The 60,978-nt window shown below is 34.4% G+C and overlaps 1 protein-coding gene and 2 non-coding genes across 5 annotated transcripts; 1 reads left to right on the top strand and 2 right to left on the bottom strand.

The window, feature by feature from the left end:
• Nucleotides 1-1,724: 1,724 nt before the first annotated feature.
• On the bottom strand, nt 1,725-23,833 carry LOC149425247 (uncharacterized). 3 transcript variants are annotated; one of them, XM_089651035.1, is made up of 13 exons: nt 23,676-23,833; nt 13,732-13,986; nt 13,128-13,293; nt 12,078-12,232; nt 10,856-11,163; nt 9,996-10,252; nt 9,309-9,510; nt 8,434-8,709; nt 7,712-7,912; nt 7,125-7,271; nt 6,332-6,551; nt 3,262-3,440; nt 1,725-2,275 (listed from the first exon to the last, which is right to left on the bottom strand). In XM_089651035.1, exons 2-13 carry the CDS (start codon nt 13,980-13,982, stop codon nt 2,130-2,132), a joined length of 2,508 nt encoding a protein of 835 aa, XP_089507161.1. In that variant the 5' UTR covers nt 13,983-13,986; nt 23,676-23,833; the 3' UTR covers nt 1,725-2,129. The 3 variants fall into 3 exon arrangements, with proteins under 3 accessions (XP_089507161.1, XP_089507162.1, XP_089507163.1); XM_089651036.1 differs by having other exon boundaries at nt 23,681-23,833; XM_089651037.1 differs by lacking the exon at nt 23,676-23,833 and adding an exon at nt 14,084-14,129.
• Nucleotides 23,834-23,963: 130 nt separating this feature from the next.
• On the bottom strand, nt 23,964-24,045 carry TRNAS-GCU (transfer RNA serine (anticodon GCU)). Its single transcript has one exon. It is a non-coding gene; the product is annotated as a tRNA-Ser (tRNA).
• Nucleotides 24,046-45,054: 21,009 nt separating this feature from the next.
• On the top strand, nt 45,055-45,136 carry TRNAS-GCU (transfer RNA serine (anticodon GCU)). Its single transcript has one exon. It is a non-coding gene; the product is annotated as a tRNA-Ser (tRNA).
• Nucleotides 45,137-60,978: the final 15,842 nt, after the last annotated feature.

The following is a 60,978-nucleotide window of genomic DNA, read 5'->3' as shown; positions in this document are numbered from 1 at the left end:
CTCTCTTTTAAATATTTTCCCACTTTACTGGTCTTTCCCGTCTAACGATATTGTAATTCCTAATTATTATAAACCCAGCCTACTCTTACCCCTCCCTCCTCCTTCCACTTCTTCTTTCCCAATTGCAATGTTTATTTAATTTTTGACTTCGGTGTATACACAATAAAATGTAAACATTATATTTATTTATTTATTGGACAATTTGTATAGCGCCGCTTTTGTGAGATATCACCTCAGGGGCGCTATATTGTAATAATCTACCTTTATATATAGATTTTTACTCTCCTGATGAAGGTGTATATATAATCTAACTTTAAACTTTATTAGATATAGTAACAGTTGTAGGTAAAGAATTAACACCAGTTGAAGTAAAATTTACACCTTTTAATTAAACCGACTGCTAATCTCATCGCCCAATTACCCTCATTTTATTCATAAACACGGGTACAATTAATCAATATGTAATAATCTATTATTTAAGTCAACTTTGTTATAACTATCTTTAATTGTGACAAACTAAACGATATTGATTCAACTTATAGACATTGACGGTTGTAACACATATTTAAGCACTGCAAGTCTCCTATGAGCTAATTATATTAGGTACGATAAGACATGTAGTCAATTATAGTGTTTCATTTGAAATAATCCATCACAAATAAGTAAAATTTCATTTATTCAAACAACTGTCATTCTTATTATGCGTAAATTTAGCATGTTATTATTAATTAACTCCTTCCTGTTTCGTGTTTTAACAATATATTTATATACTCACCCTCTCTCTGTGAATGTCCTAATATCTATCTATTAAATGTAACTGTTGTTAATATCACTTAAAATGAGCAACAATCAAGAGCCGCCCGCAGGGCCTAGCAGTTAAAAACCCGCAGAGCGGGTTTTTAACTGCTAGTTCTTTTATAATCCCGTTGTTAAATTGACATGCTGTTAAGGTTGTTGATGATTTGTCAGTGCTAGTTCTTACAGGGACTTTCAGAATAATTTTAAAGTTGGCTTTTTATAACAATGCATAAGTACTATCAAAATAAAGAAAATTATATTATGTACTTCCTTACCACTCTCTAGTCTTTTCAAAACGGCCACCTTAGCTTTCCTCTCCAACCTCAGAATGTCGAGTTGAATTTCATATAGGGCTGCCTTTGTGGCCCTCTCCTCATTAAGGATTTCCAGTTGGAGTTTAGTTAGGCTCAGTTGGAGTTCAGATTGGGCCGCCTGTGTAACCTTTATCTCTTTCTCCGCACTAAGGATGTTGCATTGCATAATGGCTTGGATATTTTGGTATTCAAGAATTTCCATCTGCAATGCTTGCCTCTGCTCTCGCATCTCTTCTCTCCTAGTCCCTTCCGTTCCAATTTTGGCCGCTGCGAATTTTTGCTGGTGGCTATTGAGACAAGGGAATGCATGCCTGGGTATTGAAGATGGGTCTCTCGACACACTTGGTATTGGCATCATCCAATTCCGGGAGATGGGTAAAGATAGTCGTGCATCCTGAAAGAACATAATTACCATTGTTCCAAATATTTCGCTAGCCGAGGCGTTTCTGTTAAGATGAGTAAAAATGAAAAATTATGTCTTTTTCCTGCTCCCAACGTTTTTTATTCTAGGTCATCCTTGTCGTCGCACGGCACACATATCGGCGCACACTGAGCTAATAAACGGTTTTGGGGGTAAAAAATAAAAACATTTTTTTGTATAGTTTTATAGTGATAATTTTTTTGTTTAAAAATAAAAATACATACATTTTTTAACAATGCATAGTAAAAAAATCCTTTTTTAAAATTATAAAGAATTAACCAACTACTTTTAAATTATTATAAAAAACTTTTTTTTAAAAAGAGGTAGTATTTAATTAAAACTTATGCTTTTTCTTACTAAATTTGCAGACCTAGCTGCTTGGCAAAAATAATATATCCATCTGACTATACTACAGATGATATTGAATTATCTGTGAAGACGATAGCATAGCTATCGAAGATATTGTAAAAAAAGTTTTTTAGTTCCTAGTTTTGTAAATCTGTACCTACCTATATCAATACTATGATAAAGAATTTTTTTCTAGTGAAATTATGAACACATGAATATTGTAATTTTGTAGAATATATTTCTATTAATTAAAAGAACAGTGATTTGAACATGATGGAAACGGATACTAGTAAGAGAGACAAACTGACAACAATTGAATTTGCACCACTGAAGCAGCCCAGCTCCTGGAGGTTTACATTAAACTTCACACTGTCCGGATATCTGCAGTCACGTTCTGAAAAAAAAAAAATTTTAAAGCAATAGCAACTCATGAAATGAAAAAAAATTAATATTCATGTTCATCCAGATTCTGGCCTTTGGACTAATGCAAACTGATTTTTTTTTTTCATAAAAGTGGACATTTTTTCATTTCTTTTAATATAAAACTTGAGATTAGGAACTATTGTATTACAATCTCCTCTGATGAAGACAATCTTCCCAATAAGTCTTACCATCCACAACATTAAGTACCAGCTATGGCCAGCGTACACAACTGCTAGCTGTAACCTTAACCGTTGCCATTATCAAAAATCATTTTAAGTACATAGCTCGCGGCGAGCTAAAGGCTGACAGTTGTTACCTCAAATCAAACATCGGCTCTATGCCGATTCGCCGTTACGGTTACAGTGGTATGGACATTGCATACTTACTATGGTTACTGTGTCTGTAATGATTACAAGCTAAATAAACATGCTCTATACCGACTCGCCGTTACGGTTACAGTGGTATAGACATTGCATACTTACTATGGTTACTGTGTCTGTAATGATTACAAGAGAAGAAGGGTACGCGGCTGAAGACTTTCGAAAGCTGGACATACTTTATAGAGCTAACAGATACTATAATAGTGCAAATTTGCTGACCCTATACAAATAGCAAGTGCACCCTAATGTTGTGTTTGGCAGCCACCTCTGGTCTGGACTTTACAAATAAACAAAAAAAACTATGTGCTAAAATGAGTTGATATTTTCCTCTATTCTTTGCAAGATTGCATTCTTTAGAAATGGATGTCAGTTAAGAATGGGATGTTTATTCTATCAGTATTTCAAAGAAAGGTTCTCCAAAGAACTGGCATCATTGATCCTTTTGGTATCGATACACAGCTGGACACACATCAAGTACCTGATTAACATTTGTAGATGTTTGATTCTTGCCACAACGATTTACTGGCATTTGTATTTTTTTCGAAAAAAATGGTGTTAAACATTATTCGATTCTTACCTGTGCATTTTGCGTTTTGCGATGAATCTGCTGCTATCACAGCTTCAACGGAGATGTAAAGAGGTGCACACTTGTGAATGTAATTAATATCTGAGCAGGCGTTTGCTAGAGGAATCTCCAACGTGTTGCTTGAAACGGACTCACAAGTTATTCCCTCGTTTCCGGTTGTTGTGTTAGCTCTGAAATGATAAATTAAAAATATGATATTAAGAATGTATTACCATTCCCATGCCGCTGTCAAGCTTTCTATTCATGACTTCATCTTTATTAAAATTTCTAAGGTCATTAAATTTTTAAATCTTTACCCTTTGTCACCAATATTCCCTTTGTTCTCAAGACTTAAATTCCTTTGCCTTAAAAAGACTTTCCACACACTATTGACGAACATAACCTACGAAGTTCTTCAATATACTTCGGTGTTTATGAGTTATTTGAAAAAAGTCAGACACAATTCACCTTCTAAGAATAATTATTTATACTTCAGGAAACGAATAATCCGATTTAGAGTTGAGAATAATTGGACGTACTTTTGCAAACTGGATCCAACCCACACAAGCATAGTTTTGAAATAGTTCAGTTGAAAAAGTCCGATTTAAAAATCATGTGTAATTATTTAATTGTCCTTATTTCTGTTACTCAGTAGAGAATTATGTGTTATTTCGAAATGTAATATGTAGGATTTACTAAGATGAAGGAATAACGAGATAATCGTTAAAATTGGCGTGGATCTTTTTAACAAAATGCCATTTTGTGGGTTGGATCCTTTTAACAAATAGATACAGATATACTTGATAAAAGATACATGACTGAAAGCAATTAAATTTTATGCCTTTTTATTTAGAAATATCAGAAAGGAAGATTTAAATGTTATAAAAAACAACAAAAGTTGCCAAATAAGTACAAGTTCACATCTTCATCCATCAACATTACTCTTCACCCTCGATATCAAAATCTGAACGGCTTGAAAATCCATATGCATCATCTTCAATAGAGTTTTTTTTAAATTAAGTTTGTATGTAGATCTTGGCGTCTTTTGGAATGAGAGGTAGTAAAGGTTTCAAGTCTTTTAACTTTGGCTCCGGTATTTCTTTGCCATTCGGTCATAGACGTATTAGCATTTCCAATGTTAGCACGGCATGACGGCGACCCCTTTTTTTTTAAATTCAACTTCAACAGGGGCTTCCTCGAACGGAAATCTCATCAAAATGGAGAAAGGTTTATCTTTCTGCAAGATAATTTCTTTAGTTTTCAACCATGTATCTTTTTTCACACATTGTTATTTTTCCATTCACAATATTCTTTCACAAAGCGACAAAGCATTTGAAAAAATGCGAACGGTTCATTTTATTGACCGCTAAGGGATTTTTGCATTTGCATGTCTGCTGGAGTGTATATTCTAGAATGCATCCTCAGTGCCGTGTTGACTCAGAGATGTGCTTTATTTCAAATAAATCCATTTCAAATGGAAATGCAAAATGAAAAATGGGTATTTTCCATTTTGCATTTTAAATGCTTTTCTAAAAACCTTTTTGCATTTTGCATTTCAAATGCTTTTCTCAATGCATTTTCCATTTTAAATGCTTTTTTGCAACATTCTTCCTACTATCTCCACTCATCTTTTTTTCAAAAGCCCCAAATATCAGTCGGTCCTCAACCTTGCTAGATAATTTACATTTTTCAAGTTGCTCCCTGGTAGGATCCCTGGCAATTGAGTGATTGGCAACATTAGTTCCGCGCAAATTTTTTGTGGTTTCATAATCTGAAGTCGTGGTGTTTTTGGATTTACCATCATGTAATATGTTTGTTCTACATTGATGTCCATTATTAAATGACAAAATTGTTTAAAAATTCTATAATTATTTTAATTGTTTGACCTGAGAAACCATTTTGCATTTTCAATGCACTTTGAAAATAGGTATTTTGCATTTTGCGTTTGAAATGCTTTTCTAAAAACCATTTTGCATTTTGCATTTTCAAATGGAAAAGTTTTGACTCATTTCCATTTTGCATTTCAAATGGTTTTGGGTACCCATTTTGCACATCTCTGCGTGTTGTATAAGAAATAAGTTTCACAGCACTTATTTTTTGTTCATGTATCTTGATCGGGATATTTTTTTAAATGCGGTCTTATATACCTCCACTTCATATTAGTCATTTTTTTGATTTTCATCTCAGTATTTTTGGAATTAGTATATTGCATATTTTTGTATGTTTCGTTCTTTTCTGGTAAACTCAAATTTCCTATTTCTGCCTTTTGACGGCCTACCCTAAATAATTGCCATTGACAAATATGAAGATCCATTTCATAAAAACATCACAAAAACACCTCCAGCTGCTCATTTTATTTGTTATATAAAGCTTTAAAAGATCCGTTGCATTTTACCGTGGAAACATGGATTTTTTATGTTAAAATAAGTAGAAAAAAATAAGAATAAGCAAACAAAAGATAATTAAAGAAAAATAAGAATATAATCTACTTTAACTAACATTGTGCGTAAATTATGACCTCAACAGTTCAAGAACAAGCTCTTTCTTAGAAACTGCAGGTTTTCTCATCAAATTAATAATATAATTTAAGATTTGCAATTAAGTTCCATGCTGATTGGAATTCGATGGAAAAATTAATAAAATAAAAATCACTCGATACATCCCAGTGGTAAATGGATCCAGTGAACTGGATCTATATTGTAAAATCAAATAAGTTAATTATTTCTACCTTTTAAATAACGCAACAGGAATCCTTGTGCTTTGGACCCCACTTTAATTTTAAAATTATTCTTGCAAACTAAATTCATACTTCTTGAATCTTTTTTGTAAATTATAAAAACCCGCCAACAGACCTTGGTAATATTTTACACAAGCATAAATTTGTACTGAGATACAATATAGCCTGGATCTAATTTGTAGAACATGGAGAAAAAAAATCTCTTCACAGTGGTATAGTTAACTCATTTTCAGACTGTTTGTGAGTTGGATCTAGTTTGCAGAACTACATCCAATTATGAAAGGATTTAAAACATTGTATTTCACATACTAATTTTGCTAATAATTAAGAGCTTGAAAATCGAACCTCGGGTTTTCAACTGTTCTGGAATAGCAGACCGTAAGGGTTCCATAACCCAAGCCCTGCAGTTTAAGTGCAGCTGCTCCATCCAGCCTGTAGAAGTAGTTGGGCAGGAGACGGTAGAAGTTGATGGAACCGGGAGTTACATAACCGACGTGAACGTTGTTTCCAGTAGATGTTGGCTTCCATGCCGAGCCGCATCGGGGGTTGATCAAGCGGCGAGCACCTGTTCAGTAAAATTGATTAAATACTATCTTTCTAAATATTATTTGCAATATTCAAGATAGCAATATTAACTGACATCCATAGATAGATCTGGATTGTTGGACAATAATTTAACGGTATTTTGTTGTAAAAGTATTTTGTTACTATTGTAACCAATCTTAGGATTTTGCTTTCATCATCAGATTTATATCAATAATATGTTTATCAGAGACGCTATCTAGGTTGTAAACAAATTATTTAGAATCATTCAAAAATATGGGAAAGATTAGTTACAAAATAATATTGTTGATTCTGAATTTGAAATATGATATCGACTAATATGACTATATGACCATAATTAGGTCCCAATGGTCGAGTGGATAAAGACGTTGACCCGGTAAGACAGAGATCCTGGGTTCGATTCCCACTTGAGACCGTTAACGTTTTTTTCTGTGTCTAGTTCTATTTCATGTTTTATTTAGATTTGTTAGTATTATCTTCTTCTTCAAAGATTTAAATCTAGTTCATTTTAATAACGCATATCATGCTTAATTTTAGGCATCCATTAATAAATTAGGTATAACATTTAAATTACCATTTTTCATTCGACTGAGAACATCGTTGATTTGCGATGCCGTATTTTCAATTCCTGTTGACAGGGCGAAAATATCTTTTGCTGGGTCCCTGACCAAAAGGTTGAACCTCTCCTTGCTTCCGGATACAAGATACAGGAATCTTAAATCTGTGAAAACAAGTAGTCATACAAAAACTGCTAATATAATAGTACATAATGAGAAAAGCATCTAATATCCAATGTTATGTAATTAAGGTCAAAATTGTGTTGCCGATTCAATTCATCGTCAGGATTATAAACCTTGAAGGGGCCTGGCTGTCTCTAAGAAACCCCTCCACTATTGCCGGTGTCGTGCCGTCTCCAGTTCTTCAATTCCTTAAACCTAAAGATTCAATGTTTGCCTCCACCATTCAGACCTATGTTTAGTCCCAATACTACTTCCTTCAGCAGGCTTATGATAGAGAATCTTTTTTTGCGGTCATCTTGTTACTCCCCTTCTAGTTACATGTCCTGCGCAAGAGAGCCACCCCAGTTTAAGAAATATCGATTGATGGCTCTAACTCTTCGATTCAGTGAATAATAAAAATTAAATTAGTTGAATAGTTCACCTGGTATTTCGTCTTGGATGACTCGAAGTTGTTCAATAGAGAAGTTGATGTCAGCATCGCTAACTATTGCCGGTCCGGCAATAAAAAGTACGATGGAAGATTTTCCTCCTGCCGTTGAGGTGACTGTTTCGTTGTCAAGGTTTTCCCTCTGTAGATCCTTGACGGTCATTAGAACCTTTGGAATGTCCAAACCCATTGGAACTGAAAAAAATAAATGTATTTATATATTATAAAAAAAATATATGCAAAGTAATGGAACATTAATACAATTTTTTTACAAGTCTTATGTGAATTTAACCTTGATTACTGCCTTTGTGATTGACTATAAAGGTGATAGCATTCTTTGGCATTTCTTTATGGTGTGATTCAGGCTATGATTTACACATGTTAGCAAAAATCATGAAATATTCAATTTCCACGCCCATATACATATAATTGCACCATGACAAACATAATGGTTATGAAAAAAATTAGGAAAAGACAGGCTCACTAACTGCTTGAACCATATGAATTCTGAGTATCTCAGCTTGCACAATTGCGAAGATGATGAATTTTGAAGAGTACTTATATAGTCGGTATTCATAGGTTTCCAAATACTGAGCCGATGCATTCGAAAATGGATCTAGAGAAGATCTTAGATATTCATACCTTTTTATTTATAACAGTATAATTTTAAGTGCTGAGAATATTTTCTTATCACATTTCCAAATTTTCATACGTACTTGACAGGTGAACGGATTCATTGTAAAGTTGCTGGAACGTGGCAGGGGAGTTGGTAGCATTCACAATAAGCTTCCCTTCCTTCCCTGAGATCAATGTGACGTTGGAGCCAACCGGGCTCACGTTGAGGCCTTCGAGTAAGTAGGTCAGAGAGGGATAGATGTTGATGTATTGCCAGGTCGTGTCCAACACAATATACACGTCAGTTGCAATATCTATTTTATTATTTTTCTCTAGAGTAGCCGATGCAGAGCAACTTAGGTCATTCAGATTGGATGCTGAAAGAAGAAAAAACAATTCAGATATATACAAACAAATTTTTGATAATCACCTTTACAATCACCTGTCACTACCTAACCACTAAGTCACTACGGTTAGAAGGTTTCCCCAGGAAGCTTACAGTTTTTTGTGTTGTCATAAGATCCCGTCTAGCTTTAGAACATTTTACAGGACAAAAAATAATAATATTAGATAATTAGGTAATATACATATATTGATGATTAGGTGTGTTTAGGGATCCAGGGTCCAGTCCTACAAATAATAACATTCATACATAAATGGTTACTAATATGTTTATATATGTTACTATTAGATTGCTCTAAAATATTGACACACGACAATTCCAATACTTTTATATACCTATACATATTATATAGATGTCACCTGTGACAGGTAAAAATATATATTTTTTTAAAAACAGCGCCATATGTTGGACGTAAAAGCAAAACGCGCTCTTGTTTCTTTATCTGCACAGACGGACTGAGCCACAGTAACTCATGGCGGTATACAGCTAGTATTGTAATAATATATATGTATACGAAAGGTGGCTCTATTTTAAACGAAGTTACTTTACTTAACAACTGAGGTTATTACTTACGAATGTAACTATTGAGGCTTGAAACGGCTCTGGTGGAGAAATCCCTGAAGCTCTCAGATTTCAGCGTAACCTGCAGAGGCATGGCCTTGTCCAGGACGTAGGAGAAACCGAGAACCTGGTTCAGGAGCGTCTCTGTGGGGGCCACATCTGTTATGAGGGACTTCCTATTGCATGCACGGATATTCTCGGTGAACACTCCCCTCTGCAAAAATTATTTTATTAATTTTCACATAAAATACAACTATACTGTATTGATTATACTGTCGTCAAAGGCAGCTATTGGATAAAAATTAGACATTGAACTAAATAATCCGAGAAAATGTTTACAATTTAATAGAGACCATTTAACTCATTTTGTTATGCGTGATTTTCATGAAAAACTGCAGAGAAATATGGAGACAGTATTTTAGATGTACGAAGTTGGTTATGTAGAATAAAACAGAGTTAAGCTGTCAATAGGCGAATTGGACAAGAGTAGAAAGTTTAGTGACATTATTATCAAATCAAATGTTTTTATTTACCTACAAAATAATGCCGAAAGAATCGAAGATGATTGTTGGAGACTACTGAGCATGGTTGATGAATACCTGCTTCTGCATTCCTCGGCAGAAGAGATGAGGTCAACGGAGAGACGCCCGAGGCTCTACATTGGCTCAGAGATCTGACGATACAAGAATCAATGATTACCTGAGAATAGTACATCTCCAGAAGCTGTGACAGCTTCATGGATGCAGCCTTGCTGACGAAGGTCTGTATGTTAGTGGCCAGGATGAGTCCATCCAGTCCTCCTCTGATCTCAGCATCCGTCATCTCATGGTCAGAAGCCTGGTTGAGGAAGTACCATTTGGGGGCCTGGGTGCTGTTCCATCCTCCGGCAGATCCAACGTTGAAAGCTCCCGATACTACCACAGGTCCCTGTCTCAGCGCAAGTTCCGCCAAATCACCTGTTCAAAAGCATTTTCGATTTCAGAATTTATAATATAAACTCTTTTGATTTTTGAAACAACATCTGAGTTCAAAAACTGTTCCTTGCAATAAATTATATATTTTCTCTTTGGGTGTTTCTAATACCTACGCTAACTGACAAAAAATATTGCTCCAAAACTATTAATTAATTTAAATAATATAAGACATTATGATAGTGCCGCTGAGAGCTGCTTTGTCATCACTCTTTTTGCTACATGCATTATTATTTACATGAAGGAAAAAGAAATTTAAAAGGACCAATCAGCTGTATTTATTTCAATCATAAAATTTCTTGTGTTAACTGATGAAATATATGTAATAAAAATATAAATTTATAATCTAATCAGGAATGCCTGGATATAAATACAAAAATTAAACATCAATAATTGATCTACGATTATTGGTGAATACTGAATAGCATCATATTGCATCATCAGAAATAGACAAAGGTCTGTTGAACATTCCGTTAGATTTTTCCCTGACGTAACATTCCCAAAACAATAGGGCATGTAAAAAACTACTGGGTTTAAAAAATAACAGTACGTAGGTGTCTTAAAATAATTAATGTAATATGTACACACCTGCAAGTGTTGCGGCGAACTTATTATCAACAGTAATAGTAGAGATGTCGCTCATATCACCGCTCTTTGTATCTACCAGTTCCCTGATGGTCACCTTCTGGGGGTTCAGTCCAGCAGCTATCCCGGCAAGCAGGGGCCCCACCGACACGGCCCCCCATTGGGTCTGCACCACTCCATCTTCCACCGGACATTGACTCTTTGGCGTGTCCATTCCTTTGGCATACACTCCGATGGGCACATCCGAACTGACGTCATCATCTGGGTTATCCGCTGCCATTCTCAGTTGACCCTTCGTGTTCATTTTATCCCTGAAATTTCTTGCTAAAATGATTGATTTTTCTTCTAATCATTAATGATTGTAATACATTTCAGGAAGCAATTTAAAATTGATTTCAGATTTCTCGAATATTTTTTTATTGTAACTAATCATGGTTTGCTATTTCTAGTCTCTATAGTAAGATCCTGCAAAAGTAGCCATGCAGATTTCAATATTGATCGGTTGTAACATAAGTGGGCAAATTTCCTATATACATATTACATATTTTATAGTTGGGTAGTAGGTTTTCAATGGATATAGGTGCATACATAGATATCTGATATGTAATATTAATTAAACATTCCCGGGTTACGAATAACCTGACAATATTTGAAAATCTTCTACTACCATCATGGTAAGCTGAAAATGTTGCTTGTGTTGTGATGGAGGACATAGCCAGCCGAGGAATTGAACACACTACGCCTGGGTGGGACCCAAGCGCGATGTCAACTTGGCCACCGACCGGTTTGTGTTAAGTTTACAAAAATAATATTTACTCTTCTCCTTAACCCTTCAAAGAAACCTAGGGGTGGTTTTTAAGCACTAAAAACTATACTAACTAGTTATAGGTATGATTCTTGCGACAATGCATGCCTGTATGTATCTGTCAAGCAGAAAAATATTTTTGCTGACCAATTTTTTTAAATTGAATTTCGTAACCACCTCTTTACTGCTCTGTAGTATCCCTATGTCATCCCCGAGGCCACCGTCACCCCCTATGGATCTCTCCAGCGTGCCCAGGAGGCCATAATACTGGGTACATACTTTAATTTTAAACAAATATTTTAGCTGTAAAAACCTATTTTGACACGGTTGATCAACAAATGAAAAGAGCTTATCTTTTAGGTGCTTTTTAACTGTAGAATTTGCAGATTTATACCTAATAAGTTGTTACTATCTACTTACAGAAGAAGAGGATCCATTACTTCCACATCGGAAGTTAGCCGTACTGCTCGTGGAAGCCTTTGTGTTCTGTATTGAGACAGTTTGTTGCACACGGACCCTTCATCGCCACGAACCTGCTTTGCAATGGAGCTGGACATCATGTGGTGGAGACTGCACTGTTAAATGTAAATGCATTTGTGACATAGGGATATTTAACATTGTCAAGTTATTGGAAGATCGAATTAAGAGAATTTTATACCCTCCACACAGCATGTGCGATGTTAACGTAAAATTAAAAATAAATGCTAGAACAAGTGAAAAAAAGTTGGGTGAATTACTTATTGAAATCCAGGTATGTATTATTGTGATTAAATGTATAAATAAAATAATGAAATAGAATTTTTTTAAATCCTTTATAAAATTAAATATTGAATTCATACCATACCACGGGTATTCATAAATATATCTACAATGAAAGTAGGTGTTTCTCCGGCAGTTTTTTGTAACTCTCGGTGTTGACTTTTTATTAGTGATAGATTATAATGAAACTTGGACAGCCATTCAGGCAGTGTCCTAACAGGCGGTAATAAAAATTCTCTACCCTGACCTTGGAAGCAATAGTATTTATCTATCCCTAAATATTTGTATTATCGACAACTCTACCTTACTGCTATAACAATGCTGAATAACACCTCATACTAATATATGGGATGCTACAGCTATGGGGTTTGGAAATAACCATCTTTTTAACTGTTAAAAAATAAGACAAGACTCTCTATGTTTCAATAAATTTTTCAATTATAAACAAAAGGTGTATTGAAACGCAGGATGGTAAAACTAGTAAGTATATTTTTGTAGATGAAGTAGGACGAAGAGAACAGCTGTTCTGGTTGAAGTTTGGGAATGTAATGAGGTTTCGGTTCAGAGCCTGGTCCATATTATGTAGAAAGTTGTAGATGTCACCCTCATGGGCTTATATTATATATATAATACATATATACATAATGTGTCTGTTTAATTTGAAAATATTTGTAATATAATATTATGGGTTTGAAATATTTTTTTCCTTACTCTTTCAACAGCAGTCAAAGACGAATTAGGGAATTGGGTAGCCGAACCAGGAATCAGGTTTGTCAACAGAATCTTGTGTTTATGGAACTGGAAACCTCGAGGGCTAAAAGGCACCACATTAGCTGAGGCAGCAATATTAGCTTTGCCAATGCCATCCAACCGAAATCTGAAATTCACAAACACATGCATTCAAAAACCAATTATTGAAATTATCGAAAAATAGTCTTAACTGCCTGCCAGACTTTTCATAGTACTCAGATCTGGCCAGTAAACATGGTTAGTACCATTTTAAGCAACATTTCAATTTTGAATGTTGGTCTTTCACCAGGGCGATGTCAAGAGTGTGTAGAGCTAGCACTCCACACAGAGGTCGCTGTTCTGGGAAATTTGTTTTGATCTAAGATAGAAATGATGATTTACCAGGAAACAAAATGTGATCAATTTACTTTTCTTAGATATCAACAGATTGTGAAATCTTTGTTTATCAGCAAAATTATATTGTTTATCGTTAAATCAGTGTCACGGATTGTTTGATTTCCACTCTCGGCTTATAAAGTAAAATATAAAATGACAAACAAATTAAAAAAAAACTTAAATAGCATACCTGTGTATGAGACTGATAACTAGGTTCCTCATGTCCATGTTTCTCCCATCGTTATTGTTTTCCGCTTTCCTCACTAAGTCAATCAGCATGTCCATTGACATGGGGAGTTCGTAGTCCTTCTGAATCAGGATGGAATCCTGATAACACTCCATCAAGGATTCTGGAATTCTCGTCTGGGCATTTTCCTGTGCTTTTCCCAACGCGATCACTGACAGCAAGAAAACTAGCCTAAGCCCACTGTAGATACCCATGTTTCTGAAATAATGTAAAAATTACTCTATGTATAAATCATTAAACTATCAATTATTATTATTGTATCATATATAAATTATCATACTATCAACTATTATACCATATTATTGTAACAGATGTATCTTCCCAAATAAAGAATCGATTGTGATACTTGAAGTGAGTATCTCAGATGAACTCAAGTATTAGGCCTCCAATAAAGAATTTGTAAACGTGACTTTCAAAAATCTGGGCGATCTGTAGGTCGGAACAAGTAGATTTGTTAACAGATCAATCGCCATCTCTAAAGCACAGACAATGCGTAAGTACCTATACTGTGTCAGATGACTTGGTATATATCAGTCTGCTCAGAGGAACTAGTAACATTAGGGATGATCTAAGATTGATCCCCTGTCTTTAGTGTGATATTTGGAGTTTGTGGGACAAGAGTGGAACATCCATTCATGGGTAGTTAATAACACTTAATAGTTCAGTGAAGTTATCAGGGACATAAAGCTTAATAAGTTCTGGAACATCAGGATTGGTCTTTCTTCCCCAGTTTAATTCCTTCCCCAACCTTTCTCATCAATATCGCTAAGTATTTTAATATATTTAGTAGTTGATACATTTGATGGAAAAAAATCGTTTAGCATGCAAAGAAATTTTCTAATATATTTTTCGATTGTGGCACCTTGGAATTGCGTTAGTTTCATTGAATCATATTAGGGATTAACATGTTTTATTGGCGTAATATGACTAACAATCTTTTTAACGTGCTGTAGTTGATGTTACAAAGAATAATTTGTTTTGGATTCTCAGTAAATCATAAAGCTCTTGATTTTAAAAGAGATTAGGTAGGAAGAGACTGTAGATAGTAAGTTTATAAAGTTTTACAGCATAAAAAGATTCTTACCTGATACTTTTTATTAAAAGAGTATTTACTATGGAATGACAAATTCAATTACAATATTAATTCTTTGCAAATCAATATGAGCAACCATCAGATGGATATTATCTGTAAATAACAGAGATAACAGTACCTACCTAAGTGATAACGCTCCCTGTGCATGAATCACCAGGAATTTGACGAGGGAGTGGTAACTATATTTAAGTACTTGTTGCTCAATGCTTTATATTTTTTATGATAAAAATTTGTATATTATTTGAACTACACTTATAATGTTATTATATTAGTTACGAGGAATTATGGTGAGGTTACATAAATATAAGCATGTTTATGGGGAAGAAAAGTATCATAAAGTAAATGTGTGTATTACAAACTGAAATAAACCTTCATAATATCACTTCTTGAAGGTGGTGGTAAATACTGGAGATTGAACTTGTTATTTGGGTTGGTCGAATATTTTTTTTCTTATGAGCTCACTTAATAAATAATCTTATTTTTAAATGTATTCTATTTAAAAAAATATATATGTACCTAAAACCTGAGGTAAATACTGACCCTTTCAATAAGCATAACTTGTGTTGAAAAGTAAGTCGATTACATACTGTAAAGGCTAAATTACACCTGCCGAGTGCTGGCCGAGTCAATCGTTTTGCTACTCGACCGACAAGAAGAGACAGTGGACGAGTCAGTTCATTGAGATTAATTTAAAATGCTGTTAACATGGTTTCACGATGGTAGGTAAAAGAGAAAAATTAAGAGAGCTTTACAACAACAAACGTAACACACTCCAAAAAATTATAAAATTAGACTTTTCTTTTGACCGTGTGACTCGGTCGATCGCACTGATTGAGTGGAGAGCGGGTGAAGCGCCGAGTTGAATATGCAGGTGGAGGGGGTACTTACTCGACCGAGTCATTGGGTCTTGCTTCTATCCACTGTCTCGACTGAATCGCTAGCCCGCTAGTATCCTGAGTACTGACCGTACTGATAACATCAGGCGAGCACTAGACCAAATGCACTGTCTCGGCCGAGCACACGGCAGGTGTAATTCAGGCATAAGTATTAAACCACCGCCATCTTCTATTAATACAGGACGTGTTGCAGAAAATGAACTTAAGAGACTTTTGCATTCTGTTATTATACATATACATAGTAGTATATTTAGTATAGGTTAGTATCAGCGATTAGTGCCAAAGGCCGCTAAACCCAGTGCAAAAGTCTGAAAACAGGTCTCTTTAACTATCAGTTCATTTTTTACAGCACTGTCTGTAGCGGTGATTGAACTCAATCTGACTGATTGCTAGCCGAGCATCCCACCCACCAGGCTATCGAACACCTCTGAATATATTATTTGTACATATTTATACATAAATTGGTAACACAAATTAAATATTTGAATATGATTTTAATCCTTTGACTTCTGAATATGCAAAGTTCAAGTATATTTCCTGTGGAGTTTTTTTCTGAATTAGCGTATCAAGTAAAATCTAATTTTTAAAAATCTTTCTAATCATGAACACGTCAAGTGTCGAAGGTTTACTACTAACAATTAAAATCTGGACACATGCACTGAATTTTTCTTTTTACCTTTGACTGCAAGTATATATATTCTGTATACAGAGTGAAAGGGACTGCCTACTATCATTGGGCACAGTGGAGTCCCTAACATTACCCATTTTAATATTTTCTCCTGAACTATTTAGTTGATATGTTTTTTAGTAAGAAATAAGTCTTATTTGCAATTATGACAATATCTTGTAACTAATTCAACCACAGATAAGTAATTTAAATTCATTAAATTCTAGAAAACGTATTACAAAAATAGATAGTGACGTATACATAGTGAAGTGGGTATATACAGGGTGTCCGGAAACTCTTAGTACAAGCGGGAAACTGGTGAATCTACATCATATTTGGAGTCGATTTTGTAGTATATTTTTTTTTATTTGAGCTTTCGTTATCGAGTAAATCGAGTTCGAAGTTGATTTTTTTTTTTTTTTTTTTAATCAAATTCTTATAAATTATTACTGAAGATCAAAGTACCCAACTAATTAAAACTATTTGAAAGTAAAACAAATGATGAAACTCGGATTTGAAGCATTATTTTGAAATCACCCTTCATTTAACCCGGTGTAATCATAAAATATTTCTGCTCTGCAGGGTCAAAACATCTGTTATTCAACCCTAAACACCAGAAAAAACTTTAACCCTAAAATAGCCGAAAAATATATTTTTTTGGTTTTTTTTTTTTTTGAAAATGCTCAAATCAAAAAACTTTATGTTTTTTTGGGTTCCCCATGTGGTGTAGATTCTCCAGTTTCCCGCTTGTACTACGAGTTTCCGGACACCGTGTATACTTTGGATGGGGAGACTTTGGTGTGTTTCACAAAGGAAATAATGATTGATTGAAAGATAACAGCTAATCAATGTTTACTTCAAGGAAAGATAATAATTTATTGCATTACATACTAAGAATTTATTCTACGCATCTTTACTTGAAATCAGAAGGCATGCTTTTGACTTCTCTGTAAATCAGGAATGAGCAAACTTTTTACTTATGATTTGTTAGTTTCAACTACCGAGCGCAAGGATTTTAAATGTGTAGTGGTTAGTTATTAGTTATATCAAAATACAAAAACACAAACTGTCAGATTTATTTCAATATATATTTTTTTTTAATTAATCAACATATTCACACATATATTGTCATTATTACTTATAAAAATTTGTAAAATTTTTTTTTTGTCTTAAATATGTACACAACTAAATAAATCACAATTAGTGTTTGCATTCATAAAACCAAATGATTTTAACTTTAATTGATTTTTTCTGGGTACTTACCCAGAGAAATGTTTGGAAAAAAATTTAATATTTATAAGTTTATTTTTAAAATGCGGGCGTGCAATGATTTCCTATGACCCTCCTGTTGGCCACTACTGATGTAAATAGTATTAGGTTGGTTGATATGAATTGTAGAATGTGGACCATGGGTTAGTTGCACAATGTGAGATAAGACATGGCCCAAATGTTTTCTAAGCAGGAAAACCATAAAGATATTTATCATAGCATAAGCACACCTTTTAAATTTTATCATCAAGCTAGGTTTTGAATATCTGTGAGCAGTAAAATTTTAGGCCTCAACCTTGGAATTTGTAAGGGATCCATTTCATGGGGATACCACTGTAACATAACCAGAAGACACCAAACTAAATGAATAGCATTCTATGGAGGGTTCCTCACCTTGTGTTGCCATAATTTGGTGGCTGACATCAGCATGTTAACCAGTAAAATGTACAGCTCTGTATGGGGGCTCACTCACTCGGACACCGTGGAAGCCCAACTGGTTGTGCCACCGGAGAAATAGAGCTTTAATAGTTTGGCACTAACAAGGAGTAGCTAAACCTATACAAAATGTCAGCCAAAATGTCAAAATGGAGACAGTAAGTAACTACCAACTACTCTTGTCAACGTATAATGTCAAACCTTGCAGATGGTAAGTAACCGCAAACTACGCTTGTCAAAGCACAATGGCATTTCAATTAATTTTAGCACTAATTTCTGTTTCTGATTTCATCACGAGGGTAATCTAGGTGGCTGGAGTATAACCTCTTCCAATAAAAGGGGCTCAGGGTCATATTTCGTCAATGGGCTCAGGAGTTATTGTCGATTTTTCATGTGTACCAAATATATTAATGTGTGGGTAATTTCATAATTATATTTTCTAACAGGTATATTTCTTTGTGTATATTTTAATAATAATATAATAAATGTTTTATTTTCAAAAATATAAAAACTTCAAATTTTTATTTTATACTTTCATTTTCACTTCCTTCAATTAAAATTCATTTCGATGTTTCACATCTGCCAGGCGTCCCGTGACGGCTATTTTTTTATAAATCTGATGATTGACAAACATTTAAAGATGTAGTATCTCCCTCCAATTCTGTTTTCAAGATTTAATTATGATAATGATTAGTATTGTGCAATATGGCGACAAAAAAGCATAGTTCGAGCAAATTTATTTAGTTTAGAGTGGAGTAATCTTTGATTTTAAAATCTTTGAGGCCAAATCTTTGATTTCTTCTTTTATAAATATGTGGATATAAATGTTGAATGTAAATGTAATTTGATTTGGCACAAGAAAAACACTGGGAAAAGTTGAAGATGGCCTTCAATAAAGACTTAATTGGTCGAAGGAATGGGCAGTTGGGACCGTTGTAAGCAAACTAATTTCGTTCTTTAGATGCTCAATGGTGACCAGTGACCATTCTTTAATTAACACCGTCTCTGTTTGGTATGGCTAATGTTGCAGTAAATTAAATTTAGTACACATTTGGGACATCAAGCAACTTTGTACTTTGTGACACACTATGATAAATATTTCCTCATTTCTATAAAGTGGAGTAGAGTACTTCAGATTAGTTACCTTGCAATGATTTTCATAGATAAATGTAGGAATGCAATTCTCGGTACCAAACGTGTGCAACGCCCAAATTAATCCTGACCTATTCACTACTCCACAAAATCATATTGACTGAAACAAAACACAGTCGGCGGTCAACCGGAGACTTATTATGCAATTATTTCTCATCAAGAGCTTTGGAGAAGATTTACCTCACAGACCAATTGAAGAAAGGATTATACAAATCGATACATATTGGCAATGTAAAATAATCATTTTCCTTTTTTTCTTTTTATATGAAACCACAAAAGTCCCAACTGCTCCCAACCATTTGGAGCCAGTGAGACAATGTCATCCCCAATTTGATGTATTGTGAGGCTGAAGGTCTATGGAGAGGTTAATGGATAGGCACATAAGGAACGGGGCACTGAGAGAAAAACCCCTCCACGAGTTGCAATTTGCCTATGAACCAGGTAAGTCGGTCGACGAGGCACTGCGTAGGTTGGTGTACAAACTAGAGCAGGCACAGGCACATGACTAAGGAACTGGCAGTAGGACTCTTCCTGGATATAGAGGGAGCATTCAACTACACCACTGTTAAATCCATCAATGAAGCGGAAGACTGAAATGGACTCGACAAAACCACCAGAAGGTGGCTGAAGAACATGCTATCAAGCCGGATACTTACAGTGACAAGGGGTGAGGTGAACATCAGAGTATTGGTGACACGAGGGTAGCCACAGGGAGGGGTGTTATCACCCTTGCTGTGGAGCCTAGTCGTGGAAAACCTCATCTTAAAGCTCAACAACAGGGACCTATATACACAAGGGTATGCGGATGACATCACAACCATAATAAGGTGTTGGCAATAGTAGAAGAACTACAGAGACTTACTAACTAAGGAGAACAACACTGAAAACAGTGATGGCCACACTCAACCACATACAAGGACTTGCATGCAGAGGAATCACAAGAGTCATGCGAACCACTCCAATACTAGCAATGGGAGTGCTGATGAATCTACCCTCATTAAATTTAGAAATAGAGGGGGCGGCGATGGCGGCACCTTACGAGCGGGAGCACACAGAGAGCGGTCAGAGTTCTGCGTTCTAGTGACCGTTGACCGCTCAAGAGTTCCAAAGCACACAAGCGGTGTTAAAATTCTCGCATTCTAGTTTCGTTTGGGTCTTTGCATATGCAACATGTCACTAGAAAGTTCATCATCCGATGAAGAATTATTGCTCTTGTGGAGCTTAGCAGCTTCTAAAAAGAAAAGGAAGTATTGGATGCACCCGATCAACATAACGCGAGAAGAACAAGGCGAATTTTCTAGTATTTTTCAGGATTTACTTAAAGATGAACAACGATTCTATTTATTTTCGAATGTCGATTAATAGTTTTAATGAATTGTATAACATCATTCAACCCGATATCGAAAAACAAAATACTGACTGGAGGAACTGTTTTTCATCAAAAGAAAGGCTGGCTGTATTTTTAAGGTATGTATTTATTTATTAAGGATAAGAAAAGACATTAGAATATTTAGAAAGAATAACAAAATATACGAATAAATAATTTACATCACTTAAATCGTATAATAAACTCCTTTCCCTAACCAATTCAATTAACTTTTCCGTGTTTGTAACCTCAGACATCGCGGCGTTTTGGCGTTCTCTGCCTCGGCGGGAAAAGAACTCTAGAACGCGACGTTCCGTTTTGAACGCCGCGGTCTGACTGCCCGCTGTGTGCGTTGTTGTTATAGTATCAGTACATTCTAATGAACGCCGAACGCGGAACTCAGAACTCGGAACTCCTGACCGCTCTCTGTGTGCTCCCGCTCTACAGGTTACAATGATCAATTGAGAGGTGAGTTGCCCAAAAACAGTCACACGAAGATCGGACGAATACTTAGGGCAATTAGTCCAACAGCTGGAATGAGGCAGGATAGCAAACAAGCTGAATACTTCTTCAGACAGCAGTTTTGAGTAACATACCCAACGAGGGAGAAACAGGACACGGTTCCAGGCCCAACCCACAAACAAATTAATCTGGTTTACAGAGGGTTCCAAGAGGGAATTAAGTAAACCTCTAGGATCACATTGCACTGTATTTCATGCTGAGATGGAGGCCATCTTAGCCCGTGCACAGGAGAACACGTGTATCGGGTACAGGAATAAGAACATAGGCATATGCTCTGATAGAGAAGCAACCGATGCGACTCCAGACTGGTGATGAAATGCATCTACCTTCTATAAAATAACCCTGATCTCGGTAACAGGACAAAGGAATTGAGGGCAATGAGCGGGCTGATGGACTAAAAAGGAAAAGGGCAAAAGCACTACCTGCAGGATCCAATCCGGCCGTAGGAGTAGGCACTGGGAGGAATGGGAAAGGGCATCCGGAATGAGGCAATCCAAATTACAGTGGAACCTCTCATAACACGTTTAATTCGTTCCAGACTTGTTATGTGAAACACTCGTTAAGCGACACAATTCTTGCCATACAAATAATATAAAATGCATCAATGGTTCCATGCCAAAAAGTAATCTTTTTTTTATGTTTATTCAAATTAAATTGCATACTTATAAATTGTTAAGGAGCGTAACAACCCGGAATGCAATTTCGATATGCCAAAAACAATAAAAAAAAATCGATATAACTAGTTTATTATTTATGAATTTGTGACAATTTTCATTCTTTTTTACTAGAAACCTGTCTAGCGAAATTTGTTTTTGTCGATGCTTCAAAATTTGGTGAAAATGTAACACAGCATTATCATTTAATAAATGTGTAGAACGCACCTCCTTATTGGGGTGGTGCTTTTCAATGTACAATGCAACAGTTTCCCATGCTTTCAGTATTTCTCTTATTGCGCCAGAATCATCCACTAACAAACTCTCCTCCATAACTTCTTGCAGGGAAACACAATGCAACTCCATAAGCTCTTCAGTGGTGAGCTCTCGACTGTGCTCTTCCACAAGCTCATCAATATCATTGTTATCCACCTCCAGTCCCATGGTATTGGCCAAAGACACAATCTCGTTGACTGTCTCCTTTCAAACCCCTCAAAATCACAAAGCTTTTGACTAAAGCTTCCACCAAGCAAAAGTGAAGATGCTCTCGGTAACACCCTCCTTCGCCTTTTCAATCATCTTGAGGTAAGTAACAATGTGAAAGTGATTTTTCCAAAACTCTCTGAAAGTTGGACTTGTCCTTTCAGCCACCTCAAAACAACGCTCGGAGAGTGTTTTAGTGGAGAGTTTCTTAAAGTTAGAAATAACCTGCTGGTCCATAGGCTGGGGTAGTGGATCATAGGATCTATTTTCTTAATTTTATCCTTGTTCTTGAGGATAGTCCAATTCTTTGATGTAGACCAATTGAATGTGCTTGCTAGATCAGCCACACTCATACCTTCTTCACGCTTTTCAAAAATTTAAGGTTTTATTTCTACAGTTAATTTTATTCTCTTATGGCTGTCTTCTTTTGGTCTTTTCTTCAGGGACATTTTTGTAAGGGTTATTAAGCTTTGCACAAAAAAAATTACAAATAATGTCTGGACACAAGTTTGGAAAAATGTGTAATCATGTGCTAGCAGAACGAGTGCTAACCAAAGACTGATCCACTGGCGCAGAAGTCCCGGCTCACAAGTAAGTGACGTGAAGATGGGACTGCCCTTTTTGTGTCACTCGTTATAAAAAAAAGGGAGCATTTTTTTCGTCATCTTTGCTCGTTTTGCGAATTACTCGTTATAGGAAGTGCTCATTGTGAGAGATTCCACTGTACTCATAAAGGGACCAGACCCAAGGCGAACCAGACAACTACTCAATATGGATAGAAACTCACTGAGGGAACTGATAGGACTACTAACGAGACACTGCCATGTCAGGAGACACATGCAGTTGTTGGGCGTGGAAAACACCAACAGATACAGAAAATGTGAAGAGGATGAAGATACTCCAATTCTCCTTTGGTGCCAATGTCCCGCCCTGTTGGGAACATGGCTCAGATACCTGGGAAGACACATTGTAGAACCAGAAGACATAGCCACATATCCATTGACAACCCTGGTGAACTTTATAAAAGGGACCAGCTTACTGTTAAAGGAATGAGGTTAAATGGGAGATAGCACAATAAGCCTATTGCCTAAGTGCTCACAATAAAAAAAGAGGCTGAGGGTAGAGAGGAGGGAAAGGAGATGTGGAAGAGGGAGGTGAATGAGTAAATTTTGAAAAAGGCAAATATAGAATAAAATTAACTTGTGAACGCCTGTTAATAAGGAAAACTAAAGTAAGAATTAAATAATTCTATATAATTGTTTCTTCGGATCCACCCATTTTACCAAACACTTGAAAATGACTGCCATATTGGGAGATAGGTTTTATAAAATATTATTAATAGTTTACATACCTTACAAATATTATAAAATCTTCCACTAGGTCGAAGAACTGCAATGTTTAATGCACTTTAGCATCACTTTAACAAAAACTCTAATGGCGTAACTTAAACCTCGTAATACTGAACTTACAGTCAGAAATAATTATTATGAGCAATACCTTAGCACCTTTTGCAACACAAAAGATAAGATAAAAAGATATGATAAGAATAATTAGTTTCATAGGTGTAAAAAAGATAATAGCATATGCTGTTTACCATGATAAAAAAAAGATAAGATATAGACTCAGCTTCAAAAATAGTCGACGAGGATGGGATTCGAACCCACGCGTGCAGAGCACATTGGATTAGCAGTCCAACGCCTTAACCACTCGGCCACCTCGTCATACCGCCGATGCGCCAATATATTGTATTAAGAACTAAAATAATGTGATATGCCCAAATTACTGCCATCTGTACAATTGTTTCCACAACGATCTAAAATTTGGAAGATTAATACTCAGATAGGCCACAGATGTCAGTGATTGTACGATTAGAGTATTGTACGAACTGATTACACTAAAAAACTTTAGCAAATTCTGTAAAATTGGTTTAAATATTGTTTTTTAGATTAGTATTTGAGTACACTAACTTCCTGTTAAAAGTCGAGACATGTGATTGTATAATAACGCCGCGAAAGTCCAATCAAGCAGTCCTCATTGTAGCGGTCTGTGAATAGTATTTTTATTTCCTTTTTCAGCTCCAGACTAAAGAATAGTTTTTAGATGCAACTCAGCAAGGATTTTCGCTTTGTTTGGATTTACCAGACATGGGCTGAACTGGGAAACGGTACTCACTTCTCATTTCAGTGTCCGATTCTACATTATGTCGTAATAAGCGAAGATTTTTTTTGTTTGTTTACTTGATAATCTTTGCGAAGATCTAATTGAATATTAATAACAATAATATTCAATTAGGAATATCGTCATTAATTATTATTTTTATTATGATGTAGTTTCGTGTCATTCACCTTAAAATCCCTTGGAGCGTATTCTTTTTACGCCACTGACTTCGCAATAATTAGGCTGAATTGATTAGGTTAGGTTAGGTTCTTCTCATTTCTGAATTTTTGAATTGATTAGGGGCTATTCTCTATTATAATTATATATTATAACTTTATGTTATTCTCTATTATAATAGAGAATAACACAAAAATGCCTTGTGACCGTGTTTCGTGATTTAAATATTTGTCTAATCGAGGATTTGAATTTTCCAATGCTAAACTATGTTTAGGAAATTCAAATGGGATGAAGATCTACGATGTCAAGCGAGTGTAAGCGAGTCTTAGCGCTGGGCTATTGGGCTAAATGGAATATTTGTTTGCATTCAAATTATTGGTAAGGAAGGCACTTCTAGTTTTCTTCTTTATTCTAAGATTGTGAATGAACGATGTATGAATGCGAATGAAACAAGAAATGTGTGCAAAGACTGAGTTGTTAGGCGGTCCATCCTTTGCCTACACGAAGAAAACTAACTGATATAAAATATCGCAAATTTATTAAGAATCACTTCAAATTATTCGTTATCCCGTTAAAAATGGAATTGTAGGCCTTTAACGAATGAATTGATAGGTTTCCTAGTATAATTTCAGTAAAACACGAACGTGTTTTCGCTGTGTCGGAACACGTGTCCATAAAATTTCTAATATTTACGCATTTCGTCATTGTATATTATCAGGATAAATGCAGGTGCGATATATTAGGAATGTACTAAAAGCTTAATAGGATATAACCGGATTTTAATAAATCAGCAATACTCATTTTTTTCCGTGTACCCCTTCGGGAAACGCCGTGATGTTTAGTTAATTAGTTAGAACGTAGTAAGAAGAAACGTATCAAAGGTGAATAGGTAGGAACATACAGGAATATATAGGAACTAGCAGAAAAAACACTCCGTGCGTTTTTTGCTGCTAGGCCCTGCGGGCGGTACCTACTTAGTTGGGCTTCGCCCAGTTTAAGTGATACTAACAACAGTTAACCTATAATAACCCAACCTAACCTAGCCTAACTTATCATTTTATTATACACACAAGAACATGTACAATTTATTATAAATATAAGTACATGTCAGATTAGAGATTTGTTGGCTAATTTTACAATCAACGAAGCGTTTCTAGCTTCTGATTGTGTTTCATGTTTTTATTGGTCTGTCAAAATGGTGCGAAATTATTATTTACGTAAATAATATTTTGTGTTAAAAAAAAACGTTATTTATTTAAATAAGTGTAGCAAGTTTTTAAAAATATTTTTGTATGTAAAGAAAATCCCAACTTAACCTTTCATAATACATCCTAACTTAACCCAACCACACCTATCCTAACCTAACCTAACCTATCCTAATCTAACCTATAATAACCCAACCTAACCTATAATAACCTAACCCAACCTAACCTAACCTAACCTTTAATAACCCAACCTTACCTAACCTATCCTAACCTAACCCATAATAACCCAACCTAACCTATCATAACCCAAACTAACCTATAATAACCCAACCTAACCTAACTTAACCTTTCCTAATATAACCTATAATAACCCAACCAAACCTAACCTAACCTATCCAAACCCAACCTAACCTATAATATCCCAACCTAAACTAACCTATCCTAACCTAACCTATCCTAACCTAACCTACCATAACCTAACCTATCCTAACCTAACATATAATAACCCACCCTAAACTAACCTAAAATAAACGCTTTATTTAGTTAGCGTTTGGTAGTTAGAATAGATGAAATTGTAAGTATTTGTTATGAATTATTTCAAATGAAATTATTCGCTATTATGCCGCCAGAGGTGCGCTCTGTCGGCCAATGGGGAAACTATTCCTGCGGCCGGTAAAGCAGGGATTGACTTTTTTCCCATGCGGAATTTACCCGCAACACACTATTTGAATTCGACCAATCAGAGGGCCTAAACCGTCCAGACGATGGCATAATAATACTATCAGAATAATTGTAATGAGGTCAGTGCATAAAGCCTGGCTAATCCCGGTAGACGAATTATTGTTTAAATTGAAATGCACAACGAATTAATTTTTATTGTTAAACAAAAAAACCTAAAAACAACCTTTAAAAATTTCGAATTTAAAGCTTCAGGTTGCCCAACTTTACAAATTAATGTTTGCAAAATATTTATTTTTATCAATCATTATTGACGGACTTTCCACTGTGTATTTACGCATAGTATCTATTCATATCTTCTTAGAGTTTTTGGGTGAATCTGAGGGTCTTCGGTGGTTTTGTAATGTGGTCCTAAATTGTTGTTTATTTGCAGCAAACAAGAATGAAAAGAAACAGTCCTGCAACCTTTTGTTGAAAGATATGGGTACCTAGTTTGGATGAAACTTGAAAATGTGCATTATACAATATTGTAAATTGTTATATTATTGCAATTGCAGTGCATAATATGTTCAACACTCAATTGCCAATAATTATGTGACCTATATCGAAAATTTTATTTCAAATGATATAATATATAATTTAGATCCAAATTAAAAACTCACTTTTTCAGTCACTCATTTCCATAAATCCGTCATTCTATCCAAATATTGCATTTTTTCCTTTTGTTATACCGTAATTGATGATTCACACATACATTCTCTAGCGATTGCGTTCAATGTATTTGTACTTATGATAAAAACGTCAAAATGCTATTGACTTGCCTACCAATGGACAATGGACAATATCAACGGGAACATAACACGTCAATCGGTTTAATTGTTGGCAGATGAATCATTTAAATGCGTTAAAGATCGACGATTAATTTCATTCATTCATATATTCACATATATTTCGAGCTAATAATAAAAACTAATTTAAAAAACACCCTAATAGAACTTCCTTCTTCTTCTAGCGCTTGTAAAATTAGATTGTGAATGTTAATTTTAATTATAAGTTTCTACATATTTAAATATATATTTTAATAAGATAGTAGTTATAGGCCTTAGTCGTAAGTCTTTAGATATAAGTTTCAGACGTAAGTCAGTAGTTCTAGTATCAACTATTTAAGAAATATAATTGTACAGCACCCTTGAGGTGATTTCTCACGAAAACGGCGCTATATAAATTAGCAAAATATTATCATTATTATTATTATTAACCTCAAGCCCTCTGAACCAATGGGGGCCTGGCGCCAGTAATTTTTTTGCCCCCGTTTTTTTTCGTGTATATTTAGGTTATACATGTGAATTAATTTTGCATTTAAGATATTGAGTATAAAATAAACTAGTTAAGTTCCATTTACAATTTTTTTATGGTTACATGTTGGGAAGAAAGTAGATATTAAAAGTTATAAGCGAAAAAAAAATATGGAAAGGATAGAGGATAGATAAAAAAGAATTGTTTTTGTTTAAGTACATTGTAAGGTTAATTTGATTTAAGAAAAATTAAGGGTCAAATTGCCACCTGTAAAAACCAGTATACGCCTAGGTAGTAGGTAGGCGATCACTGTAATCAATAATAATAGAAAAATAATATCAAGGGCGATGTGTTAGGTGCTGTTAGGTGTTAGGTATTATCAGCGCCTTGGTAATTCGGCGCCCGGAGCGGACTGTTCCAATTGCGCCCGCATAGGGGCGGCCCTAATTAGCCTCGAAGAAGTCGTGTTGCATCCGAAACGCGTTGGCTTTTACCAAAATGTAATATGATAGTCAAAATAATATCGGGGATAAATGTTTCTCATCTGGTAAATTTTATGTCACCTATGTTATAAATAACATCTTCAACCTATATGTGTCACCTATGTTATAAATAACATCTTCAACCTATATGTGTCACCTATGTTATAAATAACATCTTCAACCTATATGTGTCACCTATGTTATAAATAACATCTTCAACCTATATATGTCACCTATGTTTTAAATAACATCGTCAACCTCTATTTATATATCACCTATGTTATAAATAACATCGTCAACATTCGTATTATGTCACCTATGCTTTAAATAACATCGTCAAACTATATTTATATATCACCTATGTTATAAATTACATCGTCAACCTATATATGTCACCTATATTTTAAATAACAATCGTCAACCTATATAGGTACGTATACCAATGTATGACATGTAGTATTATATCTAATATATATATTTATTTAAATCTATTGTCAAGTGATGAACGATAGAAAATATCATAAAACATACTAATTTTAGTCGTGGGTCTGTCTGCGATTCTGGTGACTCTGGTTTAATGAACTCGGATTTGTTTTGAATTTAAATGTCATTTCAAAAATGGAACTGATTGTGTCAAGAATTCGGACAAGTGATAAAGTACCTACCTACTTACCTATAACTTAATGTTAACAGAAAATTATTCAAATTCGGACTATCCACAGATTTTTCACAGGTTTTTCAAATAAAACACGTGAAACGAAACATGCGAAACCGGCCACGAAAGCTGAAAATTGGACAGAATTTTGGAAGCGATAATTATTAGATAATGAAGAGCCTTTGGAAGAGGCAAAGATTTGAATCTAATTTCGACCTGTGGCCATACCTCGATAGCGTGATAATTCACAATAGCGATAATATTTGTTTTATAACAAAGAAGTCTGGTACAAGATACACATGTCATTATGAAAAAAAAAAGATTATGTCATGTTTTTCAAACACCTGTGCAAATAACTTCGTGTAGTCTGGTAGATAATAAATTATCGATTTGAAATTAATCCGTGAGACAAGTTTAGTATGGTCCATTCTTCGGTATTTCCATTTCAAACCTAAACCTTTCATCTCCATCGGTGGCTTCCGGTCCCATGGCACAAGAGACCGGAAATGAATAGTGTGCATCGTATAATAATATCTGTATTATTGTAGACAAACTGAGATCTTATACCTATGTGTAATAGCTAATATGGAAATGTTGGTACAGGGATGACAAATTCGTTAGCTAAAAGGTACGAACTTAGGAACGCCTGGCGTCAAGTTATATAGGAATTATTATTATATTTTGTTCCAACTGCTCCCCATTAAACGGAGCCAGTGGACCATCGAATCCCTACGTGGGGTATGTTGTGAGACTGAAGGCAGTGGGGAAGGGAACGAGATAGGGAGGAGTAAGGTAGGGAAGCACTTGTCTATTCCGATCTTGTCACCAAATGTTTGCCTATAAGCCAGTTAATGCAACTTTCACCACGGCGATGCTGAGTATATTCCACTCTGAGAGCGAAATAAAATTTGATTCCATAGCAACGGAGTTTTGAACGAACGCTTTGTGGTTTTATATATATATATATTTTTAAACATCACGATGTACAAACCACAATAAATGATTCATATAATAATAAAATGAAGGCTATTATTGCTCCACCCTTTTGTGATATTGCCGTATTACCCCTAGAATTGGTGAAAATCCGTATTAAAAGTTTCCAATATAATCTGCGTAGGTAGTTCTATATTTATAAGTAACAAAAAAACTCTAACTGTATTTTTTTACTTCACACAAAACTCTTCAAATCAAATTAAGATATATGGATCTTATTATTGAGATAATACATTATCATATTTCTCCATTTTCCCTGTGATACACACTCATACCTCACCTTTATTAGTATTCATCAAATGTCCTCTGAGGCACTTCTTAATTAAGGTGACCTTTTTTGATCTTCGGAATTATAAGTTCATAACCCTTTTGGGCAGGAAATCAAGAGGCTCTTTCGTGCGGGCGTATTCTTACGAGGTGATAATTACCCCTGGTTAATTGGGCCCCGTCTGGCAGATAATGAAAGGGGTGCTACCTGCAACCTGCGAGAGCGTTGGCTGAAGGGTGTTGGCTAAGGGTTGACTGCATAAGACACCACTTGTGAATAACAATACATCATTTCACGAGAGTTACAACTTGTTGTGATAGTGTTAGGGAATGGTGTCATGGGTAGTAGACCTTCAAATAGTTACCTAGAATTTCTTAATTTAAAAATAGAAATATCTGTTTGTATTACATGAGATGTAAAAACACGTATATATCTACTTAAATCTGTATTTTGATGTAGGTACATTTGATTTGCCATAATTATATTGATAAAATAAATGATTCCTTACGCGAAAAGATATGACCGAAAAAGAACATTAGAACCCCTTTTTAAGCTGAAGTTTAGTGGTAAATCACTATTTTGATTAATCTTTATAACGAATTGGTGTATATTATGAATACCAAAAAAATGCTTTAGATAAATTGAAGGTTTTTCTATCGTTTCGCTTGAGTAGAATATAAATAAAATAAATAAATTATTCAAAAAAAATTATAAATGTATACTACTAAAAAAAATTTTTTTCTACAGAAATTTATGAACGCGTAAAGGAAACAACTAAAAAAAATTACTGTATCATAGCTAAGATTATATGTGACAGTTTCACTTGATTCACTTTTTTGCTTTCTTATAAAATTATTTACAAAATAAATAAAAACCAGTTTTGTGCTTCAAATCGAACGTTTCTAGACTTCGTTTGTCAAGCGATTTTAATGCCTATTACCTACAATATAAGGTATACAAAGAATATACCTACACTTATTTGGCTTGTAGCTTCCTCTTAAAGGGATTTAATTACTAAACGATATCCAATACTGAAAAATTATCCAATATTATCATAGACATATTTATTTTACTGCAGTTTCTAGATTTTTCGTATTTTTCTAACCACATAATATGAGGTGTCAAATTAATTAATTTAATAAATAACTTATTTTGTTATTCCAATAAATTATTTCATTGTAATATTAATCATCAAAGAATATATTATTATTAACGAATATCAATGAAACATGAAACATTAAATTGAAAAAAAGGTAACGGTTGCAACAGGGAATCGAACAAAGATCCTCGGTCTTTTAATAGCTCAATATTGGTAGTGTTGTCCCCGCAAGACAGGGGATATAGGTTCAATTCCGAGTAGCGAAAATTACATTTCTATTTATTTTCTATGTCTTTTGTGTGTTTCGTGTTTCATTATGATTTGCGATATAATAATATTATCTTCAATGAATTAATAAATAATTATTGTCATTTCACTGTTTCGCAGTACCCGCCGAATTGGCTGCGAGTGCAAGTTTTTGTGAAGCTGCTTCTTATATTTATTTTCTATTTCGTTTTTATATTTTGCCAAAATGGCTTTATTCGATAAATGGTAAATAACGCATATACGGTAAAAGTTTCCTTCTGCGGGGGAAAGTTTCGATTATTTATGGCAAAGCTTGCGGAAGGCTATTATATTGTATCTTCTTGGCCATTTCCCATAAAAAATTATGACTTATTCCAGGAAAAGACTTCGCAGAAAATAAAGAAAGGATTTTAAAACATCTAAGGGTAAAATCTTGAGTAATATTACCAAGCGATATAGAAATAATGGCACATTATGTTTAAAAAAGCTATTTACTGCTACAATACTAAAGCGATAACAAAGTGAACCCAAAATCATAAAGTTATTATTACAAATACAAAAAATAAATTGTTAAAATCTTATATCCTTTCTATTAGAAACTAGTTATTGCAATCTCTTTATAAATATGAAATGAGGCAATTTGAAATATTTCCCTTATATGTATACTGATAATCCATCAAGCTGGCACTATTTAGGAAATTGAAAAAAGTTTGTCAAGCTTATATAAATATATAAATCAACTAGAAAATATTATCATCATACTTTACTCTCGACAGAAGTGAAAAAAAACGAACCCAAATATTATCCTCATTATTTGACGGAACCTGGAACTGGCCACGGAACAGGAATACCATTTTACATTATTTTATTAATATTGGACGGAACCTGGCCACTGGCCACGGAGCGAGAAATACCATTTTACATTATTTTATTAATATTTGACGGAACCTGGCCACTGGCCATGGAGCGGAAATACCATTTTACATTATTTTATTAATATTTGACGGAACCTGGCCACTGGCCATGGAGCGGAAATACCATTTTACATTATTTTATTAATATTTGTTGGAACCTGGCCACTGGCCACGGAGCGAGAAATACCATTTTACATTATTTTATTAATATTTGTTGGAACCTGGCCACTGGCCACGGAGCGAGAAATACCATTTTACATTATTTTATTAATATTTGACGGAACCTGGCCACTGGCCATGGAGCGGAAATACCATTTTAAATTATTTTATTAATGTTTGTTGGAACCTGGCCACTGGCCACGGAGCGAGAAATACCATTTTACATTATTTTATTAATATTTGTTGGAACCTGGCCACTGGCCACGGAGCGAGAAATACCATTTTACATTATTTTATTAATATTTGTTGGAACCTGGCCACTGGCCACGGAGCGAGAAATACCATTTTACGTTATTTTATTAATATTTGTTGGAACCTGGCCACTGGCCACGGAGCGAGAAATACCATTTTACATTATTTTATTAATATTTGTTGGAACCTGGCCACTGGCCACGGAGCGAGAAATACCATTTTACATTATTTTATTAATATTTGACGGAACCTGGCCATTGGCCACGGAGCGGAAATACCATTTTACATTATTTTATTAATGTTTGATGGATCCTGGCCACCGGCCACGGAGCGGGAATACCATTTTACGTGAAAAATATTACGTGAATAATATTTCTGAAAGAGTTTGGCCAAGAGCTTAGAAGTTTCGAATAGCAACACACACCGAAACACTCCTTTCCAGTCAATTTATCGAAAGCTCTCGCCGCGCGAAACGAGGAAACAGCGGGTGCATATTTATCAAACTTGTTCCATGGATATATTCAAAATAAACTTTAATTTTTCTCTCTACGTTTGTGTTTTTTAAATGTAAGGGCAATCACCGATACTTTACAAGTATTCCACCTATATTCAAATGTGCAATGAGTACTAGGTGACAGCTGCTTCAAACTTTTTACAATACATATATATATTTTAAAAATTTAATGACATTACGGTGGCATTATTTAGGAATTTAAAAAATCACTTCTTTAAAAACTGGACTAAATACGCCTGTCCAAAACCGAATAGTGATATTTATAAAAATAGCTGAATTATTGAATTTACAAGAAGTAATCAAATATATAGGAAGAAAACAAGCAACAAGAACATAGAGGGAATAAGAAAATTTAACAATGTTATTGTCTGTTCTTGTTTTTATTATGTGATATGTTGTCATAATGTGACATCTTCAATTACCACCGGAAGAAGCTACGTAAAATAAATGTTTTTCTTAGATTTTGTTTTTCATGAACGGTTTTGTTTTTATTTTACATTATTTTCTTATAAATTTAATTATTTTTGTTTTTTGTATGTTGACTTATAAAAGTTAAAGTCACAAGAAGGAAATCCATAAATGTTTATTTTGGCTATATAAGTATACTTACAAGTACGAATTGAAAAAAAAAAATTTCAAATAAAAAAGATATTAATGCTCTTCTTTAGGAGGCAACCGGCTTGTAGATCTAATTTTCCTTCAGCAAAACATAGATTCTCCAAGCAGTTACTCTACAAGACAACAATACGCATATAAGTCTCGCTTCTCGCTTGTGTAACCGCTTCGTAAAAGTCTACGTCTCATAAGGCTACGGAATCATTCGAGTCTTCTACGCGCTACGGTTTCTTACATTCGTGTACAAGAACAAAGTAATATCACAAGAAATGAGGAATAAGCGTGTTCGAATAAGGCCATTTTGTTTTGATACAAGTGAATTTCCTCAGATACAGATTACATCTAACAAACAAAATAAGATTAACTGCAGGAATTATGTTAGAAAATAATCCCATTGAAAAAGTTACCCCGATTTTTATATATTTTTTTAACAAATTTTTACTAATAATAGTAGAAAGTAGGGCCTTTTTAAAGCGTTTGTTTCTTTTTAAAATGATTTACTTTGTGATGAAAGATTTATATTAAAAACCAATAACCTTGTGTACCTACATCCTATATCGCTTTCTCATGTTTTTTTTTAAATTTGATAAAAACATGAATAAGTGTAAAAAAATGTACATACGAACAACGTTATGGGATTTCAAGAAAGTTTGATTATATTTTATATAAAAACTTGTAAACTATTTATTTAGCTGTGGATTTAAAGTTCATTCTGAAGTTAAAACTATATAACTACCTAGATCGTATGTAGGTAGATGTGGGTGTATGAAAAATAGGACGTAGATAGATTTAGGTGTATACAGGGTGTATCGGCACGTACCCGACAAACTTTAACCAGCTATTCCTTAGCACATTTGGAGTAAAAAATGTTATGGGGACTTTGCTGTCCGGTAACATTTTAACGTTTTTTTTTAATAAAAAATTTACTATTCATATTTTCACCACATGTCACCAATGTTTTATCCTTTGTCAAAGTTTGAAAACCCGTCTGGCAATATTTTGTTCGAGTTTCGTTGAATAATGTACGTACGTACCTACGTTGGCGCGCTTTTACAATCACAACGAAATGGCACGGCACCATTCGTCGTACGTACCTACGTTGGCGCGCTTTTACAATCACAACGAAATGGCACGGCACCATTCGTCTCATTTTTAACTATTATTATTTAGTGTATACGAAAGAGCGAGGACACTTTTTGACACACTTGCTAATAACAGCTGTTGAACAAGAGAAACCATGCAAATGACAGTGACGGAGTGTGGATTTTTCATTTATTTTTTGTTATTAATGGAAAAAAATGTTACCGGACAGCAAAGCGCCCATAGAATTTTTTACTCCAAATGTGCTGAGGAATAGCTGGTTAAAGTTTGTCGGGTACTTGCCGATACACCCTGTATAACTACCAGTACTTGAGTAGATGTAGGTGTATATAACTTCCTATGCATGTTGCTATTTTTGCAAAGTAATTTTTATTTAAGTATTTTGAATTATCAACATTCTCTAATATAGGCCATTACAGGGTTTTTGAGTGACTTAAGCGATGTATCTTTATTGTAGTTAAAATATAGTTGTGAAGAATTTGGTGTTTTTATAATGCGTGAAAGTAGAAATTTGTGATGTGGATTTTTTGTTGTTGTTTATTGTCATTGTGTTTAATTCGTAAAACTAATTTAATTATTCAAGTTTTGCAATTTCCCGAATCTTTTTATTGTAAAAAGACCGATTATTATTTATTTTTTATGCTCCTTTTTAGAAAAGTAGGCACATAATATCAGCCTTTACGGACTGCACGCCATTGATAATCAGTAAAGTGTTTGTGTTTATAAACATCAAAAATATTTATTGTATTATTCATCGTTTTATTAATAAATTATTTAATTATTTTTTTCTAATATTCATTTATGTAAGTATCTTTATTTTCTTCTGTGTTTGATTAATACTTTCCAGACGTTTATCGGGTTTATCTATCGATATCTTGTTATTAACATAATAATATCGATTTGTGAAAATTGTCTAAAAGATTCTGGAGATTTCTGAAAATATCTCATTTTGTTGCTTATCAGTGGTATACACAGTGTACTTTATATATATTAGAGATTACATGATACGTGGTGATTATGGCTTACGCCCGGTTTAACTATACCGACGAGCCGTGGTTAAATTTCATTCAATTCACTTTCCGACCTTACGCGCTGCGTAATATTTACACCTACACCGCGTTTGGGGGTATATACCCTGCGAACGAGCCTTGTATTCGCAGGAAGCAATTCGCAGAATCATTTTGATATGATATATTGATTGCCCCGGATGCTGCGTAGATTTCTTACTACGACGCACGTTACGCTACGATGTTGCGTAGACACCGTATTCTACATGCGATGTCACCTGGAATTAAATATTATTATTCGTATTGAGGTTGTTTATGTTTTGAAAAAAATATTATACTTCCAGGTACTTCCCCTCCTTCCTCTTCCCCATTTCCTCCCGCTCCGTACTACTCTCAGCCTCACAACATACCCCAATTGGGGATGCCATAATCTCACTGGCCCCAGACGGTTGGGAGCAGTTGTTGACTCTTGTGTGATATTCACATAAAAAAGAGGCAACTTTGACATTTTTTTATGAGCTAAAGATAATAATTATAAAAAGTAATCTTGCTCAACCTCCTATGCAAATAAAATTAAATGAATAATTATTAAAAAATAAACATCACATCGAAATATTTTATTTGTATACTACGCTTTTAAATGATTTTCATTAACTCACAAATAATTTCCAAAGTTACCTCTATAATCATGAAAATGTAATTATTGAATGTATTTGCCATACCCTTTATATAAAAAATAATATATTCAGTTTGGTTGTGTAATTTGACCTCGATTGTGAAATTAAGTTTTGTAAGGAAAAAACATTAAATCAGAAAATATGTCTTCTGAAACTGTAATAATAATAATAATGTTACCTCACCGCTCGGCACCTCTGAAATTATTTGAAATTGTTAGGGAACACTGATGAAGGCTGAGCTGTGATACTTTCGAAAGAACATTGTTTTAGTCAAATCCCAGAACCTACTCACACATGGGTGAGTAGGTACGGGGATTTGACTGACCTAGCTCACGCTTCTGTTTATTGGAAAATCTACTGTGATTTAAGCCAATTGACAGCCGCTCTGCACTCTACAGTCGACACATCCGCCAGAAGTGAATCTGACAGCATGTGCAATGCGCAGCGACTGCAGTCTATGAGATTATTAGTCGAAATCCTTTTATCTACTCCACTTCCAGTCCTCCGGCCACCGGAAGAGGAATGAGTGGACATATCCGAAAGGTCAGATCTAATCAGGGTAATCCGTTTGACCGGTTGATTTAATACCTAGACCTGTGTTCATTCAACGGCGGCTGTCACTGTAAATCAGAGAGATTAACATTTAATATAAACAATGTTTCCAAATTCAGTGTGCTTTCGTAGCCATGATTACTGTACAGTCGCAACCAATCAAAAATATTCAATATTAATAAATATCTTGTACCTAAATTTATCAAACATTTGTTTGATTGTGCAGAATAATGAGATGTGTTTTTAATTCTCTTCATAAACGAAAAGGGGTATCTGGGGCATGCCCATATCATATAGTTCATTAACCACCGAGCATCCAACATCTTTGGCCAATTATGCCAAGTTCGTAAAAACGTCTTGAGCGATCACTTCATAATATGCCACATTTATGGAACCTAAAAATATGGGATGTATCAGCGAAATTTAGGTGGATTCATTGGCTTTTAACTGCAGTAAGCAGTTCATATGTTTCCATATGAATATACGTGATGTATTTTCACTGTCATGATAAAATATAGGTACAAAACCTAACTACATAGCCAATACAATATAACATCCAAATATGGTATGATTTGAGAAATTCTGAAATTGGAAGTCGAAGGTTAGATAGAACACAATTTTCACATCTGTTTACAAAACGCGATCTCTGGGTTCAGAGAAGATATTACCTCAGTACCAAGGAACTCAACAAACCACAAGCATATATATATTGATGAAATACGAAATGCAATTTTTGAAGACTTTGCAACACGAGAGCTGTAGTAAACCGTCTTCAAATCCTCTTCTGAGAATGAAATCTGTGATGTAGTGACAGCCAATCCTAGCCCAGACACTCTCTTCAATATATCACACACCCCTTCCCACAATCGTTTCTATTTTACAGAGGTTCTCAAACTTTTACATTTAGAAAGTGTAATGAGAAAACAGACTTTGGTAACACAATAAGTAAGTAATATTCGCCGAAAAGAAACGTAATAACCGTAAAAACACTGATTGTATAATAAACCTAAGAAGTTAAACATAACTAAGGAATTATGTTTATAATACTTGTATTCTGCAGTGGTGGGGAGCAGCAGTGACTTAATTGTAAAATCTCCTTGTACCCAAGAGTTTAAAAATCTTGATAAACTTCGTGATGACACATCGCAACTACTTAATACTAAAATAACAACTTTACTAACCATAAAAAAGGTTAACAATAGAAATTAGTTCAATATAAATTTGGAAGGAAACCAATGTCATCACTGCCTTTTGATTTTGACTATATTTTGGTTCTAGCTCATTCAGCTAGAGCTCTGTCTCTTTTACACTTGCCAGACGTCTCCATCCAATTTGAATTTCATAATGATGTTGGGACACATTTCTGCATATGACATTTAATCAAAGATTGGTTTATATAAGAAAGAATAACACAAGAAGTACCCTGTGGGCGTGTTTCGTGATCCAAATTTTAGCCGAATTTAGGTTCATATTTCCATAGAAAAATGTGTTTCACCATGATTACGAAATTCAAATGGGATGGTGATATACAAATTTAGGCAAGTGTAAGAGAGACACACCGCGTGCTAAATGGTCTAGAGCCAAAAGGCATATTTTTTTTCATTAAAATTTATATGGAAGGCACTTCTAGTTTTCTTCTTAATTCTATGGACTGGTTAGAATTTTGGATCACGAAACACGCCCAAAGGTAATTTCTTGTATTATTCCTTATTCTCACTCAGTTGGTGATATGTCGACTTTTATTGTCGAAACCCGGTAGGTAGGTACCCTATGTTTGACATCCATTGGATTAGATTTTCTAGCAAACTAACATCACTAGCCACTCACCACCTCCGTACGTGCAGGGCCTTTTGCCTCATCTCAACCGGTGCAAAATAAACCATAACAATGAAAAGTCGGCTTTCATCAATCTCCCGTCATGGGAGATAAATATTTACGCCGGATATCCTGTTGCAGATATATAGGGGTGGGGGAGTCTCGTCTGCAGGCCGACTATGAAATAATTCAGTAAACCACCGAAACGAAAAATCCAGTATTTGTGCGTGGATCCGATTTCACTTCTATATTTCAACTTTGACCTTTTTACGTTGAGTTTTAAATTGACAGATCATCTGAGAATGCGCTGCTTTTATGACTTTATTAAATATCAAGTATTTCTTTCAATTCAGAGAAGAATTTAATATAAAATTTACAAAGAGAAGCTTTATATTAGTTGTTTGATTTCTCCATGAAAAAACACACTGGAGAAACATGAAAACGAGATGATGATGATGTAAATGCACATGGCCAATATTTGCTTGTTTTTTATTAATTTTTATATTCATCGAATAAAATAAAAAAATATTGTTTTCAACATTTGCTTACTGCAACTGCAATAGTATCCACAAAAAAAATTATGTGCATTGATTTGTTGTTTTAGGTATATGTGTAAACGTTTTTTTTGGTTTTTATTTGTCGTGAACACAATACTTGGAGAATCTATATTTATAATACGTTTGATGAAAACATAAAACAGAAATTCCCGCCTTTCGTAACTGGTCCAATCAACGAGAATCCAGTAAATGACACATCCGTACCCATAGTACACCATGCTTCTCCCAAACCCATGTGAGTTGATTGGTGTAAACTGAAACTGTTACAGGTAGCTACATAAAAAGTAGGTATACTACTGAAATACCTGCCAACCTGTACATAGCAAAGTTAAAATACCTACCCATGGTAATATCTAAACAGATATATCCCCTTCAGTAAAACAGAAATTAGGGGCGGTTTTCACCTCAGAAAGACAGATGGGGCTGCGCCTCTAATTTATTGCGTGAGATATATTTCATTCAAATATCTCGTACACTTCGGTTACCGGTTCACAGGAACCGCTAACTTGCTTACCAAATTCGTTGTTCTAGGGTTGGAATTGGGAGGGGGAGGTGGAAAAAGAAATTGTTTAAATTTCGTTAAATTTGTGGATTTTATACCACATGTACCCAAACTTGCCTTTCAATTTGGGAGGCGGGTTTGGATACCGCGGCCCCAGAACTATTTATCTACGTTTGGAACTACGTTTGCCCCAGAACTATAATACATATTTTAATCATTTTATTAGCGCCTTTTTCGTGAAAGTTCACCAAAGTTTATTTACACAAATGCACTGCTAACTATTGTAAACCTGCAAGTATTAATACAAGTAGAAGTATTCGTAGAAACGTAAGCGAAGTGAAATTAGTAATGTCAGTTAAAACAGAGGTATCGAAAATAAAGAATGCGAAGATACAGTGCAATAAGGTGTTCAGTGAGGTCTTAAAGTTCGAAGCAGGTGAATGAGTTTGTATACTGTACGAAGAATTTGTTTCCAAGAGATGAAAAGGCTGTTAAGGATGTCGAATTCAATTAATGCAGCGCTGAATGCAGCACTGAATCATAAGAATTTGTCAAAGAGCGATGCTCTTAGTCCACAAGACAAACCATGATGTAGGTATGGTAGTGATGCATGCAATTGGCAATGGTAGTACGAAAGTAGATTATGCAATGAGATTGAGATCCCTGAGGCAGTATAGTAAAACAACATTGTGGAAAGAACTCACGCGTATTTAAGAATCTGAAAAGGACGGTTTAGTATAACAACCCTTGAAGCCATAAATTGAAAAATTTACAGGAATCAATAAAAAGAAATACATACAGGGTGTCCGGAAACTCGTAGTACAAGCGGGAAACTGGTGAATCTACATCACATTTGGAGTCGATTTTGTAGTATTTTTTTTTTGATTTGAGCTTTCGTTATCGAGTAAATCGAGTTAGAAGTTGATTTTTTTTTTTTTTTTTTTTTTTTTTTAATCAAATTCTTATAAATTATTACTGAAAATCAAAGTACCCAACTAATTAAAACTATTTGAAAGTAAAACAATTTTTATTTTATTTTTTTTTATTTTTTTATGTGACACCTCACAAGAGTGTCCCTGCCTGTGCAGTGCACAGACAGGGGAACTATGTCACCACCCGGTTGGGCGGCGTTGTGAGGCGGAGTAAGGTAGGGGCTGTAGGAAGGGATTTGTTAATGCGGGCCTTGAAGAGGCTCGGATTATAGGAGGGAGGAAAAACAGATGCCGGTAGCTCGTTCCACATACGAGCCGACTTACACAAAAACGAGTCGTAAAAAAGGCCCGTTCTCATGAAGCCAACGTCAACCGTGAACGGGTGTTCAGTTCATGTCCGTCGAGTTTCGCGCACGTGCACCGGTGCATCAGGAATCAATGCTGCTAGCTCCTTGGAGCAGGCTCCATTGAAATACCTGTAATAAATAATAATGAAGAAACTCGGATTTGAAGCATTATTTTGAAATCACCCTTCATTTAATCCGGTGTAATCATAAAATATTTCTGCTCTGCAGGGTTAAAACATCTGTTGTTCAACCCTAAACACCAGAAAAAACTTTAACCCTAAAATAGCCGAAAAATATTTTTTTTTGGTTTTTTTTTTTTTTTTTGTGAAAATGCTCAAATCAAAAAACTTTATGTTTATTTGGGTTCCCCATGTGGTGTAGATTCTCCAGTTTCCCGCTTGTACTACGAGTTTCCGGACACCGTGTATACAAATATGTGAAACTAATTAAAATGTAGAAGTTTATAAGAAAATTGTTTCAGAAAATTCGTTTTTAAATTTTATTATGTAAAATACTACAATTCCATTTGTAATTATGAGAAATTTGAGGGTTTAGTAATTTCTTCTACTGTGTTCTTGAAATTACATAAAAAATGTAAACCCATAAATTGATTTAAAAAAATGCCTTAATCAGCAAAAATTACATTAACATGTTGTACTGTGAAGACTATTCTATATGAACCACTGAAAAGTATTCCCAAAAATGTGGCTTGAATTGTTTTATCAAAATACAGTCGATGTGATTTTGACATAATAAGCAGCAGAGAAACAAAGTTACTAATAAACAAAGTAAAAAGAAGCAGGAAAATATAATATGAAGAGGAATAATAAAATAATGCAAAATCATGTGTTTTTGGTTTGTAAGTTTTATAAGCTTGGATAAGTCTAATCCCTAAAAAAAATAATTACATAATTTGTAATATTATTAGTACTTATATCTATACGAGTATGACCGATCGACATAAACACGGTGTATGAAGGTAGTTAGTATTGATGTCAGAATGAAGTGCAATAAAAACGGCGTGTGGTTTGCTAGACTTTCCTCCGGATCACGGAGCCGGAGCAAGGGTGGTCGTTGCCTGGCAACCTGTGAGGGAAGATGCGAGGGCTTTTCAAACTGTGGGTCGTCAAATCACTTATCTTTGTGGAATTGGTTATACATACTATCAGTATTGCCCTGGCAAAACTTTACTTAAAATGGCTTTAACCGTATTTGTGTCACCAGATTCTGATCCCAACATTTCTCTTCCACATCTCTACGTCCTTCCTCTCCCAATCTTACAATAGAGACGCTTTCACAATGTTTGTTTGTAAAAAAATATGTTTTCAAAACAGGTATATAAGGCAGGCAAACAATTTAGAACTCTCATTTTAATAATCAATAATATTTATTATTTGGAAAAATGTGGGAATTGTTGAAACCGAAGTTTTAATGGGATAGTCTTATGTACCGAGGCATATCAGACTCCCTTGGAATGACTAGCAATGTGCCAATACTCTGCCTAAACATTGCGGGATCTATCTTCGAGGATGGAAAAAAATTCAGTTATTGAAATGTGGTTTATGAGGGTTAAAAATCGTGTTAGATGTTCCTTGTTTTGCCAGGAAATCCGCAATATCGTTACATACGATCCCACATTGTTTGTTTATACTGCCTAAACACAGGCATCACCTCAGTGAGTTCCTATCCCTTTTTTATTTAATTTTTTTATTTTTTATTTTTATACTTATGTAAACAAAATATGCGTAAAAATAAAGGGAATTAAAAGTTGTTATTTTTAAATTTTATTTACTTTATTTATTTGGGAAAATCAACAGATTATTCGAATATATAAGAATAAACTAAATAATAAAGATAAAATCCAATAAAAGATTTTCACTTAAAATTATAATTATAATAAAAAATATTAAAAAAGGGTTCTTTACCCGTGGCCTGAGAGATTTACAAAAAATACTATATTGTAAATAATAAATAATAGAAGATGTAAGAACACAAATAAATAAAAAATTAAAGTAACTGATATACTAATAACCAGCTAATTTAAAAAAATTTAAAGTTAACTGATATACTAATAATTATTAAAAAGTGTTAATTTAAAAAAATATATTGAATTATATTACTTCCCGACGTATAAAAATATAAGGGTTTGAGAATCAGTGGCGCGAACCACCGGCGGCTTCACCCCCACACTATGTTAGAAATTGTCAATATTTCGGCAGTTTGATTCGCCAGTGCTAATACGCACGTAGCTCTGGCTGTAGTCGTAGCAGAGAGGGGGTGGGAAGGTTGGCACCACTGCACCCCTTGCACTTTATTATGTACGACCTGTATCTATATGCCTACTTTCGGGGACAACAAACACACCATGTCAGCTTATATTGATCGGCTTCCTTGAGATTTGAGACTTCGAAATGCAAGAATTTTCCATGTTTATAATAGGTAATTTAAGTTCTGCGAACAGTAGATTTTGCGTCCAAAAATTATGTTTGTAATTTTCTCTTATTTAATAAATGAAATCCAAAATGTCCTCTGAAATCACAAGATCTTCAGTGGATAAATACCTACAAACTTTATTACAAAGCTATAAAATTTTAGTTTATTTTCAAATAAGGAATTATACAATTTGTTCAAAGAAATGTCTTCATCTCTCAAAACTTTCTTCTTTCTTAAAGGTACCATAATATTGATTATTCTGATTCAGTTGATAGTAGGAACAACGATCTCTGGCTGGATAAAAATGTAGTATCCAAAACGGCCACCATCTTGAATCGGAACCGGAACGTAACAAACAAATTTACATACCGATGAAAAGCCAAATATTTAAGTTAAAATAGTAAATATTATAAAATAAAATTTTTTCAGAGCATTTATTTCGTTATTTTAATTGAAGTGCGATTTACCACAATAAACCTTAAAAACGTTATTTTTCTTTTAAATATTCAACAGTATTAAAATCAAAATCTACAAATTAAACTTGATAGCAATAAATAAATTACTTTAAATAATTATTGAACAACTGGACTGTGTCCTTAGCTTAAGTCTTAGGTTAATACAATACCAACCTATATGTCACTTACGTGAAAAATTAAATTGACTTAATCAATTATTATATATGCTTTTGATCATCTGTCATTAACCAAGTACCTACCTACTTACTTCCTAAAAATCTTAGACACAAATAGGCCATCAAATCGGAAAAATAAATGAATCTTATTATTGTTTTACAAGTTAGAGAGATAAATTGAAAGTTTCAATTTATTATCGTGAAAAATTGTCGATTTTTACGCTTATCATATTTTTTAAATTTTGAAGCCTAAATCCAATAACCATTTTCATCGCAAAGCAGTTTTACCTTCACACTTTCACTGCAGTACTATTCCGTTCATACAGTTAACTGTAAAAACCAAGTAATATCGTGACCTACATTATATTAGTTATTCGTGATCTTCTTTTCATTTACTCGGTGACGTCACAAATTATCTCTGTACTTTCGGTTAAAATGTTCGCTCGACTCGTCGGATTGCATATCAGACGAGGTGGCCGAGTGGTTAAGGCGTTGGACTGCTAATCCAATGGGCTCTGCCCGCGTGGGTTCGAATCCCATCCTCGTCGGCAATTTATTTTGATTTTTAATTTGAATTATTGAAGAAATTATTACACTATGCGTGTAGGTAATGAACATACTGCAAACATGGTCAATTGACGAATAAAGAAGTAATATAATTGTTTAACGGGTTTCGTAAAATAATAACAAATAAATAAATTACTCAATCGATAACAACTCCACGCACAGCATAAGGACTTATTTCAATATCATATCACTTCACAAATAAATTATGAATCAAACTCGCCAGCATAGTTCAGAAAACAAATATCAAAACACTTTTTTTAAATTATTTTTATTATATTATTTCTGATAATTTTACTATTATTATTTTTATCTAATTGTAAACCATTGTAATGTAAAAAATAATTATTGTACGCAACTATTGTTTTAACCTAATATTCATATGTCTATGGTTTTAACTAACTACTATATGAAAAATGAAAAAAATTAAACAACTGTAAAAGCCCCACAAATAAATAAGCGCTTACTTGCAACATTTCTTTTCCCTTACTGCAATCCCCTATGTAAAACAAAATAATTTTATTATCAGTTTAAAAAAAGATTTTTAGAAAATTCAAGTACCTAAATATTTTATTATTTTATAAGCAATAATTATTAGCCTGAAATACTCATCCACATTGAAAAATCTCCTGATAAAAGATACATGACGCCAACGGGACTTGAACCCGTGTGGTTATTTAACCCGTGGCTAATAATTATTGCTTATAAAATAATTGTTACCCTTTGTGCTATGCATAAAAAATCTTGTCTTAAACATTAGTTTACAAAAAAAAATAATTAAATATTTTATCAAGATTTTGTTTGTTAGTGTCCTAACATGATTTTTTTATTCCCTTCCTCTCAGCATCCCTTGAGTCTCCCTCAAGACCCCCTTTGAATCCGGAACCGGAACCTCTCCCCGAGGATCTCATCTCAATCACCCTGTAGCCATAGCCAGGTGTCACAGGACACAGCTGGAGGGGAGAGAAGAACCTTTGTATCAGATTTTAGAAGGGAGTTTCCGGTTAACCTACGCTCCATCTTCTCATTACCTACTTGCAGGGCTGCATAAAATGTACATTATTATGGTACACTAGTTAATTAAACGAACTAATTTCGGTTGTCGGTGCATGGGTGCGTGTTACTATAGACTGATAAGTATATACTATATAAGACAAGCGATTAAGTAGGTACAGACAAAAAATATTTGTTTATTAATAACACTTAATATTTATTAAGTATTTCTTTTGTTCAAATGTTTGAAAAATGTGGATAGACGTCGTAATTTTTCAAGTTTACTTAAATTCGAGAGGTAAATTTATTTTCTTTGAATGAATGATAAAAACTTTCAGCTTCACAAATCCTGCAATTATAATATCCCATGATTTATCTCGGATCCTGCGCTAGTATTATTTATCCATAAATAATACATTATATATAGATTTTTTTTTATTTTCACAGCAATCAACAATCATCTATATAATATATCAGCCCGTTTCTCTGGTGGGTGATGTTTTTCACAAAAAAAAACAGTGTACTGAAATATTCGTACTGCCCCCCAGTTCAATTTCTGCTAATCAATGCCCCCCATATTGCCCTGAAAACACTACCGCACCCAGACATATCTCTAGCATCACCAGGGGGAGGAGAGGGGGCATTATCAGACGGCTTGGAAATAATTATTAATAAAATCTGAGCAAGCCACCCAGTGAGGCCTACATTACTGAAAAACTTGAATTGTAATAAAATTTGTACCTAATAAATAATTAAATAAATAAATTGATTCAGATTTTTTTAAAAATTGTTATGATGGTTTTCAAAGAGTCCCAATGTTGTGAGTAACAACCCATCAGTCCAACAAGACTGAAGGTATTGGGGGAGATGAAGATGAAGATGGCTATAAATTTCTTGGAAGTCAAATAATAATAATAATATGTTTTAATATCTTCTTTTTTGTAAAAAGAGGATATAATGATATCCACACTGGGATCTCCATTACATATTATTAAAATTTAGTAGTATTGACAATATACAGTAATTATAAATAGTGTTTTTTCTTAAATAATTATAGATATACTCTTATTATATGGTGTTTTTTTGTCCAATTGAGTGGTTTTAGTTTCACTCTGTATTTAGTGTCAGTATATTATCTATTTCTGATCCTCCCTATGTTTTGTATCCAGCTTTTTATTTTAGATTTAAATGTTGAAATATTGTTGTGAATTTTAATTGAGAGTGGGCTTTTGTTGTAGAGTTTAGTATCACAGTATAGGAAGCTTTTTTGCCAAAATGTTGTATTATTATTTGCTTATTGGATATGTTTTCGACGCTGAGATCTAGTGTTTCTCATATATGTGTTATTTCTTGTGTTCTAAAATAGAGTGGTTTTAGTGACATGATGTTTGTTGAAGATTTTGTCAGTGCTAGTTCTTACAGGGTTTTTTGGGTTGTAATGAGTGATAGTGTCATTTTCACTGTAATTGTCGTGGCTGTCTCTCTCAGCTCTCAGTGATTCCGCTCTCCACTCATTGAGCGATGGATGCAGATGATGCGGTGACCTCTCTAGAGAACGAACCTTTAATTTTACTCAATTGATGTTTTTATTTTAGTTAGGTGCCTACTAACGACTGGAATTGAACCACCGTCCCAGTCGCGTAAAAACTAAAAAAAATAATACAACTAGGTAAAAACGAGGCATGGGACGTCATAATCATTTGTAAATAATTATACTCAAAGATCAGGACATTTAAATAGCCATAATTTGAAGACGATAATAATCCTTTGAATACGTTGCCAAATTATCGACCTCATGGCCCTAAAGGTGTAATGGATAAAACAGGATTTGTCTCTCAAGCAGCCCTGTGAAGTAACACGTGTCTCTACGGCATTCAGAGGAACATTACAGTGCTACGTCAAGCAGCAGACAATGCGAGAGGAGCCGATCTTTGTCTCGCCCGCACCCGTGCAGGATGCTTTTGTTCCCAGTGAATGAAAACACTTCAATTCAGGAAGAGTCGCGTGCTAAGATCGACGAATCTTGTCTTGCAAAAAGAAACTTGAAACTTTTAATGATAGCGGGAGAGTATTCTAAAATGTATAACTACATACTTATTAAACTAGGGTTCGCTTGTTCCAGAACCAAAAGGTTAATTTGTATTTCGAAGTTCATTAATCCTTCGCTTCTGCTTACATCAGAACAGGTCCAATGGTTTAGTTAGATGAATTTTTTTTTACTATTTGCACTGTGCGGTAAAGGGCGATTTTTCTAATTAACACATGGCATAAGTACTTGATTAGGCAACAATAACATTTGGCTGTCATCAGTTGTTTTGTTTTGCTCTATCTAAAATTAATTTTTTACCATTCTTTTTTGTTTTCTGGCAAAAAAAAAGTGTATTGTGTTGTGCCTTGAGGTTTCTTCTCCCTCCTGATCTTCCAGGAGTCACTTTTCGCTGCTGATTTCCAGATATTTATAACCTTTTTTTACTTCTGTCATTTTCCATACTATTATTGTAGTTGTTTACTGTTGTGAATAATGGAGGAAGATTTCCCTCCTGGACCCCCTACAAAGCCCCCAGATCCCTCTCCAGACCCCCCAGACGGGGAAAATGGAGAAATTTCTGACAGTGATTCTGTCATTTTGACTTCTACCAAAAAAAGGAAATTTACTCCTTCTTCCCCAATAAAACTTGACTCTCCTTCGACTTCACAATCCCCACCAGCACTTTCTCAACTTCCTCCAACAAACTTTTATTCTCCTCATTCCCGTGGCCCATTCATAGTATACGCCCAAAAAACTGAGCAAGGAAAAACCATCCACCCTCTTGAATTTGGCAAATTCCTATCAAATAGCAAGAACTTTTCAATCAAGCCTGGAGGTGTAAAAGCCGAGGGTCGCTTCCGAATCTCCGTCGAATTCCTCTCAGGGTCAGCTGCCAACAGTTTCATCAAAAATATCTTCATTTCATCTAATTCAAAGTTCAAGGCATATATCCCTACTTTCAATGTCACTCGCATGGGCCTGGTCAGAGGTATCTCGACCGATCTGTCCATCGAAGAAATTCTGTCTTCACTTTCAACCCCCCAACACATTGGCAATCCCATAAAAGCCAGGAGGCTAAATTACAAGGACTCCTCTGAGGGTATAATTTCCTGGAAGCCCTCCCAATCTGTAGTTATCACCTTTGAAGGTCAATCTCTTCCCTCCCATATATATTTATTCTTCAACTCATTACCAGTTGAAATGTATACTTATCCCACCACTCAATGTTTCAATTGCTGCCGTTTTGGTCATACCAAAGCTGCATGCAGATCTCAACCCAGATGTTTTAAATGTGGAGAAAACCACGCAGCTGACCAATGTCCTTCTTCCTCCTCACCCAAATGTTTTAACTGCTCAGGCTCACATACAGCTATCAACACTTCTTGCCCAGAACAATCTCGCCAAAAAAATATAAAAATTTCTATGGCCTCTCAGAACTTGTCTTTTCTGCAGGCTTCTAAACTATTCCCGCCTGTCAAAAAATCATTTGCTGAGGCTTTATCCAGCAACTCCCCATCCAACCCTCTTCCCTCTTCTACAACAACTTCTTCTCGTTCAACTAAATTCACATACAAAAACGATATCTCTAAACCGGCTCCTGGATACGATCAGCAACAACACAACTCACTGCTCTTAAATCCCAATGGTTCACCTCTTTCAAATGCCACAAATGGGTGTGCAAATAATTATAATCCGTCCTCAATGAACTCTCTAAAACTTTCTGAAAAACTCTCCCAAGACAATTCTTCATTTATCCAAACTCTCATTATGCTTCTAATTGACCTTATTTCTTCTCAAACTAATCTACCGTCCAACGCTGCTACTATTATTTCCACATTAAAATCATTTATTCAAAATGACTCTTCAAGATTTCAAAATACTTCAGTGGAATAGCCGAAGTGCTATTTCTAACAAATCTGATCTCCTTAACCTATTAAATTCCAACTTTATTTCTTTGGCTGCTATCTCGGAGACTTGGTTTACTCCATCCACCCACTTTAATGTGGGAGGGTATTCCTGTCTCCGCGACGACCGCCCGGAAGGTTCGGGCGGCGGTGCTGCCCTTTTTATTAAGAAATCCATATCATTTTCCCCAATAAATAATATCAAACCCCCCAATGCTGACTTCCAAATGGTTGCAGCTAAAATAAAGGACACATCCTTTATTTCAGTCTATCTTCCCCCAACAGCCCACTTCAATAAACAAATTTGGTTGCAAATTGTAAGTCAACTAAGCCCTCCTTTCTTTATATTAGGCGATTTTAATGCCCATTCCCCCGTCTGGGGTTCTGCTTTCTCCGACCGAGATGGTCGAAGTGTGATGGATTTCCTAGATCAATCCAACCTTTTCCTTTTGAATGACGGATCTCCTACTAGGATCTCACGCCCCAGCACAAACCCCAGTGCAGTGGATCTCTCGATATGTTCTACTAGTCTGGCTTCTCTCTCCTCGTGGGTGGTGTCCCCCGACCCTTGCTCCAGTGATCATTTCCCGATCACCATTACTTATCAAACTTCTTTCCAATCGGACAAATCTCATATTTCGACAAAGATTAAAACTAAACACACCAAATGGGATGAATTTAACTCTCATATGGACAAGTTCCTACTAAATTTACCCGACACCAATACATTTTCCGTCAAAGATGACTATAATAACTTCAAATCAATGCTCATAACTGCAATAAATAAATCAAATCCTCCCCCTAAAACTAAATCTCTTTTAAAAAAACTCCCTCCAACTCCCTGGTGGGATGAGGAATGTTCCAAAGTAGTAAGAATTCGGAAAGCTAAATCTCTTTCCTATCGTTACAATATGACTATGGAGAACTATCTTATATACAAAAACGCTGAATCCAATGCCAAAAGGGTATTGAGGTCAAAAAAAAGATCTGGGTGGTACAACTTCTGCAGTTCAGTATCTCCGAACACTCCAATTTCGGAAGTTTGGTCTATGATCCGAAGATTTCGATCCTCCTTCAGTTCACCATCTCCTCGAGCGTCTCATTCTAAATGGATAGATGAATTCTTGGACAAAATTGCCCCCCCTTCTGTACCTAACTTAGATGAAATAACGCCTATCTATAATACTCCTATGTCTAATCATTGGCTAGACTCTCCATTCACCTTAATTGAGCTAAAAAATTGTTTATCAATAGTCAAGGACTCATCTCCAGGCAGAGATGGTATACCTTACAGCATAATCAAAAATAGTAATGATAATGTTCTAAACCACTTCTTAAGCATCTTAAACAAAATTTTCCAGACTGGTATAATGCCTGATGACTGGAGTTGTCAAATAATCATCCCTATTTTAAAAACAAACAAATCACCAAATTCTGGATCCAACTACAGGCCGATCGCTCTTTCATCCACCCTCAGTAAACTTTATGAAAAATTAATTAAAAACCGATTAGAATTTTTTGTCGAGAGTAAACAGCTTCTCTCTCCATCTCAATTTGGATTTAGGAAAAAAAAATCCACTCAAGATAACCTTGCCATCATCAGCACTGATATTAATTTATCAATTTCTAAACAGGAAGTTTGTCTTGCCGTCTTTATAGATATAGAAGGCGCCTTTGACAATGTTTCCATCCCAATCCTGAAAAAAAAACTTCTAGGCCTTGGCCTTCCCCCCATGTTTGTCCAATCTATTATTAATCTATTTCTAGATAGAAAAATTTTCATTGAACTTCCAGATATTTCTCCTCAAAGTAGGTCTGTTTGGAAGGGTTTACCACAAGGCGATGTATTGTCCCCCTTACTGTATAATATATACACATATGATATGCATGTCACTATTCCCCCACAAGTAAAAGTTATTGAGTTCGCAGATGACATAGCTTTCTTCTTATCATCCAAAATCATCCCTCTCGCCGTCAAATATCTTAATGAAGCCATGAATGCCCTTTGCACATGGCTCACCTTAAATGGTTTTGAACTTTCAATCCAAAAGACTCAGTGTGTCACCTTCTCAAACCGCCATAAAAATCCCCCCGTTCAAATTTTATTTAAAAATTCTCCAATCCCCAACGCTTCTGAAGTAAAATTTTTGGGAGTAACATTTGATAGGAAACTTAAATGGTCTTCCCATATTAATAATTTAGTTACTAAATGCGAAAAAAATTTAAATATCATCAGATCCTTATCTGGCGTTTGGTGGGGAGCTCACCCTACTTGCATTAAGTTGCTTTACAACGCACTTATTCGAAGCCATCTCGATTATGCCTGCCCACTTTTTAGTACTGCCTCAAAAAATGTACTTGATAAATTAGACAAAATTCAATCTAAATCTTTGCGAATTATAACTGGAGCGATGCAATCGTCACCCATCAATTCCCTTCAAGTAGAATGTTCTGATCCTCCTCTTTATTTAAGGCGTCAACTCTTTGCTGACAAATTTGTTCTTAAATGTTTAAATTCTAAATGTCATCAGGTTATCCCCAGCGTCTCGTTGTTCATTGACTCAACCCATTCATCTACAATCAGAGCTTCAACTAAACCTATTCCTGACATCTGTAAAAATTTTAAGTCTCTCTTAGAGCTTCACATCATCCAAAATGATTTACTTCCCTTATACAAATTAAAATATAGTCACGTCACCCTATCCCCAACAATATTAGAAGGGATCGGAATCCTTAAAAGTCATTCCAATCTCCCGGCCCGAACTGTCAATAATATTTTCAATGACATTATTTCATCTAAATGGCCCAACTTTTCTCTTTTATTTACTGATGGATCCAAATTTCCCGACTCTCCTAACTGTGGTATAGGTATTAACGTTTACCACAATAATTCTAATGACAGAATATTTCATTCAATTTCAAATCAATTTTCAATATTTTCAGCCGAGTGCATTGCAATAATAGAATCTCTCAAATATATAATCAAAAATAATTTCGAACATTCCCTCGTTCTCTCTGACTCTCTCAGTTCCCTCCAAAAACTTAAATCCAGTCCTCTTCTTCATCCTGATGATCACTTTGTATGCCTTATTCGAGAGATGATAGCCTCCATTCAAAGCTCTGGTAAAACTGTAACTCTGATTTGGATTCCTGGACATGTTGGTATCATGGGTAATGATATTGCGGATGCCTTGGCAAAACAAGGAGCGTCCAACCCTGTTGTTACCCTCGTAAACCACATTCCCCTATCTGACATTTTTTCCATCATCAAAGATAGATCCCGCAATGTTTGGGCAGAGTATTGGCACATTGCTAGTCAATCCAAGGGAGCCTGCTATGCCTCAATACAAAGAACTATTCCATCAAAACCGTGGTTTCAGCAATTCCCTCATTTTTCCAAAAAATAAATTTCTTCACTCATTCGAATGAGGATCGGACATTGTTCCGTTCCTTCCCATCTTTTTAAAATTCACGTTGTTGACTCCCCAGATTGTACATTCTGTGGTCTAGAAGTGGGAACTTTAGATCACATATTTTTTGGTTGTCCCTCTCTAAACAAATATCCTCTCTTCTATCAAGCCTTATCTAAAATTGCCTCCCCTCCATTCAACATCTCATCTCTTCTAAGTCTGAACTCGACTCCAATTTTCATTATAATTTTGAAATTTGCCCATTTAAATAAAATTAATATTTAAATTCACCTTTCATTTCTCAATAATTTTAAATGATGGCCAAGAACACCCTTGAAGGGTGAAAGCCAGAAATAATGTTAAAAAAAAAAAAAGTACTTGATTATTCCTTTGCGCAGCCAGTGCAAAGATGTTCGAGGAAGAAAATAATAAACAAACTACTCAAATAAACAAATTCAGATTTTTATGGACGAGAAATATTTTAAATGAAGTAAAACTCTACTTTTATAATATACCAGCGCAGACCCGTGAAAAATCACGAGATAGACCTCGAAAAATAAGCTTTTATCATGAAAATGACATCCAATAATTTTCTGTTAAAATATTATATTATAGTTAGGTACTAAATAGCTTTATTACAATCAGTTCCAATTTTCAAAATGACAGTTAAATTCAAAGGAAATTCGAGTTCTAGAGTTCATTGAACCAGAGTTATAGACGTACACATAACTGGAATTAGTATGTTTAATTATTATTATATTTAATGTTACAACAGCTCTTTCATAAAGTATTATTTTCCAGCCAATTATTCATTACATGTTGCTTAATCAATTATTAAAAAAAAATCTATTTTAATTTCACTTTCGCTTTCGGGAACGAATGAATGCAAATCTTGGAAGCAAAAATTAACCCACTTCCCGACATTCGATCGAAACGATGAGGTTGGTATAGTACTCAACTTCAGTTCCTGGGTAGGAAGGTTCAATATTAAGTAAAACCAAAAAAAATATTAAGTTAGAGGTAATTTAAAAATAGATATATTGTAGTAAAAAAATGTTTTTCCATACCAATACAAATTAAATATCTACCTAAATCAGTCGTAATTCCCTACACTAATGACGTAATGACTTTCTACACTTTATAAATTAAAATGGAATGCTTGGGATGGGCGTGACTGATGGGCCAAATGAAATAATTACTGGAAAGAAGAACCCCGCCTCACGGGCCGCGAGACACAAGTCACGGAACAGATGACGTGTGACGTGGTCCAAGTGTGCCTAAATTGTCTGAGAACTGTAGTTGTATAATGCGCTGTGTGTTGTGTGGTCTTCGAGGAAAGAAACTACAAAGAAACCCTCTCGCATCCGCTTCATTTGGGTGACTTCTTCCATATAAATAGATGGATGTCCTAAACGCAGTACACGCCTAAACGGTGCATTTCCTACTCATGGGATCGGTGGATTGCATGACGCCCACAAGTGTTCTGGAATCATTGCTTTATTATTTTTTTGTAATTTTCATACTGCTTCCAATGGTTGAAGAAAGTTATTTGGTGGTGTATAATTCACCAGGAAACATCGGGTGGTCTAAATATGGGAATTTAGAGAGAAAGTAAGGAATCGTAGGGAAGTGAGTAGGTTAGAAGTAGGGAATGCGGAGAAAAATGGAAAACACTCTAAATGGGGTCCCGAGACAATCAATATTGTAATCAATGTAATCGTCCAGATCCAGAACGCCCAAACAATGCACAACACATATTCTCATCTAGCAAATAAATAATGAATCCGTCAAAAGGGCAAAATAAAATGCATGAATTTACTTGTGAATATTAAAAACATGTTCGGACATTTTCATTAATGTGCAACTATTGCTCGTTATTACTCGAATTGCTCGTGGCGCTCAACCCGTCATCCTACGCATTGCATAAGAGGGGAAGAAAAAGAGGTACTTTTATAGTCTTTTTCTTGTTTACCCCAAACGTCCCATTTATGAAATTTACTGATTATTATAGACGCATCCATGAAAAATCATGGGATAATAAAATCCCTATTTTTAAAATAACAATTAAAATATTTTCTCTTAAAATATCATATTGAATGTAGGTACCTACTTCATCGCTTGTCTGAATTTTTTAAAACAATCAGTTCTAATTTTGTAAATGAAACTTAAATTCAAAGCAAATCCGAGTTCTAGAGTTCATTAAATAATGGTTACAGACACACAACCGTAATTAGTATTGATTTAAAAAAAATAATAATTCAACTCCATAGTTTGAAAAAAGGTAAAAGTTAATGTATGCGGCTTTCACAGAAATGAAACATTACGTGAAAGGATTGTCTACAATCAGTAAAAAACAACTTTAATTTTTTTTAAATTTATATTCTTCTTTTCCGATTTTATGTCCGGGTTAAATCTTCCCCATAGGAAAAACTAAACCCTTCCACACACTTTTCCACAAATGATCATCTAGTCAATCAACATTATGCAAGTGCATTATATAAGCAAAATAAATACAAAAAAAATACAAAACAACACGTCAACTCACCAGAGATCAAATGAGAAAATAATTCACCGACTCCAGATATTTTCATATCAGAGGGTTCGGCTCGATAGAATTCCTAACAGGGCCTATAAATCCTACTGATCCCTCAACATGTATATTTAAAAAATCTTTCGTTATCCTACATGTATTCAAAATGACCGACTTTTGCATCTTTATATATACATTTTTTGATAGATCTAATACACCTAAATTTTGAATGAGACAGCTAGGTATAATGCCAGTAGCCGAAATAACGAATGGTAATATTTTTATAGTCTGAGAATGCCAAATTATTGTTATTCTAGTTATTTTATTATCATTCTTTGAATATTCACGTTTTATTATGATTAGCTTTATCATTTTAGATTTATGGAATATGCAATGGTCATCAGTGAAATATTGGAGGAATTCCAGCGAGGGTTCAGCCCGCAAAGGGTTGGGAAAAGGGCCTGGATAGCATTTCCTTTCGGAGGATAAAAGGAAAACTTTAATTCGCTAAGGGCCCGAACTTCTGTTCTCTACTTTTATTGGGCTCACGAATTTTCGCACTTCAATGATTTCCTTAACAATGCGCCTTTATATCGTCAGTAAACCGAGCCTCATTCCGGCTTTTCCGAAGCCATTACTTCCCCGAGGCAGCAGGAAATCTCACGAACCTTTGAATTTTTCACAAAGGACTTAATATTGTTGTTTATGATTTCTGGAGCACGAAATTTTTGAGAGGAGTCGCGTAAAAGGCAATGGAAATGTACTTACTATTACGTTCGAGTAACGTGTAAGTACGTTTTTGTTCGTATGAAATTCTGAAAACTTTCGTACAGGCTTTTAAAACCTTTGATGTAGTCAATGAATAACATCTACAAAAGCACCACTACGGGTGTTAAAAACATGATTATTTATTTCACTAACCCTTCAGTACTTTCATGACTTATGTACAGCTTGCAATGTTTTCTGTGTATTTCAAATGGGCAATATAATCTTATTTTTTAATTTTCCGTAAAAACAAATACTGTTTTAGAAAATAGACAAACATTTCTATTTCTTAATAATAAAATTTTATTATCAAACGTGAAATATGAAGTCAAAAAAGCTAACCACATTTTTACTCCAGTCAAAGAACAATTGAAAGAACTCGATATTTTGAAAACACGTTCGTTTTGTATGGAGAATTTTTAAGAAAACTTGACCTTCACTTTTATCTCGTTCATATATAAAAAAATATTTTTTAAAGTTAAACCGATTAAATACACATTAATATAAACGATAGCGGCGCGAAATATGAATTATTCATTTTGGCTATTTTTAGGATTTTATTAAAGGATTCTAGTATAAATATTTGAGGCAAATTGGAAAGAATTATTATTTGTCTTTCTAAGGTCAAAAAATTTAATTATTTTCACCCGATAGAAAAAAAATAAAAAATACTTTTATCTAATATTGACACCCGATCATATGTGACCCTCAAACGCTGGAGGGATTAAAGGTACTCGTACGTCAATAATTCCAGATTTAGGACAAAAAGAATACAAGATTCACCTCACGGCAGTGAAATAAAAATGTAATACCTACCTATGTATACAACTTACCACGGAAGTCAACAATATGTTTTTAAATATATTCTTTTATATCAGTTGGTACCTGCTAACTAACTACCATAACTTAAGTATATTTCATAACTAATTTAGTTTTGGTTTAAGTTATTTTTTGGTTTAAATATATAAGGCTTATAAATGACAGAACGGCTGTCACGAGCATGAAAAAATCAGATAAAAACCTAATAATATTTTCACTCCTGATTTTTCCTGTTCATTCTACTCACATCTATTACATTTAAAATACTCAATACGCTATACACAACGCTAGTCAGAAGCATTTTTTAGTAAGGAAATAAAGTAATTACATATAAAAACGTAGTACATTGGGTTTTTACATATTAAGAGATTTGAATACTACTCTTCCATAGAAGTGTTAGCTTGTGTTTGGAAGAGGAGTGCACAATACATCATTGTAGTTATTAATAAGTAATTAGTAATAGGTACGATAGGTATTACGTGTTGTGGAAGAGAAACTAAAAATAGTTACATTATATGTTTGGTAGATGAGATATAAGTGTAAGTAGTTACAGTAGATGAGTAATATACTGTATACAGAAAATGGGTAATATGGGTTATTTTTAAGAGTTCAAAAGATTCTTGAATATAATTCCTCTCTCTGGTTTTCTTTATACAACACAAACTTACATAAAATTGAAATAATGCAGCAAAAATTTTTAAGACTCGTAAATTATAAATATTCCAAATGATTATAAATTATAGTGATTCAATGCAATTACTTAAGGCGACATAAGACACTAATAACGGGGGTTTACTCCACGCACACATTTTAATTATTTCTGATGAACGTACTACTAAAATCTCAAATGTTTCAAGAGGGATCTCTACGGATATAAGTTATTTATATTTTTAAATATTTATAAAAATAGGAACTGACCATTAAAATATTTTATGTACAACAGTTTTAAAATTTTATGAACTTTAAAAAAATATATATTTTTAACGTTTTCAACTGTAAAATTAGTGGTAAACACCAGATTTTATTTTTATAGACGATGAATCAGTAACTTCCCGAGGGATCTCTTTAGAAACATTTGAGAATTTGGTAATAAGTTCATCAGAAATGATTAAAATAAACCCCACGGAAAGATTGTTTTTCTGGGCCTGCTCGGGCAAAGTCGACCGTAGGTCCGTCCATTACGCCGGGCCGCGCGCCGAATATAGTTTTTACACGACTTTATCACTTATTTCGTTAATATTCTCACTTTATTTTAGAGATTTGATAGATCAAATTCAACCGCAGGTCTGTTCAATACACCAGGGCTGCGTGTCGAATATTTTTGTGCACGGCTTCTCACTTATGTCGTTTAGGACATGGCTGTATTTTAGGGTATTGACTCGTTTTAAACAATCCGAATTTCCACAGCGAAGAAAAAATATGTTTTACTAATATTTAAAATCATTAGACATTTAGACAGCTCTGACCTGGTGGATATTATGAATTATCGCGTACCCAATAAATACAATACTAGACTTCATACTCGATTTAATGTAGTTGCTTCTCGCACTAATTTCAATTACAATTCTTGTTCACATAGATTACATCGTTTGGGGGATGAAACTTGCTCTGTCAACATAATTTAATTTAAGAACATCGCTTCCCTTATAAAGTAAATATAATTCCAATTATGAAATTATTATTAACTGTATCAGTTTGTTATTATGATTATTAGATTAGTATAACCATTTACTTTCTTAAAAAATGTATCTCGGTATGTAAAAAGCCAACGAGCGTTTAAATAGAGAAATATTATTTAGACAAATCCTTCTAAGAATAAACCATTTATATATAAACATAATATTTATACATTATAAATAACTGACTCTTTTTGTTTTCTAGACTAGAAATATTTCGCAGACTCCGCTCTATGTATAAATTCTCGAGGGTTCACATTTTCTACTAACCCCTTACATTCTTGCATACCTTTAATATTTATTTCTCCCTATTTCATACTCCTTCGAGAATTCCATTTCTCTATATTACATGATCACTATATAACAAAAAATATCACCCATGAATTCATTTGTATTTACCCTGTTTTGGCGGCTTTTTATTAAAAATAAGCCAACGCAAAATATTGTATGTTTTAATATTGTTCAATAAGAAAAGAAATGTTGTCGGCAACTGAACAACAAATAATTTCCTGTGTCAGGAAATAATTAGTGATTATGTTAGCCATGTAGTAATAAAGCTGATCATAATAAAACGTTGAAAAGGTGTTCCACAATGTAAACCCGAAACATAGGTAAATGAATTTGAACCATTACAAGAAAATTTCAAAGACTCATTACACGGAGAATAACACAAATGACATTGAACAATGTTTCGCTGATTTGCAAATCTCAGACGCAATTTTTTTCGAGAAAATAGCGACGTTTTTACTCGATTACTCGAGTAAAAACAAGTTACTCGATTTTTTTATTTTCTTACTACCTGCTAAGCTGTTCATCAACTACGCTTCAGCCGGTATCACACAATATTATTACTCTAAGCAGGCCATTTTGCCAGACAGTTTAATATTAGGATGCTTTTGATTTTAAATACGTATTTTTTTAATAAAATCACAATATTATTTATGTTGTAAAAAAACCCCATCCGTTTTAGAGTAATAGTGAAGGATTCTACATTTATTTTTTTAATGATAAACTAATGTTTATAACCAGTAATTGTTGATTGAAGTACTAGTACTCGTACATATTGAATTATTTGGCGGGTTGGAAATAAGCCAACGTGGCTCAGTGGTCCAGAGCGTCTGACCGGACATCAGAAGGCGCGGGTTCAATTCAATTAGAGATATTTTCAATTTGTATTGATATTACAGGCGACTAATTATTGCTTATAATAATTTATGATTCTTTATTTCATTATATTTTTATTTGTTGCCGATCTAATTCAGTGGTAACACTCTCACCATATATATTTAAAGTTTTACTTTGATTTTTAAGCTTTCTGTTTGTCGTCTATTCTAAAGTCAATTAAACAAATAAAAAATATTAGTTATACTGTTTATTTTAAATTTTTAAAATAATGTTTTGCTAAGTGAACAAAGGTGCACGTCCATAAAAAGAAATCGTATAATATTAATGTAAACCGAGTACGTACGCAAAACATTTTCCACATGGTCCGTCCACATTCCACTTTATATGAAACGACTGCATTCAAAATGCAATTGCATTGCATTTTGTGTTTTTGTACAGCAAAACCCTAATGACAAGGTTTTCCATTCCGGCCGGTTGCACATCCGTTACCGGCCTGTTGCTATTTAATTATGAACAACTCAAACAGATTTTTCTGTTTGAATATGTTAACATGCAGAATTCAGGCCAACGCTTGA

This window comes from Hesperophylax consimilis, chromosome 3 (genome assembly GCF_061612785.1).
Source record: "Hesperophylax consimilis isolate HC1 chromosome 3, BYU_Hcon_1.0, whole genome shotgun sequence".
Lineage (NCBI taxonomy): Eukaryota > Metazoa > Arthropoda > Insecta > Trichoptera > Limnephilidae > Hesperophylax > Hesperophylax consimilis.
This window is presented reverse-complemented; position numbering and strand designations above follow the sequence as displayed.

Coding starts and splice junctions, on each gene's coding strand:
- LOC149425247 (XM_089651035.1), bottom strand. CDS start 13,982: ATGGGTATCTACAGTGGGCTTAGGCTAGTTTTCTTGCTGTCAGTGATC. Junction 12,233..13,127: donor CTTTGACTGCTGTTGAAAGA/GTAAGGAAAAAA, acceptor TACATTTAACAG/TGCAGTCTCCACCACATGAT. Junction 9,511..9,995: donor TGGAGATGTACTATTCTCAG/GTAATCATTGAT, acceptor TAATTTTTGCAG/AGGGGAGTGTTCACCGAGAA.